Raw genomic sequence first — 72,089 nt, 5'->3', positions numbered from 1 at the left:
CTAGTCATTTGTATATAAGTTAATTTTAAGTTTAAGCAATACACATTCATTCCCTTGCAATACTTGTGAGCTTCTTCTCTACTCTTACTTGTTAGATCTTTGCATAACTTGATGGTTTGTGTTGAGATGTCAAGCTCAACACGAGCTAGATGCACCAAGGTGACTGTTCCTCCACATTTACACCACTGGCATGCTTGGTAGTTGACATGATGGATCTTTGCCAATGATTCTATAGCTAGACTACACCTATCTAGTCTAACTGAGTTATGGCATACTTATCTTGCTAGCTCACCTACTTAGCATGTTCACATTATAGACCACTTGTATATAGTACTCTAGTACTATATGTTCACATGTTCACATGTTCACATTATAGACCACTTGTATATAGTACTCTAGTACTTATGTTGGTTTTCACTTATATTTTATAGACCTTTTTTGAGAGTAACAAGGAGAAGAAGATTTCAGCCTTCCATCTTTGTGTGAACCAAGTATCTCCATATGAGATATAGTCCCTTGTAAAAGACTAGATGATTTATTTCTCATTAATTGATTTATGACCGATCTCAAGAGAAAAAGAGGCTTACTGATGACCACCTCTTTAGGTATATATAGACACTACATCTTTGATTACCATCTCTATAGGTGTAAGACACTACATCTTTGATGACCATCTCTATAGGTATAGACACTACATCTTTGATGACCATCTCTATAGGTGTAAGACATTACATCTTTGATGACTATCTCTACATCTCCATAGTTCTAGACACTATATCTTTGACGACTATCTCTACATCTCTACAGTTCTAGACACTATATCTTTGACGACTATCTCTACATCTCTACAGTTCTAGACACTACATCTTTGAAGAGTGTTTTCACGAGGTAATAGAACTAGTAGACAATGTAAAAGATAGGGATGTAAAGTCATCCACATCTCTACAGTTCTAGACACTACATCTTTGACGACTATCTCTACATCTCTACAATTCTAGACACTACATCTTTGAAGAGTGTTTTCACGAGGTAATAGAACTAGTAGACAATGTAAAAGATAGGGATGTAAAGTCATCCACCTTAACCAAGAGATAGGGAATGCATCATCTAAAGCCTCGACCGCTAAGTGTTGTAATGGCATTAAGAGGGACTATATAAATTAGTCATATCTTCTTATTCTAGAAAATTTGAGTCTCAATAAGTTATCTTTTTACAAGGAAATTTTAAACTTTCGAAAGACTTATTTGACTATATGAATGGGAATCTAGGAGCCCACATAGCTAAACTTAAAGAGGAGGAGGTTGAGCCATGCCACATTGAGCACATTGAGTGCTCTCCTTCCATACCCAAGACTAAAGGATGGTTGAGGAACAAGTTGGGACACTACTTTGAAAAATGATGAAACGAATGTTGTGTTACCTATCGTTTATAAGGGAACAATGATCTTCACGATCTTGTATGGTGGTGCTGGTGTCATCATAATCACCAACGATTACTAGGAGGCCTAGGGAGCCCACCACTCATAGGCACATAAGCCTTGTGGGATTAAGGTTGCTGACGTGAACACAAATAAACCATTGGGCATCCTTTAGGAAGTAAAAAATAAGATCTTTGGGCTAATCTCCCACCACTCATTCATGGTGATGGATTTCCATATAGAAGATCTTTGGGCTAATCTCCCACCACTCATTCATGGTGATGGATTTCCATATAGAAGAGGATCATACTCTATGATAATCGGAAGGCCTTACATATGTAAGATGCAAGGTTGGTTCATGATTGGGAAAAACCAATCACGTGTAAGGCTAACCAATCCTTAAAGATATACTTGAAAATAGGGAAGACTCATCCAATGGGTTGAGTCATTCTCTCCAATGTGTCTAACACAACTGCTAGGATTGCTTTGGTTTAACATTTGTAAATGTTGTAACAAGTTATTGGATAGTGAAGATGAGAGCCAAGACTATCAGCCTCTTCTAGTAGACACTAAACGACTCTGAGGAATGGATTTATGTCTTAGCAACCATGGACACTCTTCTGCATAAGATTGCAACAAGGTTTACAAGACTGAACATGATATAAATAACATCCATGTTCCTGCTTGAGGTATTTGAAACAGAACCAACGGTGGAACATGCTCACCTTGAGTTAGAGTTCCCTAGAAAGACTACCTTGCATTGGTTGACACATCAAGTCTAGTCACAACATTGTATCTTGGGAGATGTCACCCACCCCTCACACCATCTATAGCTACTCTCAGTATGGTAAATAACTCTTGATCCATTACCATCAATTATTTTGCAACAAAGTTTTACATAGAAACTAAACCCATGTCTTGGAAGTTTTACATAGAACCAAATATGTGTCTTGCAAGTTTTATGTGGCCCCTATAGGTACGGTGAAAGAGAGCATCATCCTTGGAAGGGGATGGATTATAGCCACTAATTCAGTTCCCCACAAAATGGTTACCACACTCTAGTGGATAAGGATACATTTAAAACTCTTCAACATCCTAATCATCGTCTTCCAAATTCAGGCCTGACATTAGGTAACCCCCTAACACTCTTATTAACACTACTCACCTTGATGTGTCAGGCCACCACCTAACATTAGGTAACCCCTAACACTTATTTAGGCCATCACATTAGGTAACCCCTAACATTTATTAACACTAATCACCTTGATGTGTCGGGCCACCCCCTTAACCATTATGGAGATCCAAAACATGGCCGATACTAACAAAGTCCACACCCCAAATGTAAACCTCAACAACCACACCAAGAAGGAGTGGGTACCCAAGAGTACCCTAGCTAGCTAGGAAATGTACGATGCCAAATCAAAGACCTAGTAGCCACCATTGTTTAGCTATAATCTAACCTCCCACGAGTAGCCTCCAGCTAGAATCCAACCTATGAGCAATCACCATCGTTTAGCTAGAATCCCACCTTTGAGCAAAAATTTGCTAAGTGGGAGCCTTAAGAAATAGATTTTTACCCACAACCCAAGCCTTGTTGGATCCCCGTTAAGGTGCTAGAAGCTCAAGGCTTCTAAGGGGAGACCCATTTCTTTTGTTCTAAAAATCTTATGTTCCACCCACATCCTTATCTCCTAATAAGCAATGCCTCTGAACCTAAATTTGAGCCAACAAACTCGCATTCCATTGACTCCTAAACAAGCTATTGAAGCTCAAGGCTTCTACGAAGGGAACCCCTACATTTAGGTTCTAAGACCTGTATCACAAGTCTCTATAAACCCGCAATCAAATGTCTAGTCAAAGATGGGAGTGGCCATCTATAGCCATACCTTTGAATGCCACCCCCAAAGCTTAAAAATAGGAATGGAGAGAAATGTCATGTGACAACACCACGAGTTGGAAGAGTCTATAGACACCAAAAAGAGGCAATAAGGACGAGATTAAGAAATAGAAAGATGAATTGGAAGAGGATATATGATACTTGAACAATTCAAAGACACTTGCATATATATATATATATATATATATATATATATATATATATATATATATATATATATATATATATATGTATGTATGTATTGCTTGAATAATTCTAAGGCATCTGACCAACCATAGAGTGATTGGAAATTGAGCAACACTAGGCAGGCTTCTAAGTTTGACAATTTTGCTTCATCATACAATGATGTTGATCTAAGAGTTTTATGATGTGCTTCCTTGGACATCATGTCTTGTCCATGGTTGCCTTCAAACATGCTTTGATTATCTCTTCCACAAAATCTTCCATATCCTCTTACATGCGTGCCTCCATATCATCAACCAATTCTTCTCGTTATTATTGTTGTTGTTCTCCTCTAGAGGTGTTGACATAATTGCATGCCTTTTGGAACACCTCCACTATTGGAACACCTCCATTTTTCTAATTCTATAGCCTCATCGGTTAAATTCTTACATGTACTCTGTATCATTTACATTTCATCAAAACAATCATCTACTGTGTGTGAGAGGCATCCACAGAGAGAGAGAGAGAGAGAGAGAGAGAGAGAGAGAGAGAGAGAGAGAGAGAGAGAAGGCCCGATTAACTAACCTCATCAAAACTATATGTGCTAATTTAAGTAAGGACTTTTTAAACTCTCCATATCGTTCAGACGTGTTGTTACATGGTGCTCCCTTGTTTAGATTCTTCCTTTGAAGATGAAAAGTTATTTGCACGAGAAAACAAGGAGAGATTAAGAGAAATGTGATGGACACTCTTCTCCAACAACCATGCCATGCTCCCTTATTTAGGTTCTTCCTTTGAAGCGAAGAATTATTTGCATGCTTCATTGAGAGAAAGGGAGAGATTGAGAGAATAGTTATGGGGATCAAGAGAGATTAAGGGCAATGTTTTACAAGGATATAAGTAAGAGCATGAACTATAACTTGTTATTTGTTTTAAAAAAATTACATTGATATAAGCATCAATAGAGGCGACAAAAGTATAGATGATATAAAAGAATTAGTATCGGCATTTATACCCATGATGGGGAAAACTCGAGACTGCTTTGTGAGTTGTTTTTGTTTGACACTCAAAAACCCCAAAAGCTCATGCCCTTCCTTTTTTAGTTTTGCTATTTTTGTAAATTATTATATGCTTTCTACAAGAAGACAGCCTTTGAGCATCTCCCTCCCTCTTTTTCTTCTCCATAGAACTACAACACAAGAGAGGTAATGTTCTTGTTTTTTAATTAATTTAGATAATTTATGCTCTTGTTTTTTGTGATTATTCTTGATTTTAAAACCTTATTTACATGTTAGGGTCTCTCTCTCTCTCTCTCTCTCTCTCTCTCTCTCTCTCTCTCTCTCTCTCTCTCTCTCTCTCTCTCTCTCTCTCTCTCTCTCCCCCCATAGAGCTATTTTCTTCTATTTTTATTTTTAAGGTAAACCAATGCCATGATTTGGGTTTTGGGTTTTTTGCACGCTTACTTCTCTCTTCAATCCACTCCCAAGCTCATGAACAGGTTAGTCCCCTCTCTCTCTCTCTCTCTCTCTCTCTCTCTCTCTCTCTCTCTCTCTCTCTCTCTCTCTCTCTCTCTCGTTGCATAGTTCCCTCAATCCCCTTGGGTTTCTTCCTTGCAGGAATTTTTCTAGAGCTCTATGATATGCTTGAGGCTAGCCTTTATGCATGGCCTTAAGGCCTATACATAAGGCTTGCATGGCCTTAAGCTCTATGCATAAGGCTTGCCTTTATTCATGTCCTTAAGTTCTATGCATAAGGCTTTTCTCATGGTTGGCATCCATGCATGGCATGCCTTTAATCACGGCCTTAAGCTCTATGCATATGGCTTTATGCATAGAGATCTAGGCTTCTATGCATTGTTGACATATGAATAGGGCAAGGGAGCCATGCATAAAGGCATATATATAGGCCCTTGGCATATATGCGTAGGGTTTTACACATGGCTATGTATAAAAGCTATGCATAGCCTTTTCATAGGCCCTTGTCGTATATGCATAGGCTTTTACATGTGGCTATGTGTGAATATATGAATAGCCTTTTCATAGGCCCTTGTCATATATGCATAGGCCCTTGTCGTATATACATAAGCTTTTACACGTGGCTATGTGTGAATCTATGAATAGCCTATGCATACACTAAGGGCCTATGCATATGCATTTGTGCAAGGTTTCCCTTTCCCTACTCATATTCTGGTGGTGGCCATGAATTTTATGCATAGGGTAACGGTGGCCATGGATCCCCTTGTCCTATTTATAATCTAATGCATATTTATAAAACCTAATGTGTGTTTTTTTTCCACTCTATGGCGGCAGACTCACTATGGTGGTAAAGTGATCCATAGGAATACATGCCATATGAGATCCAAAATTACTTTCATATGCTCTCCCCCCGTGAGTGAGTATCATGAGATAACTGGGCTACCCAACTTACCTAGTCTTGCCACCCTCAATGCTTGGAGTGATTCTAGTGATGCACCCTCAGTGATTCTAGGGAACATGTCTCATAACGGCCATGATAACAATCATGACAATGTGGCAGTGGTTATGCTGCTAGTGGTGGTAGTTATGGAACTAGTAATTGTGGAGATAATATGCTCAAACTCCACCACATCATAGATCTACCCCTACTCATCCTGCACGTTGTGTATAGGCTACTCTACTCTGGTTCCCACTCCAAGCCCCACTCCAAGTACCACTCCTCATGGCTAATCCCCTTATGTTTGCACTCTCGTACTCCTTGAACCAATATAATCATATAGATTCCATGATGATGGATCCATAATTGAGAACGAGTAGGGTGGGAGGGTCTTGACGTGTATGCTTCACCTTATAGTGTACATAGTTTATCCACCATGACATCCTCATGAAGTGGCACTCCCCAACCCACTGAGATAAAAAGAACTATATCATTGATCAGCTCCATAGAGCCAAACAAATCATACATGTTTGTGAATGCTCAAGAGGATGAGAGACTTAATGAGCCCAAAGTGCGAGAAGCCCCCAGGTATCTCAACATTGACTAGAGAAAGGCTAAAACCGAGCTTTTCTTTTCTACATAATTTGTAAGTTGTCATCTCTTCCTTTTGGGAAATATACTAAATAATATGTGTATGTATTGCTAAGATCTATCATACATGCTAGATATTCTTCCTTGTAGAGGGAAGTACTAGTGTGTGACCATACCCAAGATGAGCACGACTATATATGGTCTAGCTAAAATTCACCATTGCTCGACAAGATAGAGCAAGAAGGGGAGCAAGAAGGGCACGAGCACAATCGAAACCACATCATTAACTACATAAGTATATAACGGGTGGTTTGGTCTTTGAAAGTGAAAGATGGAGGAGGCGATGGGGGTTGTGATGGTGAGTAGAGCACATAGATTTATCTTTTCCTCTGCTCATTTTTTGTAAGATCCATGCTCATAAATTTTGTAAGAGCTCCACTCATATTTTTTATAAGAGCTTTGCTCATTTTTTTGTAAGACTGATGTAATACTTTACATATATATTACTGCCACAGTAATGTATATTCACGTAAAAGTTTGTAATGTATTAATTTATGCCACTAATGTGGCATAAATTAATACATTTACTAAGGCCGCCCTCACCATTTCTCCATGCCCACCCCCTATTAGTGGCATAAATTAATACATTTACTAAGGCCGCCCTCACCATTTCTCCATGCCCACCCCCTCCATCTCCTCGTCCTCTTCCTCACCATATGCTTGGCTGCCCCCTCCATCTCCTCCTCCTCACCATCTTCTCTAGAGCCGCCCCCTCTGTCTCCTCCTCCTCTCTTTCGTCCTCACCATCTGCTTGGTGGCCTCCTCCCTCTCCTCCTTAGTCCTGAGCACCATGATACCCCTCCTCATCAACTCCCGAGAACTACCAACGGCAGTTACCCTGCCATTTTCAGTTACCCTGCCACTCCCCCTCTGTGTTTCGGGACCCTTAGCAGGGATCTCTCGTGCGAGCTTGGACGATTTGTAGGAAACAACCTTTTTTTTGCCTTGAGGAGTCCCTACATGCTCCGTCGAGAAGCATGCAGAAGAGCCCAAACAGATGAACCCATGTCTAATCGAATCGAATAAAATCCTTACAAAATTAAAACCTTAATTAGATGCTTGGCTTGATAATTTCATGCTGACTTTCATATTGAGGTGGTTCAATTAATTAACTAATTAAGTTAAAAAACATTTTGGTGCCTTATTGCTACCAAAACCTATCTCATTATGCCTTTTTTTCAAGTGTTAATATATAAACCCTTAAAATAATCATTGATAATTTAATCACTCTTAATATTTTGTTGTCATGAATGCACCAACTTTCCATTGGTTATTGCATGCCATGTCATTCCTATCCTCCTCTAGTTGTCACCCTACTACTTGAGGATTCGATGCCATTCCATTGGTTTGCTTATCCTCCTCTAGTTGTCACCCTACTACTTGAGGATTCTATGCCATTCCATTGGTTTGCTTATGTTGTTGATGATCCAACTTTGCCAAAATAAGACTGCAATCAAAATCCATTGACAAGTTTTGGAAGAGAGAAAGCCCATTCAAGGAAGCCAACTCTAATGTTCCCTACGCTTTGATAGCCACCACTATTCTATATAGACACAACAACATCCTATGTAGACCCATCTTAGAGTTGAACAAACGTCCATATCACTATCCAATCACCTTCCTAGAAGATTTTGTACTTGATGTTTCTATTCATCCATCTTTCTTCTTCTCTACACCACCTCCGCCTCTTTCTCTAGTGCTAATAGCTACTCTAATCTATGCTACACGGATTGATTTGGTGACATCCTCTTTTACACCACTACTCATATACTTGGCATAAGGAATTCAATGGGCACTATTTCATATGCCAACTTGAATGTTGTCTACCTCCCCTATGTTGTTCTATGAATGCCTAAAGTGCAGGATGCAGCTTCCGATCCCAATCTATTTAATTCTCATTAACGACCTTTTTGAGGATTTTCAATAACGCTTGATTCGTGGATTCTATCTACTGCATTGAGGATAGATCACTTTGATACCTTCTGAATGACCAAGTGGTTGGTGGCTAGCTTTAATATGATATTAATGAGAAAGTATCCTCCCTGACTAGCTCTACCAAGCGGACATCCAAACCTTGTCATTATATTCTCATATGCAAAAACTTTGCCACCACAGACTTGGCCAAATTATCATTGTGAGGGCCTTTGCTTCTATCCATTTGGTGGAGCAATCTGTTGTTACCACCAATATGTGCAAATTGCAAGTTTGTTGTAGTATTTAGCTTGCCTGCCGATAAAGTCTAGTCCCCACTTCATGAATACTTGAAGCACTGGTGTGAAAACACGGTAAGGTGGTCTACTTTTTATGCTTCTAGTAGTCATAAATAGCACTCACAAAGTACTTAATATTTATCATTACATAACAAATTTTATGTATCAAGGATCAAATTTTAGGAAAATAATACATTTTTCAAGATTCTTTACATTTAATTTGTAAAGATAGTAATTTTTTTTAAAAGTTAAGAGTGCTTTACTACTAAATAACATTCCTTTTCGGAGACACTATTTTTTGATCCACCGTAAAATGCTCACCTAGTGATGGAACTAGGTTATGCGGCATTCAATCTGCTTCATTTGGCTATCCTAGCCACGCCGTTGACATTTATCACATTGCGTGGTAAAGTCCCATGAATCCTCCTACAGTCTCGCTGGCCACCATAGGTCTGCATGCATGACTTTGTTTCTTGTGATTTCACCACAAAGTGAGCTCCACTTACCCCCTAATGTGTCTCCATCAATATGACCTTCCGTTTAGGATTAAGGACACATCTCCGCACATCTTTAGAGTATTTAATATATTCCCATCTTGCACATTTGGATCAAATAACCATGACTATTTACATTCTGCTTCTTAGCACAAAATTTTTGCATTGATCCCTATTCATGATTTCTGGGAAAAACCTTGTTGTGCAGGAAGGTCAGCACATTATAATACCAATTTCCTTCATACTAGCTATCTCACTGCATATAATTTATGCATCCATTTGATGATCCAGCAATATTAAGCCTGCCTATCCCCCCCCCATTATCTAGTCTGGACAAAAAATCTACCACTACATACTCTTTTCTCAGGGTGTGAACCGATGTGAAATCAAATTCTTGCAATAATAGCATCCATCTTCCTAGCTTGCTTATCAAATTTGGCTTGCAACAACAATAGCATCCATCTTCCAAGCTTGTTTATCAGATTCAGCTTGCTGGACAAAGTACAAAAGGGCCTGATGATCTAGGCCTAATGATCCACATGGACAAAATTTTTATCAAGAAGATAGTTCCTAAATTTATTGACTCAATAGACCAGATAGTTCCAAGAGGGCCTGATGATGGCCTAATGATCCACATGGACATAAATTTGTTATCAAGTAGATAGTTCCTAAATTTATTGACTCAATAGATTAGTGCCATGGCTTCCCTTTCTATTGTATTATATTTTCTTTGTGCCTTTGAGAGAATCGTGCTTGTATAGTACATGTTGATACTAGCCTTCTTTTGATTTCTTCATCAACACCCATTGCCATGTCATATGCATCTACTACAAGCACATGGAATGATTTATTCCACTCTGGGGTGATCAATAATGGTGGTGCAGAAGTTAACATCCTCTTAAGCCAGTAAAATGCTTTGTCACATTCCCCTAACCAAGCACATGGAATGATTTATTCCACTCTGGGGTGACCAATACTGGTGTAGAAGTTAACATCCTCTTAAGCCAATAAAATGCTCTATCACATTCCCCTAACCAAGCATCCTTTTTGGTGAATTAGTACAATGGATATGCAACATGAGCTAAAACCCTATATGTCACTTGACTTTGCCTAGGAACCCCTCTAGTTCCTTTAGATTCTTTTGGTGGCTTAGGGTGCAAATGATTAGCACCTTTGAATCTATTGCCATTCCATCTTTCCACACATTGTGACCTAGTAGTGTACTAGAGTTGTTATCTTCCCTACATCCACCATAAACAATGTTACATGATTTGGATTTTCCCTAAGGATATGTTCTTCTTCTTTTTCTTCAGTTTTACTAAGTTGTTATCTTCCCTACATCCACCATAAACAATGTTACAAGATTTGGATTTTCCCTAAGGATCTATTCTTCTTCTTCTTCTTCTTCACTTGCTCCATCCATTAAGTTTAATCCTTATGCATGCAACGATCAGACACTCTACTTGATCGATGTGTCTCTTTGAACTAATAACTTGGTCTTGTTCTTTCCCTATCTGATGTAGATTGTATCCTTCTTTCAATTCTACTTGAATTTTCCATGTCATATCCTTCTTTCAAGTTTACTTGAATTTTCCATGTCATAGCCATGGCATCAGATAAGAGAATAGTGTGGACTCCATCCTTAGCACTAAAAATGTCATGGGGAATTTCTCTACCATTATGTGCTCATTTCTAATCATTCCAAGAGGCTCCACTAGCCTCTAATTTTTCCCTTTAATCGGTTGTTAAATGGTGTTTCCTACTACCATTCCATTATTCCTAGCTTGCCAGCTGTTTGCTCTGAGATGATATCTCATGAGTAGTGCCTTCCCTCTACATGAAGTAGTGCCTTTCCCTCTGCACTTACATTCCCTTATTACCCTTTTCTTTGCTAAATTTAGACTCCTCTCTTGAGTCATTTGTATAGGCCCTTGCACGAAGTAGTGCCTTGCCCTTAGCACTTACATTCCCTTCTTACCCTTTTTCTTTGCCAAGGTCTCTGAATTCGAACTCCTCACCTAAATCGTTTACATTGGATTCTTGTGCCTGTCTCACTGTTTGAGGACTCTTTGACCACTGTTTTGGATGCAACCTGAGTTCCTGTCTATGAGGATTCTTTTAGAAGTCAATGGCATCTGCGTTGGTTCTTATTTTGGATGCAGCTCGAGCTCCTATCTGTGAGCATTTTTTGAAAGTCAATGGCATGCGTTGGGCCCATGTGGAGGCCAAAAGTGGGTGCCTGGAACAAGTGGGAATGGAGCTTCATTGGTGCTCACTTCAAGGGAGGTTATGCTCAAATCTAGAAAAGATTAGGGATTGCTTAAGTAAGCTTATGGGCCATGATTAATGGCTAATGGATATATACTCAAGCCTATAAAAAGGCACTCTATCTAATGGATTAAATATATGAGCTTTTGAGCTAAGCCTCTTGCCTAGTCACTTGCCATGTCATTATGCTTCACTTTTTTCATTAATCTTTGTCATTAGTGTTAGTCTTTTTTTTTTTTGCTTTCTGGCATGCTAAGATTATTAATTTAATTCATTTTTACACATCCTAATCAACTCTAGATGTAAATCTCACGCCTTATGTCCACACTTGTCTCTCTCCCCTCTATTCAGCTTAAAATTAGACCTACCTACATACTGCAAATATGCACATAAACCCCTCTTCCTCAAAAACCCAATGATGTCAATAGATGATTTTAGGCTAATAATACCAAAATGTAGGATGTGCATGCTAGATTGCCATCGTGATATGCAATTTGTAGAATGGGTGAGCAACAAGATTCTCATCCATATAATGACAAGATTAATGAGCAAGAGTAAATGTGTAACACATGTTTTATAAGGGAAACGAAGATGTGTTTTACAAGCACAAAGATGATTTATATAGGAAACTAAGATGTGTTTTATAGGCACATAGATGTTTTATAAGGAAAACTAAGATGCGTCTTAATGAGGGAGAGTAAATGTGTAAGATGTGTTTTATAAGCACAAACTCTTTACATTAAACATATCCAAGCAATCTTTCATTTAAATATGCTACTTTAGGTATAGGTAGAAACCTAGCATTAACTTAACATAGGGTCAATAAATCACCATGGAGAAAACATTTACTATAGCTCTCATGCTGCTTCATCTTGAAGAAGGTTTGCCTTTTGAAATGTCACAATCTACGTGTGATGAAAATAAGGCATCCACTTGTACTAACTTAAACTTATAAAAAAGTTTTGGTTATGAGTGATTGAGATACTTTTCAATGTTTCTTGAAGTAACAACTCCCATAAGGTTGAGCTTGAATTTTGATTGTTGTTGATTTTTTAACTTTTTAAGCCACTTTGAAGTACCAACCAAGGGAGTAGTCCTTCAATTGCACTCCAAACAATATTCTCTCTCTCTCTCTCTCTCTCTCTCTCTCTCTCTCTCTCTCTCTCTCTCTCTCTCACACACACACACACACACACACACACACCTCATAATTTTTTTTTGTAATCACCAAAGTAAGGAGATGTGCATCAACCAACATATGTCCTCAATGTGTACATACAATAGCTTTATGGCATGCCACTTTTCCCTCTTAAAATGGTTTGACATAGAAATACATGAGTAGTGAGTCACACATTGTACTTAACAAGGGGCCTCAAAGTCTTACTACTTTAAAATGTTGGGTTAATTAAACCTCTCCTAGGTAAAACCTAGTAGCTTCATGTAATATCCCTCCTCAAAGTCTACTACTTTAAAACTTTGGGATATTACACCTTCTAGAGCTTGGTGTCATATCTTTAAAATGTTGGGATATTACTCCTCAAAGTCTTACTACTTTAAAATGTTGAGATATTAAACCTATTAGAGCTTGGTATAATATCCCTTCTCAAAGTCTTACTACTTTAAAATGTCGGGATAGTTAAACCCCTCCTAGATTACACCTAGTAGAGCTTAGTTTGTAACAATAGAGGTCATACAAGGCTAGCCAAGGCAAATGTGTGGATTGCACTCCACACATTAGCTCCATTTATGCAAAAGAGGGGAAGAGGACTCTAAACAAGTCCCTTCTCTCTCCCTTCTCTCAATCTCGATTCTCAAGAACTACAATGGAAAATAGGGCATGCACCCCACCACCAAAAAGGGAAATACCCAAGGAGCCAGGAGTGTCCTATGACAAACCAGAAGATGCAAAAAACAAGTGGATTTAACACTACCTAGGGGAGGAACCCAAATTGGTTTAAACAGCCATCGACTTAACCAACAAAGAGGAGGAGATAGAACTTGTAACAATTCTTAATACCGAGATGTGCTCACTTAGAGCTATGTAGATTTGAAAGGATTCCCTCAAGAAGTTTGCCAGCACGTAATTCCTTTGGTGGATGCTGCTAGGCCAGTTAAAAAAATACTGTACACATACAATGAGACCTACACTAAGGCAATCAAAGACAAAGTTGACAGACTTATTAATGTAGGTTTTATTTATGAGATTGACCATACAAATTGAGTGTCACTAGTCATGATTGTACCCAAGAAGAACGGTAAGATCCAAGCCTGTGTTAACTTAAAAAAAGTAAATGCAACCACAGTAAGAGATCATTACCCACACCACTGCTATACTCTTAATATATGCTTGAAAAATATAAATTTATTGTTTGAGACAGGATGTAGGGCACACAGTGTGTCTAAAAACAAAATCTCCACGGATGAAGGAAAGATCCAAGTTATTATAGAACTTGAAAGACCCAAAAGACCAAAAGCAATCCAAAGATTCATAGGCCACATATGGGATATTATAAATGCTTCATATTCATGTATGCAAAAATTGCTAGACTGCTACATGCCCTATTGGTATGTTTTGTGTGGACTAAGAAGTGCAAAGTGTCATTCTATAAATTGAAGGAGGCCTTGATAACAACTCTGATTCTCAAAGCACCAAGGTGGGATGCCATCTAAGATGTACACATAGATGCATCTGCTTACATTATTAGATGCATTTTAGCTCAACCTAGTAAAAATAACATCAACTTTCCTATTAGTTATGCTAGTAGATAGCTCAACGATCTAGAGAAGAATTATACAACCATAGAGAGGGAGTGCTTCTTCATAAACGCTTCATATTTATGTATGTGAAAATTGCTAGATTGCTATATGCCCTATTGGTATGTTTTGTATGGAGTGAGAAGAATTATACAACCATAGAGAGGGAGGGCTTCATTGATGCTTCATATTTATGTATGTGGAAATTGCTACACTGCTATATACCCTATTGGTATGTTTTATATGGATTACGAAGTGCAAAGAGTCATTCTATAAATGGAAGGAGGCCTTGATAACAACTCTGAATCTCAGAGCACTAAGGTGGGATGTCATCTTCCATGTACACATAGATGCATCTGCTTACATGGATGCATTTTAGCTCAACCTAGCAAAAAGAATATGGACCTTTGTATTAGTTACACAAGTAGATAACTCAATGATCCAAAGAAGAATTATACAATCATAGAGAGGGAGGGTTAGCAATGGTTTTATGTAGTAAAGAAGTTTTGCCATTATCTTATATATTTTTTGTAGAACATCAGGCTTTGCTTTACCTTGTGATGTGAACCAACGATGTACCACAAGGAGAATTATGTGATGGTTATTACTTCTTCTTGAATTCAATTTCACAAAGTCAGTTTGCAAAGGAATGTCTTATGTCAGCAGAGCTCATCACCTATCAAGAATTTCTAATGGGGAGGGACTAACATGGGTTGAGGATGATCTTCTAGATGCATATCTATTTCAAAATTAGCTTAGCGCCAAGGTGGACTTACAATATTTTTGAATAATTTAGCAATAGACTTTGCTAGATGAGATCATATCCCCCCTAAGAAAAGAGGCTAGTTAGTGAAGGTAGCAATCCCATACACCCTCATTTCTGGACAACTCTACAAAAGAGGGAAAGATGATCTACATATGCAAAGACGAGTACATTGATATTCTTGAATAAGCTCATGCAAGAGTATGGAGGGCACTTTAAAGGAGATATCACAACAAGAAAAGTCCTATATATAAGACTATGGTGGGGCCTATGCTATTCAAAGATGCAATAGAATACGTCGAAATGTTTGCAACATGAGTACCATGATTCCACAACAAAAGTATAGAATGCAATTACAACCAATCATGTTTATAAGACCTTTCGCTAAATGGGGCATATACTTCATAGGACGACCTGTTAGCTTAACCATGCTAAAAGCAAGCAAGTGCACTACATCATCATGGCTATACCAACCATGTGACTAAGTGGGTTGAGTCTAAGGCCACAGTAAAAGCCGATGTGGGAAATCAAGTTCAGCACATCATCACTAGATTTAGATGTCCTATAGAGTTGATTAGTGACCAAGGAACCAATTTCTTAAGTGACATGATGGAGTTTCTCTTAAATGTGATGGTAGTACATCGTGTTGGCGACAAATAGACAATGTGTACTGTTATTCATATTAACGTGTTACAAACAAAGATAAAGAACATAAATGAATATGTGGTGGCCATCTAGTGGGTGGACTGCTACCAAGCATATCCGTTGGGCACGCAACAGCTCTAGATCTTTTCTTCTAATAACCTTGTAACTATTCTTGCCAATGGGTTGTACCCGAGCGAATGCAAAGAAAAGGACATTGGAGAGTGAAGGGAACTATGGAATTATATGGGCTAAGTTTTACGGAGGAATACAGTGTAGTTCTTCATTCTCTATATTGTGCAATTTTATTTGACTCTCAAGTTGTGTCAATGCTTTCTATTTCGAACATGTCTTTTTACTTGTGTCTGAGTCCACAGTCAATCCTACCCGAAGTGCCTCCCATCCATAAACAAGATTAGGAGCCACATTAAGGATCTCACCAGATGCAGGAAAACTAACCATTGCACTATTGCAACACTAACGCCCTTAGCCTAGCCATATCCGTGGTGCAACGTGCTAGCATTGGCTTATCGTGTTGGGCACAGTTGCATTAGTTACGTCTCCTCCACCAGAGCCGACTAGATGGTCTGGAACCATGCAAGTTCTGGGTCTCAACCGGACACCGACACTTTTGGCAATCTTGCTGGGGAACGGCATGCTAGGTAGGGAGGGAGTAGAGAGATAGAGGCTAGTATAGGTTAAGTCATGCATGATCAGTAAGGTAAATTGGCTAAAAGTAGCCCAAAAAGAAAGCACGCACTAACTAGGGTTAGGAGTGCTAACCAGAGAGGCATAAGAGCACAATGGAGTAGGAATGGAGAATGAAGGGAGATCAAACAAGGAAATTTGGTACTGTCGTATAGACAAGTTGAAACCGTAGAACAAGGAGCACCACTGCACTGTCCTCTGCGCGCCGACGACCAAGAAGATTGGCAAATGGAATTCCATAGCAGCTGGAAAGACTGATCCCAGAGCCTTTAAGGAATCAGGAAGAAGATCATCAGGAACCGAACGGGATTCCACAGCAGCAAGAGAGACTGATTCCAGAACCACCAAGTAATCACGAAGAAGATCATCAGGAACCGAACGGGATTCCACAGCAACAGCAGAGAGTTATTCCAGAACCACCAAGTAATTAGGAAGAAGACTGTTAGGAACCACCACATAGGAGGCAGGAAGCTCAGGAAGGGGAATAATTGGTAGCTGTGGGTAGGATGTCTCTCAACCCGAAATTCAAAAGCAAGAGTGAGGAGGACCCAAATGCCCACATTTTCACCTTTGAAACCACGTTCTAGGCAAACAAAGCTTTGTTGGGGCGGCAAAAGACGAAGTATTTTGCTACAACATTGGGTAGCAAAGCCACCAATTGGTATGCCCAGTACTGAGTGGAGCACTTCCAAACATTTGAAGAGCTAAAGAAGGCTTTCCTAAAGAGATTCAAGAAAGACAAGACCATAATGGAAGTGCTAGAAAAGCTGCAGAGGATGACATAGAAAAAGAGACCAACAGAAGACTATGCGGTCGAATTTAGAGCAATGTTGATGCACCTGGACTAGCCCAACCATCCCGCTCCAGCCACATTGAGCCAATGGTTTGTGAGAGGATTGAGGGAGAAGCTCCAGATGGCAGTAGCCTCATGCAACCTGGAAACCCTGACCTTCGAACAAGTGGTGGCTAGAGCTGCCCTCTTGAAGGAGTCCTAAAGCAAACAAACAAAGATTCCAAAAAGAAAAAGGACAAGAGGAAGAAAAAAGAAGAAACCTCAGAATAATCTGATTCCAAAGAGGACACCTCAGAGTCAGAATCCAGTTAGGAGTTGGATGCCGAAGAGCGGAAGCCTTGAAAAAATAAAGGTAGGAAGTAGGCAAACTAAGGACCTCCCTCGCCAAGATTTTTGGAGGACATGTAGGATCCAGAATCAGACCAGATGTCAGAGTGCACGAGGTGCAACAATAAAGGCCACACATAAGATGAGTGCCAATTAAGAGGCACACAAGTGTGCACCATCTGTGCAAGGGACAATCACTCTATAGACATGTTGCTATAACATACGAAACGAGAACCCGAGTGGTGGAAAGACAGCAGCAATAAGCCCCTGTTGCGCCAACTAGGTCGCCATAGGACCTCAAATCAACAGATCATATGGAAGAGGAGGTGGAAGATTTGGGGGAGGTGGAAGATTCGGTCCAAGAGGAGCGTGTTTCTATTGCAATGGTATGGGGCATAAACAGAATGACTACTCCATATTTCAGCGCCATCAGGCAGGAATTGCAGGAAACCATGCCAACAAGGGAGGCAAACACGGTAGGAAATGATGCAACTATGAATATGAAGAAAATAGACCATAGAGAGAGAAGGACAAAGCCATCGGAAGAAGTGATGGTCATGACAAGATCATAAGAGCTTGTCAAGATGCTGATAGGTAGGAATGCCAAACCAGAACAGAGAGAAGCTAGAGAAGTGGACAAGACAACAGAAAGTCCGTGAGTGACCAGATCACCAAACTAGTGCAAAGTGCACAAGGAATGATGAGAACAATACAAGAAATCCCGTGCTTGGAAAAATCTGAAGGAAATTTGGACAGGATAAGCCTAATCAAGAAGAGAGAGGAAATCATGGCAAGAAAAAAGCTGGTTTACAAAACGAAAGAGCAACCACAGGAAAGGATGCAAAAATGCCAAGTGGAGACAATTATAGCCCATAGCAGCAGAAGCCTCACAAAAAGAGGTAGAAGAAAATATGGAGAATATCTAAAATGGAAAATTGACAAGAGGAAGTCAAGAACGAGAGAAAGAAGCAAACCAAGAAGAAGAAAGAACATGTAGAGGTCAAGGTGAGCCCACTAGCAAGGAAAAAAGCAGCAGTTCCAGAAAGGAGTATGACTTATTGGAGGATCTCAGCAAGATGAAATTAAATATCACTCTAGATCAAATGTTGAACCTAGTTCCCAACTATAAACAAAAGCTACTACCAAATGAGAAACTAGCACAGATGCCTTTGCAAAGAACTAGAAAACTCAGTGGCAGAATGCAAAAATGTGGAAACTGTTCAGGACTGTGATACCTCTGTTTTGGAAGTAACCATTAGGATCAGAGGTGAGACATAACAAGTCATTCTGATCGGTGGGTTAGGGGTAAATATAATATCAGATAACCTGGCTACAAATCTAGGAATCACAGACATGTAGCCCGCTCCGTTCCACATTCATATGGCTAACCAGAGAAGGGTCCAACCTGTCTCAAAATAATTTGGGGAGAATAGATAGAGGTGGCAAGATGTAGCTTCATTGCTATGTTCATTGTTCTCAAGATGACCGAGATAGTAGGTGTATATCCGATGCCCCTAGGAAGGCCTTTGTTCCGAAGTGGAAGAATAAAGCATAACTGGGAGATGGATAAGATCACGATCAGAAGAGGCAAAAACAAGGTTTGCATCTCGGTGGGGGCAAGAAGAGACAAGCTAAGCCCCGAAAATCGACCAATGCATACATAAGGCCTGAATTACCTAGAAGGGGTAGAAGATGATGAAGAAGAGCAGATCTTGAAGGAGAATCCAGATCTGCTTTCCCTATTTAAAGTAGACATAGAAAGGATTGTGCAAAGGTATGACCCACAGGTCTTGGTAGCTCATCCTGAGGTGATAGTCAATGAGGAGAGAAGACACTTAGGATGATGTGGAAGAGCTATAGGCAGAACAGAAAAAACCATGGTGGCTCTAAAACCGGAGGAAGATGAGCTTAGGAAAAGAAATATCAAAGTGCAAGAAGACGAGCTTGAGGAGGTGAACATGGGGGATGATCAAGAACCCAAGACAGTCAGGATTAGTGCCACACTAAATCAAGAATTTAGAGGGAGGCTCCTTGAATTGTTGAATTCCTACAAGGATGTCTTTGCTTAGAACTATTTTGACATGAAGGGGATTGATCCCAGTTTCTACCAACATAGAATTAACCTGAAAGAAGATGCAACCCCAATCAGGCAGAGTAGATATAGGATGAACCCAAACTATTCCAAACAGCTCTGAAAAGGAATAGATTGACAAATTATTAAAGGTGGGGTTCATCTATCCTGTGGATCGGGCGGCAAAATGGCTATTGCCAATAGTCATCGTTCTAAAAAAGAATGGGAAGTTTAGGGTGTGCATTGACTACCACAAGCTGAATACTTCCACTATATCCGACCCGTTTCCAATGCCTTCCATTGATTCCTTGCTGGATGCAGTAGCGGGGCATGAAACATATTCTTTCCTAGATGGATTTAGTGGGCACAATCAAGTGCGAATGGCCCAGGAAGATAAAGAAAAAACTACCTTTGTAATAGAATGGGGAGCATTTGCGTCCAACATTTGCGTCCAATGTGATGACATTCACTAAAAAATGCTTGTGCTACATTCTAGAGGATGGTTCAAGAAATATTCTATGAATACCAAACCACCTTCATGAGGGTGTTTGTGGATGATTTTAGCATGTTCGGGAAGAAAGAAAAACACATTACACACCTCACAATGTGCCGAGAAAAGTGCAGGCAGGCTGGGCCTAAGTCTAGCAAAGTGTGCCTTTGCTTTGACTAGTGGATCTCTTTTGGGACATATAGTGTCTGCAGAAGGGCCTGCGGTGGATCCGGCCAAGGTTGCAGTCATTTTGTGAAGCTGTAGCCCCCCAAGAATACCAAAGAGCTTGCAAGATTCCTGCGACTAATCAAGCGGCATAGTAGGTTCATGAGGTTCCTAGCTAATGTGGCAATACCCTTATACAGCCTAACGATGAAGGACGCAAAATATGTCTGGTCCAAATCCTGTCAGAGGCATTCCAGAATCTAAAGAAGACACTGTTGGCAGTGCGCATCCTGTAGTAGCCCAACTATGACCTGGTGTTCCATGTGTGCCCTGATGCAAGAAGCACAAGAGGGATAATATAGACCAGTCTATTATGCAAGCAAGAGACTGTCCATACCGGAAAAGAACTACTCCACCACAATGAAGGAGTCACTGGGAATGATCTACTCCATCAAGAAGTTTAGGCACTACTTGCTTGGTAAGATGTTTGAGTTTCATGTAGATCACAAAGCTCTCCTGTACTTAATAAACAAACCATACCTAACAAGAAAGTTAGCCAAATGGATGCTCTTGTTTCAAAAATTTGTGTTCAACATAAGGCACACCCTCGGGAACAAGCATGCAGTGGGGCAGACTTCCTATCAGGATTGGAAAAAGGAGAAGAGCCAGAAGGGGTAGAAGATGATTTCCCAGATGCGCTCTTCCTCTCACAGAAGGAGAAAGACCTAGCTGGTATGATGAAATGCTGCAATTCCTGTCTGACTTGTCCTTTCCGGAGTACATGTCCAAAGATCTAAGAAAGAAGCTGACTCTCTAGAGCAAGTCATTCATGGTAGTGGTTGAGTAGCTATACAAAATGGGCATGGACCACATTCTCAGGAGATGTGTCCCCAAGCACGAGCAACAGGCTGTGTTAGTAGAAGCACATCAAGGTGTAAGCAGTGGGCATTTTTCCGAAGAAGTCACAGGACGGAAGGTATTCCAAGCAGGTCTGTGGTGGCCAACTACATTAAAAGATGCGCATAAGCTCTCAAGAGAGTGTGACATGTGGTAGAGGATGGGGCAACCAAGCGATGCAGACAGAATGCCCCATAATCCATTCCTGCCACTCGAGCCATTCCAGAAGTGGGGTCTGGACTTCATTGGGCCATTCAAACCAGCTGCTCTCAAAGGACAAGAAACAAATATATCTTGGTGGCCACTAATTATTGCACAAAATGGGTAGAGGGGCCAAGGCCCTTAGAGACTGCAAGGCATCATCTGTAGCAAAGTTTCTTTATGAAACCATAATGACAATATTCGGATGCCCTATAGAGATAGTCAGATATCAAGGGACTCACTTAATCAATGAAGTGATCAAGAAACTGACGGAGCAGCATATGATAATACACAAGAAGTTGAAAGTCTACTATCCATAAGCCAATGGGCAAGCAGAGTACACCAACAAGATCCTCAAGGGAATCCTAATCAATACAATAAATTAGAACAGGAATGATTGGGAGACGAAATAGCACTCAGCATTATGGGCATTCCAAACAGCTTATAAGAATGCAGCAAGACTTACACCATTTAGTATGGTGTATGAACTACTGAATGTCACTCTAATGACAGCTCATGCTGATCTAAAAAAGAGAGAGGAACAAATGGATACTATGAGAAAAGCTCATGCCACGGAAGTGTGGAACAAAGAAAAGATGATCCAAGACTTCCAGGAATGGGCAAAATGAGAAAAAGAAAAAAAAGAAGAGATGCAACAAAGGCTCCGGGGCGAGAAGGAGCAAAGAGGCACCAATTTTTCCAAAGAGACCGCCCTTAGACACATGAGGAATTTAATCCAAGCTGTAAACAAGCGGGAGTAGTGCAACCGTCCAACTGGAACGAGATTGCACATTTTATGAACCAGTTGGACGAAAAGGTGGAGAATCAAGGGCAGAGCAGCTCACAAGCAAGGGAGTCAGCACACATGAGGAGCCCCTCATCCACATCCCGGGTTGTACCGGGAAGTGGGGGAATCTTATGACTCACGGAGTTGGGTGAGAAGGCAACGGCTCACACACAGAGCAGGACTACCAGTGCCCTGGGCCAACAAAGTTTCCTGGCAAAAAGAGAAAGAACAACAACCATTCTGGAACCTATAGGCAGACCACCTTATGGGTGGAGATGGAGTCAAGGGGGAAGGAGAAGGTTAAAAGAGCCAGAGCTGACAATTTTTGAAGACAAAGCCATTGCCCTAGAGCACACTAAACCACATGCCTTTGTAGCAGGAATGGCCATTGAGGCAATGTAAAGAGCAAGAAAAAGGTTCCCATATGCTAAGCCAATAGAAGTGCAGTTCCATCGGGTAGACGAGAAAACGGGGCTAGGGCATGAGTGGGTGAGCAAGAGGATAAGGGCTTATGAGCCTAGGTATGCTCCGAATAAGCCCATTAGCCCATTAAATTTGTCTCAAGAGGCTTTTCCAAGAATGAGGAACCTGAAGAAGAAGGGTGGACAAGGCCTTAAGCACACGAATTGCATACATACATGCAGAGGTGAACTAGAGGAATTTTGCTTTACGCATAAAGAAAGCAATTCTTAATTGACACGAATAAAGCCACTATGGGCTTTGTTGCTAGGCACAGCGTCCACTGTGATCTCCAGGTATTAGCGGTGGATTGCTCGCCAAGCATATCCGTTGGCCAACAGCTCTGGGTCTTTTTCTTATAAAAACCTTATAACTGTTCTTGCCAATGGGTAGTACCCGGGTGAATGTAAAGAAAAGGAGAGTGGAGAGTGAGGGGAACTGTGTACATGCTAAGATTTACTTAGGAATACAATGATTGTTGGCATAGTTCCTCATTCTCTGTATTGTGCAATTCTATTTGACTCTCAAGTTGTGTCAGTGCTTTCTGTTTCGAACTGTTTCGAACATGTCTTTTTACTTGTGTTTGAGTCCACAGTCAATCCTTCTCGGAAGTGACTCCCACCAGAGACAGGATTAGGAGCCACATTAAGGATCTCACTAGATGTAGAAACTAACCGTTGCACTATTGCAACTAACTCCCTTAGCCTAGGCAGATTGGTGGCACAACACACTAGCATTGGCTTATTGTGTTAGGCACAGTTGCATTAGTTGTGTCTCCTCTGGAGCCGACTAGGTGGTCTGGAACCACGCAAGTGCCAGGCCTCGATAAGACACCGATAGAATAATAGCATAAAAAGAAATAAACAAAAGACAAGGAGTCAGCAAACCATTGGTATTTGCATATATTGCTTCTTCTTCTTTGAATACACATATGCTTTCAAGTGACTGTGCTTTGCGCCATAAGGTATTTTCGAACATACTTTCAAAAGCACGGTTAAGATACAAAAGCACAAACAAGACTAAGATACAAAGTGGTTAAGATACAAAATCACGAACAAGGTCCTATGACAACCAAAGCATCGAGGATGGATTAGGAGCAAAATCTCTCATCCACTTTATGGGCTTATAGAACTACCTACAAAACCTTAACTAGGACTACGCCATATTACCTAGTCTTCGAACTTAATGTATATTTTTATTAAAGAAAAGAGGAATTTTAGATAAATTTATTTGATGATAAAAGAGGAATTTCCATGACATTTAGAATTCAAGCAATTAAATGTAAAAAGAGGAATTCCCATGATATTTGAGATCCAAGAAATTAAATGGAAAAAAGAGAAAATTTTAGTATAATTCAATTTATGAATATTTATCAAAAATGGAAATATGGGTAGAATTGATTTTTGTAAATCCCATGAATTCTTTTATTCAAAAGAGGAATATTGAATATAATTCATTTGAGAAATTGAGAAAGAACACATTTTATTTACTGCAAAAGGTCATAAACATGAGGAATACGAGGAGAATTGAAGCATGGAATCGAACAAAACAAGCTTCCTCTTTTGTAAGCCCTATAAACTTGCAGATTTTTGGGGGAGAGAGTTGTACAAATTTATCACCATCTACAATAGTTTTTTTGAATTTATATACTCTCTCCCATACAGATAGATAAGATGTACAATAGTCATGCGGTGATTGAGGTTCTTCATCATCATCAATAACTATTGGATGCGAACGGGTTCCCGGTGCTGTGTTGTTGTCTGGAATTTCATCAGCATCAACATTTCCCTCCTCTTCATAATCTCCATTGTTTCTTGCATTGAATGGGTCAAAGTACTTGGCGGGAGGAGTATCGACAAAGAAAATCTCTTCTATATCTATGCATTGAGTAAGATGTGGGAGTTTCATGACTTTCCACACAGCTGCAGATCTTTTTTTACTCATACCCGGCCCAGTTTTTGGAATAATCCATGAGGCTGACTGGTAGTACTTTCCAATACGAATCATTTTTAGAAGAGTGGTTTGTACAGATGCCCCAATTTTATTGGCTATATAATTATCCATGCAGACATAAGCTCTCTCAAAAAGATTGATAGGTGATAAACAGACTTTATTCTTCAAGTCAACCTGGCCATATAAGGCATATAGCTGTCGACCTCTAGTAATTTCCTCAGCAGATATGTTGTGCGAGAAAAATTTAAAGTGTGGTTTATGGAAATCTTTCATGCAATAACCCACCATCCCTTCGAGGGTATGCATCTTAACTTGCCTAAGTCCTCTACACATTACTAGTGCACCCTCAGGCTTAAACAAATCCCATCCTAAATATCTTTTTATAGTTTTTCCTATGCTTATTTTAGAGATGGTGCCATTAAACTAGCTACCATTTGAAAGTGAATAAGGTTTAAGGTTCCTCCTTTTTCTAGTGCAAAAAGACCTTTCATACATTCCATCCTCACAAATTCCTCCAAGGGTTCCCAACAAGACAAGTAAATATCTCTATTTCCTATTGCTATCGCAACAGACACCTCAAAGATTCTGGTTTTTTTTTTCTGCTAGAAAAGACGGGATTTTGTGTATGGAAGGTTCTGAATCTGCATTCTTCTCGTTCTCAAGTGGTTTTTTCCCTTTTGTAATTACTTTGCTTGAACCTTCAAAAAACCAAAAAGGATTATATTTTGGCCTGATTTTATCATGATTGAAAACAACAATATAGAAATTAAAAAATGAGTGCATATCCACTCTTTGATATTTTTTATTTTTTTGGGAGTGAGATTTTAAAAACTTTATTGAATTATAATTAAATTCAAGTAAATTAATATAGTTCTACAAAATCATTAATTTAAATTTAAAAAAATTGATGCTATAAAACTCGGTCTTTATTTTACTTCATTTATGACATATTATTTACCTACAAGATTGTGTAAATAATTAATCATTATCAATTTAATTCATTTAATTGACTTCAATATATTTTGTTATTTTCATTAGTTTAATTTTGTTATTTTAATCATCTTTAAAAATTTAGTATAGTATTTTAGAAAAGTTAGTGAAGATAATTATCTCTTGAAATTTATTATGAAGATAATCATTAAGAAAATATCGTTGTATGTATAAATAAATTTTCATTATCAATTTAATACAATTACTTCAGTTTATTTTAATTGACCATCTTATTTGATAATGTATGTGACGATATTAACTATAGTATTTTATAAAAGTTAGTATTTATTTTTATAAATTTATTTTCAAGACAAGCATTATAAAATGTTAACTATCTTCTCAAATTTAATACTATTTTTCGTTTACCGAGTAAAATAAAGATAATTTACTGATTTTTAAGAAAAACCAGAAATAAACAGTGCATGATTTTTTTTAAAAAACAATTAATGCCATATATTTATACAATAATTTTCAGACAATAAACGATACCTGCGAGAAAAAACGTACATTTAAAAAAACTATATAAATCTCTGCCGTTGTAAAAGAAAAAAGATTTTCAGACGAAACAAAATTTAAAAAATAAATAAACATGAATATAACAAATAATGAAGGGAAATCATTTACTACAGAGAATTACGAAATTGTTTTGGATGCCATAAAACTTCATAAATTCAACATATTCCTTCTAGCTTAAGAATATCAAAAAAAACATAAATCCTTGCATGAGCGCTTTCACAAAGATTCTTAAATTCGGCTAAGCACATTATTATGCATATGTTTGTTAAAGGATAATTGTAATCGCATATTTATACATATATGCCAACAACAGATATATTATTTTCGATCCACGAACCCATCAAAGAAACATATGGACAAATAAGCTGATTGCAACAACTGCAGAAAAAATAACCAGACGACCATGCCTTCTCCTTCACTACGTGAAGACTGCGAACCGTCTAAGGGCCCTCGGGTGGTGTAACCATTCGAGGGCAAGGTGTATTTATTTCAGCTCTGGGAACAGTCGAAACGGACCGGTTATCTTCATGACAAAGGAGCAAAGAAGAATTACCACGAGAATCAAACATCATCATGTTACTGATGTCATCCAAAGGCTTCTTCCTAGGAGGCATGATCAACACAAACAGAAGGACAAAGGCTTCTTCTTGCGATAAAAGAAAGAACAAACAAAGGCATGATCAGCCCAAACAGAAGGGCTCTTTAAATAGGCCATACAATCGTTCTAGAAACAGATTGTAACAAAAATAGATAGAGCATGGTCATGACGAGGACCGCATGAAACATGTCGAAAAGCACCAATTAAAATGAAAGTTCGATACAGAAATCACCTGAGAAGCACATGAGCAAAACAGGAACGTAGGAAAAGAAAGGAAGTTTGTAGAAGACCAACACATGACCGACAGATGTGAGATGCCACCACCATCTGCACCAGAAGACGCAGCAAAGAAAAGCTACAGCTGACGTAACGCGAAGACGAAACCGACAGCGAGGGAAAGAAAACCTGGAGACAACGCAGAGCGGAGATGCAACCGACAGCACACCGCACGACGTGCAAAAACCAGGGGAGAGAGGCGCCATAGTCGAAAATGCATGTAAATTGGGATTGCATGTGAATGGTGGGGGTTTGCATGTAAATTGGGAAATTGCATGTGAATGAGACAAGTATCTCATTTTTAATTAATGCAACCCCAAGAATTGTTTGGGGTGCATAATATATTGAGCCTTGTCTTGTCTTAACCTGTGCATGGTGCCTGCTAAAGTGGATATATACAGGCTCAAGCTTGCTACTAGCACCATAAAGGCCCTTCATTTTCTTTCTTATCTGACGCTTCCTTCTTTTAAAAAACCCAATTTAGAGCTCTTTAATGTGGTTGTGATAGCATGGGAACAAGAGCACAATCCCTAATGCTCTGGCAAAACAAGTAGAAAGATTTGATGACATTAATTACTTGCATGCTCTTCAGATATTACAATTGTGAAGTTGTCTTTCCTCTTAAGGAAAAAGGGGCAAAAGCACAACCCCTGTTTCTGTTAGTTACAATTACAACAGCGTACCCAGCGACGTCAAATTAGCATACAAATGATGGTACACTGTAATATACTCAAAAAAGGGACCAATGGTGGTCCTTCCTCAAAGCTGGAGAAGGGTTTGACAAAGGACCACAGTTAGTCCTCCTTGAATGCAATCAAAAAGCTGACTGATCAAGGCTCTCTGCTGTGAACACGACCATGGAGCTCCATAGAATCCACATGACTTGGATCGACCGAAAGGGCTGCACGGCAATCACGCAAAGCACTCCTGGCATCTCCAATGCACTCATGAAAAGCTGCCCGCAAATGAAGCAAGTGCAAGTCAGCTTTGAAGGCTACAGCTTTGGAAAGCTCATCAATGGCTTCCTTCTCTTTGTGGCTGTCCATCAGCACTGCATTGACAGAAGGCATCAACACAAGAGGGATTATCATAAAAATCTCTCTCTCTCTCTCTCTCTCCCCAAAAACAAAGTTGCCACCAGATGATATGGTTCGCTTTGCATTCATCCAAGAGGATCTACAAAAGCTGATGGATGTCTTGGATCATTTCTACAAGTGTAGTGGATTGGCTGTCAATGTGAGAAAAACAGAGACGACGATTGCCAAGACAGTTGCATGCTCACATTTCACATATCTTGAACAAGAAATTGAAGTAATCGAGCACTTTTAAACACTTGAGCATTGAATCCCGTACTGCTCGCAGTGAAGGATCAAGGCAGATTGGACCAATTACCATGCCTTTCAGATCGAATACAATTCGTTGAAGCCATCTTAAATCGAATTTATTCAGTGACTTGTCGTGCACGTCCTGTAGATGGCATAGAGGTGTGGAGATTCGGGAGTAAGCACCCCCAGGAACACTATCTATTATACTGAGAGAGTACCAAAGACATTCCTAAGAGGACAAATGGGATTCAAGACTACTACCATAATACTGCATGCCCTTGGACATATTTTGCCTTAAGGAGAGAGTACCATTATATCACAAAAGTGAAGCTCATAGCAAACTGCTGACAACGGGATGGGTCCATGACATACAGAGCTTGGTTCTGCAAAATGGCTACTGGACCTGTCATTTTCCTCCGTAAACTAATAAATCGCTCGCCATAGGACTGCATCTGCATGATGTTTTGCATAAACAACCGAAAGAGGCTCCAATACAGTCAAAATTTGCATACTACTCAACTAAGTATTGTGCAACTCATACAGGCACTACTACACCTGCAAACACCAAACCCTCTCTAAGCCAGAGTGCAATCAACGTCGAGGCTCAAGCAAGCACAGGAGATTGGAATGTGCTGTGTGTCATACGCAAGAGATAAATACTGAAGCACATACACATTATTTGCTCAGCCTATGCACGTATCACACAAAAGCTCCACACATTTGAAGAATTCTTAATGTTTATCCAAAATGCATGCTGGCTTCAGATGCATGTGCCTAGACTCTCTGAGGCCATGAACAAGGTAGTTTTAGGGAGAAAAAGACCATTGTGAGCCTAATTTATGAAGAGGCATGGTCGTTGGTTTGCACAAGGTAGTTCAGATGCACACCTATGAGGCATTAACCAATGCTCAGAGGAAACAGGCCTATAAGAATGAGCAAGTCGTTAACCAAGGAGCAACAGAAAGCCGGCCTCGGAAGTGGTTGGAAATGAGCTAGGTTGCTTGTGAATGAGTGTTTAAGTTTTCCAGTGTCTATGCTATTCATGTGGTTGAATTTTGCTTTTTTTATTTTATTTTGTTTTTTTCCCAACTAACCTTAGGCCCAAGATCCTCTCGTAGTTACCATTTTTCACCGCCCATAGGCGCCTGCCTACAGGCGCATTTTATCCGCCCGTATGCGATGCTGCCGAGGAAGCACCTTGTGGGGTTTTCAATCGAGGACCTCCTGCCACCTGGTCCTAGGCAAACACCTTCAACACGGGGGCTATCACCTCATTGGCTTCATGTGCTTGAATTTAAACACGTCTACTGAAATTATTCCACCAGACTCTCTAACATTGGTATTACAGCAAGGCTCAGACATCAGTTTGAAGCTTAAAAATTTACTCCTGCAAGAAAATTTGCCAAGGGGTTGTGCGCAGAGGCCAGATAATGTTTGGTCAACGTGCATTCCAGATAGCCAACAGACATGGCCAGCAAGTATATGCACCAACAGCCTCCTCAGCATGAGGAGACCTAGACCTCCTCCTTCATAGAGGGTTAGGGGGATGGGCTGCTCACAATGAGCCCCCTACCCAAACCTTGTTCTTTGGTGAGGGTGAGGAAAATCCTCCAGGGAGAATTGGCCCTCCTGCAAGCCAAGAAGACATACTACAGAAGGGAGCTGAAGTTGAACATCAACGTAAACATGGAGACAAAGGCCACCTACGGCAGGATGCTGCCAAAGAACAGAAACGACGACGTGACGAGGCAGCAGTATTTCGGCAGGGAGATGAAGGAAAGTGGTGACACCAAAGCAGAAGAATACCGGACGCAGCGCCTGGAAGAAGACAATAGTTACAACATTGCCAACCAGGCCCTGATTGACAGCACAGCTTCCTGAAGAACTTGTGTTAGACCCTCCAGATCAGATGCCCCAGGCAAACTAGCTTCCCACAATTTCTCAAGAGTAGCCTCTCCAATAGCAATGAAGCACATGAGGAGGTGAGGATGGAAGAAAAGACAAAGGTGCTTAATACCTCTATGTACATGACAGATGATGCAGTCACCTCGTGGAAGCAATATGAGATGGAGCGCAGCACCATTATAGGGGCAGTAGACTATACAAGGGATGATCTTGTGGACCACGTGAAGCAGCATTAGCTCCGACCACTTCACATCCAACAACTGAAGAGTACCGCAGGATAGAACAGCCTGACAAGGAAACAATCATTGAATTCTCCAATCACATGCAAAAGCTAGCAGTCCAGATAGCCATAGAAGGACCTTCGTGCTAGGTTTGATACTGAATATCAGGTCTTATGCTACCTTAGATAAAGCACTGGCATTAGCATAAGAGTATGAGCCCAGCACATCAGGCATGTCGCTGCAGTGAGGCCATAGAGGGCACTACCACGCCACCCGCTGATATATCTTTAACCTTTAACCTTTGTGGTGGGTGCTTTTTAAAGGACTGAAAGGACTACATAAGCTAGTCATTTCTAGAAGCTTAGGTGGCAAGGGAGTCACATGGTATGGTACCAAGTGGCACCCTAATTGGGGGGAGTTAGGAGGTGGCTTTAGATGTCACGTGCATCCCGCACTTGGATGCCACATGGACATATCTGAACAAGAAGGTGCAAGACCTGGAGTGGAAACTAGTCCCATGTGAGCCCAATCCAGGACGAGTTAGCCGGGGTTCCACTCTATGCGTCTGCGGTCAGGTGTGCATTGTCTTGCACTTTAAGCAGTGCCAGTCCATACTGTGATGTCAGGTGATCTGTGTATCTAGTCGGCGACCGGGTGTGCCGGACAGCTGTAGGTGCACGTGGACATCTAGTCTGCGACCAGGTGTGCCGGACATCTGTAGGTGCACGTGGACATCCCGCACTTGGATGCCACATGGACATATCTGAACAAGAAGGTGCAAGACCTGGAGTGGAAACTAGTCCCAGGTGAGCCCAATCCAAGACGAGTCAGCCGGGTTTCCACTCTATGCGTCCACGGTCAGGTGTGCATTGTCTTGCACTTTAAGCAGTGCCAGTCCGTACTGTGATGTCAGGTGATTTGTGTATCTAGTGTGCGACCGGGTGCCGGACATCTGTAGGTGCACGTAGGATTGCATGTAGAGAAGGGGCCAGCCCATAAGGCTACCCCAGGGCAGAGCCTTGTGCTCTTGTTGTTGTGGGCATGGGGGAGGTGTAGAACCACCCCCTTGGTAGGATTACATGTAGAGAAGGGGCCAGCCCATAAGGCTACCCCAGGGCAAAGCCTTGTGCTCTTGTTGTGGGCATGGGGGAGGTGTAGAACCACCCCCAAGGGGCCAGGAGGGTCCCAGGCTGTGCCCACCAGCCTTGGCTTTGGCAGGGGGGGGCTGTTGGCCAGCCCTATGGCCACTGGACAGCCAGCCGACTGGGCCCTAGGCCCTAGAGAGGCTGTCGGCCAGCTGTGGGACAGCCCATACAGCCAGCCCAGGGGCTGCCCAGCAACCAGCAGGTTTGCTTGGGGTGGCCGGCCATGACAAGTGTGAAAACAATGGGATTTTTTGGCATTTATTTGCTATTTTTGCTGGTCGAGAGCATTTACGCTACTAGCCGACTTGTTTATGCTGGCCGACCAGGGCTAGAGGAGAGTATTAGAAGCCCAGCCATGAATTCAGTCCATCATCTCATAATTCACAAGGGATTGCTACTTCCAAGGGCCAGGACAGCCAAGGGGAAAGCTTCAATCAAGGTGAAAAGTGCAGGTCAAGATTCTCTCTTTATTTCCTGATTTACATCATTCTAATAAAGCAAATGCACCATTCGTGGTGGGGGCCCTACAAAGGGTATTTGGGACCCAATATTGTGTCTTGTTCTCCCTCTCTCTCTCTCTCTCTCTCTCTCTCTCTCTCTCTCTCTCACCTCCATAGTGTACCCCTCCGTCCCACATTATATTGTATCCCCTCACTATACTCCACTCACCTCCATAGCGTACCCCCCCCCCCCCCCCCTCGCTATATTCCAGTTCCAGTTTCATTTTCTAGGTGCCGGTAGTATCATCTTTATTTTTCATTTTCTGGGTTTTTTTTTTTAAATCCAGACATTGTATCAGATCCACCATGATGTAACTTTTGGTCTCATAGGTCATTATGGCCTTTTGAAGACGTTAATATAACATTTCATTTCATTTCATTTCTCTCTCTATTTTTCTGCACATCTACTTCAGTTGTGTGCGTTATATTCGTCGTGAAAGATTGCTGAATTCTGAGCATTGAAGTTACCGATTCAACCATGAGGCTTCCGCATGTTACATTGGTATCAGAGCCTTCTTCAAGTGTAAAGATTCAGCCGGAAAAACCAAAAAAAAAAAAGAAAGAAATTTTTTTTTCTCGCTTGTGTGGTTGGTTTCTAGACTCCAGTGGACCACCCCCTTTTGGTGTGACTCTTGTCGAAGGACGGTTGGTTTTCAGCCTCCGGAAGTCTCCCACACGCATTGTGGATGGTCAAAATGTGCTCCGGAAAGGAAGTGCATTTTCTTGCTATGGCGAGCCACGACAACGAGAGAGAATGACAACTTTGGGACCAAAGTGCACTAGGCTGTCCTTCTAGGGCAACAGGCACGAGTGTATAGGAGATGTTCCACCAGATGATGCAAGCAATCGCAGAACAGGGTACCAAATTGGAAGAGCAGAAGGCGTAGATCTTGGCCCTAGAAGAGCGCACCCATTCTCCATCACCTCTTTCTCCGTCTCCTCCTCCCTCTCCTTCCGTTTCCCAGATTCCATATCCTCTACTACATGACCCTTTTGATGAGATACGACCACAACCGAGTTCGATGCTCGAGTTGCAGATACGAGCAATGGAGATTCGACAGATGGAAGACCGCGCAGCAATAACCCGTGCTACTGCACAAGATGACGCTAGGCAACGCGTGCAACACGGAAGATACCATGTGGCTTTGGATGCAAGAAAGACACCAGCGGCTTCCTCGAGTCATTTTCCCGAGAAAATGAACTTCAGTAAGTATAATGGTAAAATCGACCCCACAACTCTTTATTTGTAGTTGCATTAGTTTGAAGCATATTTTGCCACAATTAGAAAAAGTGATACTAACATGGTGATCTTGGCTAGTTGGTATTTGGAAGGTGAGGCCATTGCTTGGTGGACCCAAAGGACTCATGCCCACACCAGATTAGGTATGGCAGCTTACGTTTGGGACAAGTTTTTCCTCAACCTTAAGCGGCGGTTTCTACCGCCCCATTACCTCGAGCGACTCTAAGACGAGTTTAGGAGAGCACGTCAAAACACGCAACAAGTCCTTCAGTTTGCCAATAAAATTTCAAACTTATGTTTGCAATTGGGCTTATCTGACAAGGACAAGAAAGGGCGGTTTCTTTATGGCCTTGACATGCAAATCCAATGGGAGGTGCGTATGTTTAGGCCAACCACCTTCGGAGACGCACTCTCGCTTGCGCAGAGTGTTGAAATGAAGCATAATGGCAGAAAGCCCAAGACATCCCAGCCTACCGCTCCAAAGGCACCTGTCTCGGGGGGAAAAGGCCAGAACCAAACGGGGTCTTCCCCAGGACAGAGCACGGGAGCCTCTGGGTCCAAGAACTCGACCAATGCGCCCAAGCTTACTCCAGACCAAAAAGCTCAGGCAAGTAAGATCAATGGTAAATTGAGTGCTGAGAAGACAGCTCAGTACAAGGAGGGTAGGTGCTTCTTTTGTCATACAAAAGGACACACTTCTAGGGAGTGCCCTAAGAAGACAACCACCCCAACCTCCACGGCTTCAGTGGTGAGCCCAGCTCCCACACGGATCCCAATGGCTGTCCCTAGTTCTTCGGATCCCAGTGCTTCGGTTGATGCAATCGTTAGCCGAGAGCTCGAAGATGCGCAGAAGGGCGCCCATGAACAGGAGCATAAGCGCAACAAATTTCTTAAGACCTTTGGCTACATAGGTGGCCAGAGAGTCGTCTTGTTTGACAGCGGCAACACGGAAGATGTGGTCACGGAATAGGCCGTCGGCGAGCCCGTTTCGTCTTGACTTCGGTGGAAAAGAAAGTTGAGAGATCTAGCACAAGCATGACGACGAGCATCAAGTTTGAAGCTCAAAGTGCTAAGTTAATCATTTAGGGTGTAGAGTTTGTGCGTGATTTTATGCTTGCCCATCTTAATTTGGGAATCCAATGGTTTCACAAGTTCCAGCCAGATATCAAGTGGGACAAGCACACTTTCGAGATTAGTTGGAATGTGTCTAAAGCCCCAGTGACCATTAGGTGTGAGCCAGGAATCCCAAACTTTCCTCTCATAAGCCATTTACAAGCTAAAAGAGAAATCAGGAAAGGCACATTGTGCAATGATTTACATCCACACTACCCAGACGGTGGCCAAGCCTTCAGGGAAGTACCTGGTTCTCCAGGACAAGTTCCAAAAGATTTTTCTTCAGGACAATCTCTCTCCCCAGCTCCTCCCGTCTAGACCAGAGGACCACAGAATAGACCTCCTCCCAGGCTCGGATCCCTTGTGTAAGTTTCCATACCGCCTTTCCAAGGCAATGGACAAGAACTGTTGCAATCTGGCTTCATACGTCCCAGTGTGTCGCCATTTGCAGCTCCGATCAAGTTTGTCAAGAAGAAGGATCGGTCTTCTCGATTGTGTGTCAATTATCGTGCACTCAATAAGCTGACTATCAAGAGTTAGTTCCCGATGCCTCGAATAGATTACGTTCTCGAGAGGTTGAATGGGACCAAGATGTTCTCAAACTAGACTTGAAGAGTGGATACCACCAGGTGAGAATTGTTGAGCGGGATCCCCAAGACAGCCTTCCGTACGGAATGGACCCACTATGAATTTGTGGTCATGCCTTTTGGCGTGACAAACGCCCCTGCCACATTCAACCGCATGATCATAGGAGAAGATACTGGTCTGCACCCAGTCATCTGAAATCTGTCGAGAATCTCCCGTGTGTACTTCTGCTGAGAGAAGAAAATGCCCTTCGAGGTCTGCCAAATCTCAAAGCCGAGAAAATAATGCAGAAGGCCAAGATCCATCATCTCAAACTCTGTCTTCAAAGCATCCACGACAGAACGGATCCTAACAGAATAAGAACCTGTAAAGATGAGGTCATTAACATAGACCACAATGATAACAATCAACCCCCTCTCAAGGAGGATATAGAGGTTCAAATCTGCATGAGAACGGCATAGGCCGAGCTTCTGAAAGAACTCATCAATCCGCTGGTGCCAAGCCCGCGGAGCCTGCTTCAGACTATATAAAGCCTTCTTCAGCCCGGTACACCTGATCTTGTTTGCCTGGAACAACAAATCCCGGTGGCTGATCAACATAAACCTCCTATGTAAGCTCTCCATTCAGGAAAGCCAACTTGACTTCCATCTGGAAAATGGGCCATCTATGATGACATGCAAGAGCAAGAACGATGTGATTGGTAGTCATTCGGGCCGTCAGAGCGAAGGTCTCATCGAAGTCGACTCCAGGGCGCTAAGCATAACCCTTGGTAACCAACCTTGCCTTGTGCTTGTCCAAGCTGCCATCAGCTCGGAACTTCGATTTGAAGATCCAACGCACACCAATCACCTTACGCTGCAGTGGCCTAGGCACCAAAATCCAAGTGCCATTCTGTTCGATAGTATCTACCTCTGCCTGCATAGCACGACGCCAAGGCTCATGTGAAAGAGCCTCGTCCACAGAAGTGGGATCAGAAGGACCATTAATGAACATAAGAGCATAATTAACAAACATGTTGCCCTCATGACTTTGTTTCCCTGTAACTTTGGAAGAACGCCGGAGAGAACCAGGCGGAGGAGCAGAAGGAAGCTCACGTAACCCAGAATCGCAAACTGTCTGATAATACCATCTAGGCACAGATCTGCTCGAACTTGCTGGAGGAGGAGCACAGTCATCATCATCTGATTGAGAATCCACAGCTGGAGGCGTAATAGAAGCAGCGGGAGGAGGAGGAGGAGGAGGAGGAGGAGGAAGAAGAAGCTCACCACCCCCCCCTGAAGATGTAGGAGTCTCGTCGAACACCACATCACGGCTCACAACCACTTTGCCGGCCTGAGGATCATAAAGACGATATGCCTTGGACACAGTGCTGTATAAGAGAAAGGTCATGCGCTGAGACTTCGGGTCCAACTTGGAGCGATGCTCCTTAGGCACATGAACATACGCCGAACACCCATATATCCGGAAATGAACAAAGGAGGGCTTCTCACCATGGAAAGCCTCATATGGAGTTTTATCGGGAAGAACCGAGTTTTATCGAGAAGAGCAGCAGTAGGAGACCTGTTCTGAATGTAGAGAGCAATGGAAGCCGCCTTAGCCCAGAAACGTCGAGGTGCTCAAGCATAGCACGGGCCATCTCCATAATGGTCCTATTCTTCCTCTCTGCAACTCCATTCTGTGATGAAGTATATGCTGTAGTAAGCTGTCTCCGAATGCCATGTGTCTTGCAATATTACTGAAACTCCTGGGATGTGAACTCACCCCCTCCGTCAGTCCTGAGAGCCTTGACCGAACCACCGGTCTCTTTTTCCACCTCTACTCTCCAATCACAGAAGTGCTGAAAAGCCTCATCCTTGGTCTTCAGAAAGAAAACCCAAGTATATCTGGAAAAATCATCCACCATCACGAGCATGTACAACGCCTTACTCAAAGACGCGGTACTCATAGGACCATATAAGTCTGCATGAATGAGAGCACGTGATGTTGAAGATCAGTGTGTTCCCTCCTTCGAAAAGGCGGCTCGGTGTTGCTTCCCCTGTAAGCAAGAGGAACAAGCAGAAGACGGAGCCTTGATGGTCGATAAACCCTCAACCAAGCCATCCTTCGAAGCTCGCTGCAGAAGTTGATAGCTCAAATGGCCAAACTGAGCATGCCAAAGAGCAGAAGAAGCACCAAAAGAAAGCAAAGCGGTCAACTTGTACATACCACTATCTTGGACTCCCTGAGCCAAGATGCTACCACTCGCCTTATCACGAATGGTAATCTCATAACGAGAAAAGATCACCTCCGCACCTTGAGTTGTAAGAGCACTCACTGACAAAAGGTTAAAAGCTAAATGTGGAATATAGAGAACGTCAGAGAAGTACCTCTTGTCCTCGGAAGAGCGGAAGATGGGGATGGTGCCATGACCATGCACTAGCACGGAAGAAGAATCGCCCAAAGTGATCTCGCCTGACCTGGCAGTGAAGTCCTCGAACCAATCTCGATGGGGTGTCATGTGAGCAGTAGCACCGCTATCCACAATCCACAACCGTGACTAAGAAGTCACAAGAGCAAGTATATGACGAGTACCTGCTAAAAGAAGAATGCCATCATCCTTCTTGGTCTGGGACACCGCTGTAGAAGAAGAGTTCTTTGTTGTTTCATCACGCTTCTTCTTGTGACATTGGGGTGATTTATGACCCTTCTTGCCACAATAATGACATTCAATGTCCTTGTTCTTAGAAGATTTGTTGTTGTCTTTATCCTTGTTGGAATCCTTGGAGTTCTTGTCAGAACCCCCTTTCCCTTTCTTTTGTTGATTCTTCCCTTTATCTCACGCTGCCAAAACTCCATCAGGGCCACCGGAGGTGCCAGTCCGCTCCTCAAAGCGAGACTCAATCTGCATAACGGAGGGGAGAACCTCCTCCCAAGTAACTGGAACAGGACGAGGAGAAGAAACAAGAGACTGAAAATATGCATCAAATCTCTCTGGAAGCTTGGAGAGAAGCCGAATAGCCATGTTCTCTATAGAGATGTCCTTGCCACAAACAACAAGCTCGTCCCGGAGATCTTTCATCTTCGAGATGAAAGCAGATAAAGATGGAAAGGCAAAAACTGATAAGTTCATAAGTTGCTTTTCCAACGCCAAAATCCGACTCGGAGACTTAATCTCGTAGAGATTCGCGAAAGCCTTCCAAACTTCATGTGCAACATCTGCTGTACGCACATGAGAGAGAACAGAATCCTGACAGTTCAACATTAGAAAGGAGAAAATGCGACGATCATTCGCCTGCCAAGTATCAATCTGTGCCTGAGTCGCACCACCGGAAGCAAGGGTGGGAGGGGTGGCATTGGCCGGTGTAACAAGCCAATCCCAAAGATCCACGCCACGCAAGGCTAATTTCACCTTCACCTTCCATAGGGTGTAGTTCGAACCATCCAACTTTGCAGACTCAGAGAACATATGAAGAGAAGTCGAAGCAGCCATCACAAAAGCTTGGGCTCAATCTCAAAAATATGCACAATCTCAGAAGAAGAAGTGTCCTCCACAGGTACCAAGTGTGCCACCAAAGCCCGAAACACCACAAACCCCCTCTGCAAAAGGGAATGACCACCGGAAAGGAAAATGCAGCCAGAAGAGGGCTGCTGTCCTGAAAAAACAGGCCGCCTATGTCCAAACTCCACGTGGAATGAAACACTGATCAGAAAATTACCTGATGGCTGCAAGCGATGAAACCAATCTGAAGAGAAAGTGATCAGCAAGTGCTGTCCAGAAAACGCAGCAACAAAGAGGCTGCAAATCTGAGAAAAACGCAGAGGAGAGGGTGCTGAAAATAGGGCTGAATCTGGGACAGCCGAGGAGTCGCTGAACCGGGAGCGATGATACCATGAAAGAGTTCACAGAGTGGAAGCAAAGGGGCACTAGAATGTGTTGAATAGAGAGTGCAAGAGAGAGAGAGATATGGAGCAACTATGCTGAATATACTAAAGCAAAACAGTCCCAAGCAAGAGACACAGATAGTCTCATAAGTGAGGGAGCAAAATATGTACAAGACTGAATGAAAAGTGAGAGGCCAGCCCCACCTATTTATAGGTGAGGAATGCTCTCCGACTAGGACTGAATATGTTGGCCGACTGGAGCATATGAGCTGGCCGACTGGTAAAATACCAAAAGAGGTGGGAAAAATCCCAAAAAAAATATAGAAAAAAGGGGTGGCCAACCCACAATCAAGGGCCATACAAAAGGGACCAAAAGGACACCAGAAATGGGCAGAAACTGGGGATGAATGTGCTAACACAAATCTGTCACCCTTCTCAAAATAGTCCTTACCCATCTCTAGAGTAAATAAAGAGCAAGATAGAAGTAGAATAAATAAAGCAATCTTAGCTATAGAGAACTAGTCGGAAGACTAATACAAGGCAAATATTAAAAGATGTTCACAAAAGAGTTTTAAAAGACACTAATAACTTCTCACCACACCCATAAAGATTCATATTGGAAGCCAAAAAATCTTCAAGACCTTGAGCTAAGACAGTTCCATAGTACCTGATGGGGAGAAACCTGAAATTAGGGTTTACAGTTCATTCATGGGAGACATACACAGAGAAGCAAGGGAGAGAGAGAGAGAGAGTTGTGGGGATAAGTCAACTCATAAAAAGCATGAGTGTATGACTCCCCTATCACACATGTATATTGCACTAGTACACATAGTGCACTTAGTACATTAAAAGTACCAAGTGTACTATGTACTATAACTTATGGGCTTGTACACACTATAAGGGTGGGCATAACGCCTTTACCCCAACAACCTCCCACTTAAAGGCAAAGTGCCCTTAAGTAAAGGAAAAGAAAAAATCAGCATGTACATGATAATATACAAGGCCATATCAAGGCTGAAAATGGCCTCATCCAATGCCCATCAAGTGTCTGCAATGAGCAAACCGCTCCGGAGGCAAACTCTTCGTCAACAGATCAGCCGGATTGTCATCCGTGTGAATCTTAACAAGCTGAATTTGCTTGTTCTCTATCACCTCTCTGATGAAGTGATACTTCACATCCACATGCTTCGTCTTTGCATGAAAAACAGGGTTCTTTGCCAACTGAATGGCACTCTGACTGTCACAATGCAACAATGGAATATCCCCTGTATAGCCCAAATCAACCACTAACCGAGATAGCCATAATGCCTCCTTGCAAGCCTCTGTGGCTGCAATATACTCGGCCTCTGTAGTAGATAAGGCTGTGCACTTCTGCATCCTGGATATCCATGACACAGCACCTCCTGTGAATGTAAACACATAACCGGTAGTAGACTTCCGGTTATCTGGATGACCGGCATAATCCGAATCCGTGTAACCATGCACTAATGCATCCTGTTTGCCAAAGCAAATGCACAAATCCTGTGTGCCCTTCAGGTATCTCATGACACCTTTCACTGCTTCCCAATGCTTCTTGCCAGGGTTGGCCATGTATCTAGAAACCACTCCCACTGCAAATGCAATGTCCGGCCTAGTAGCAACCATGGCATACATGAGACTGCCACAAGCTAAAGCATATGGAATCTTGGCCATATCAGCCCTGTCTCTATCCGACTGTGGGCTGTCCATAGCACTGAGTTTCACATATGGAGGCAAAGGAGTACTAGTCTTCTTCCCCCCGTCCATATTGAACCTCTGCAAGACTTTGCCAATGTATTCCTTCTGAGACAAATACAACACATGCTGATTTCTGTCCCGAAGTATCCGCATACCCAAAATGTGATTTGCATCACCCAAATCCTTCATATCAAAGGTTTCATGCAGCCTCTTCTTCAAAGCATCCATCTCTTTACGAGATTTCCCGGCAATCAACATATCATCAACATACAAAATGAGAATCAATAGACTGCCATCCAAAGCTTTTTTGGTGTACAAGCAGTGATCTATGTCACTTCTCCTGAATTTCTGAGATTTCATGAATGTATCAAATTTATGATACCATTCTCTTGGTGCCTGTTTGAGCCCATAAAGACTCTTTTTCAGCTTGCATACAAGCTTCTCCTTTCCACTCTCTGCATAACCCTCTGGCTGCTGCATATATATCTCCTCATGGAGATCACCGTGAAGAAAAGCAGTCTTCACATCCATCTGAATCAAGTCCAGATCATCATGCGCAACCAAAGCCAACACAGCTCTAAGTGTGGTCATTTTGACCACTGGAGAGAAGATCTCCTCAAAGTCCACACCATATTCCTGCTTGAAGCCCTTAGCCACTAACCTGGCTTTGTATCTTGGCTTAGCATCTGATGCAACTTTGAGCCTGTATACCCACTTGCATGGCAAAACCTTCTTGCCTGCAGGTAAATGCACCAACTTCCAAGTTCCATTTTTGTGCAGAGAATCCATCTCTGACTTCATGGCACACTCCCATAGAGCTTTGTCTGCCCTCTGTAAAGCCTCTTTATAACATGAGGGCTCCCCACAGTCAGTGAGCATCAAGTAGTCAACCCCTGGAACAAACCTGTCAGGGACTCTGGAGGGTCTAGTGGACCTCCGTACCCAATGACCATCATTTGCAGGTTGCTGTCCAGCCTGCATATCACCCATTGGTGGCTCCTGTTCCATGCCATAAGGCTGAAAAATCATGCCCGGTATCTCCTCTAACTGTGGTATATCCATAGGGATATCTTCTGCCATATCTGGCTGTCCATTTGGACCATTTTCAGCACCATTTAAGGGCTGGTTTTCCTGCTGTAATGGCTGATTTACAGCCCTTTGTTGTTGTCCATGATGTCCATCATCATCAAAGATGACTCTGCCAGGCTCCTGTTGCCTTGCAGGCTCCTTATACATGCATGTTTCATCAAAAATGACATCATTGCTGCGTATGATCTTTCTATTCATGGGATCCCAAAGTCTATACCCCATTTCACCTCTGTCACCATATCCTAGGAATATGCATTTATGAGACTTAGGATCAAGTTTGGTGCGCATTTCCCTGCGTATGTGCACGTACGCAACGCAACCAAACACTCTCAAGTGCTTGTATGACGGAGGCTTCCCTGTCCATACTTCTTCTGGCACTTTCCCACCAAGCCTCGTGTTAGGTGACCTGTTTATAAGGTGAACGGCTGTCATAACAGCTTCAGCCCAAAAACCATGAGGTAATGCAGCATGTGACAACATAGAACGGACCTTCTCCTGTATGGTCCTGTTCATCCTCTCTGCTGTCCCGTTTTGTGGAGGATCATAAGGAGTAGAGAGCTCCCTCTTGATGCCTTTAGCATCACAAAAGTCCTGAAACTGTTTGGACATGTACTCTCCACCATTGTCGGAACGCAAAGCCTTCAGTGTTTTGCCAGTTTGATTCTCAACAAGAGCAACAAACTTCTGAAACACTGAGAATGTATCACTCTTCAAGCGAAGAGGATAGACCCACACCTTGCGTGTGGCATCATCAATAAAAGACACAAAATATTTTGCCCCTCCCAAAGAAAGCTGAGGCATCTCACATACATCTGTATGCACAAGCTCTAACTGAGCATCTTTCTGTCCAAGAGCTTTCTTGTGGGGGCACTGTAGTTGCCTACCATATATACAATGCTCACAAAACTGGAAACTTGAAAACTTTAGAGAAGGCAAGTAACCCAAACGAGACAATTGCTCCATTCCCTTGACACTCATGTGTCCCAACCGGCTATGCCACATAGAAATTTCCGGCAGCTCGGTTGCATTTACATTAGCATGGTGACAAACACCTGCATGCATGAAGTAAAGAGTGTCCACCTTAGAGCCTCTGGCAACAACCAGTGAGCCCTTACTAATCTTCCACTTTCCACTACCAAATGTGGTAACATAATCAGCATCATCAAGCTGTCCAGTAGAAAGCAGATTCTTTTTGATCTCAGGCACATGCCTGACATCATGGAGCATAAGCTGTGAGCCATCTGAAAATACAAGCCTCACATCACCTCTGCCAAGTATCTTGCATGCATGGTTATCACCCAAATAAACAACTCCTTCATTGCCAGCAGTGTACCTGACAAACAAGTCTCTGCAACCTGTGACATGAAAGGAGGCACCTGAATCAATGATCCATGAGTGCATACCATGACCACCTGTAAGAAGTGAATGGGCATCAAGTGAAGACGTAAAGAGGACCTCATCCTCACTGCCACCTGCATGTGACACATTGATTTCTTCGATCTTGACTCCACTTTTGCCCTTTGGCTTTACATCTTTGGCTTCATCCTTCTCTTTGTCTTTGCCTTTTCCCTTACCAGTTGATGGGGAGAAACCTTTTGATCATTTTTCCATTTGTAGCATTGCTTTTTGATGTGTCCCTTCTTGCCACAATAATGGCATTCCAAATCCTTTTTGGAGCGAGACTTGCTCCTTCCCCTTTCTTGGCTTTTCCCCCTTTGCTGGGATCTCCCACGTGCATTCATTGCATTAGACTTGCCAACAGAGTTGTTTTTCCTGTTCATCTCTTCTTGAAGAAGAGCACCCTCAACATCTGCATATGACAGCATAGCATTCGAATTGCTAGTGGCTGTCCTGAATGTGTCCCAACTCTCTGGCAAAGTGCATAACAAAAAGGTGGCTTTGAACTCATCGTCCATCGCCAACTTTTGATTGATAACCTGGCTGACAATACCATTAAACTCATTTAAATGGGCTGTCATAGACGCCCCTTCCTTCATCTGAAGACCTATGAGTTTCTTCAACCAATACACTTTGCTTGAGGCACTTTGTTGGGCATACAAGTCCTGCAATCTCTGCCACATTCCCCAAGCTGTCTTCTCTTCACGAATGCTGAAAAGTAATGAGTCTGACACAGACAACATGATAGTAGATCTTGCCAGCTCATCCATATCTTCCCACTCTTCAGCTGTAAGAGAAGCGGGCATCACACCCCTTTCTTTGATAGGCTTGTGCTGCTTTTTCTGAAGCAACACATTGTAGCACTGGGTTTGCCAAATATCATAATTCTGCGAGCCTTCAAGCTTCTTGATGTGAAGCAATGAAGAGCTCTCACCTGTGGTTGCCATAACAAAATGCAACCTTTAATGCCTGACTCCCTGCAAATGTGCAAACACTGCACCCAAGATGTGCAAACACTGCACCCAAAGCACACAAAGTGCTTACAAATGTTCTCCCAAGCTTTATCTCCCACTGCGGAAGCAAGAATGCAACTTTTCTCCCACTTTTTGTGATGAAAACACCAAAATCTGGTTGCTGCAGATTTTGGACAGCACCTTGAATGTGCTCTTTTGCCCTTCCAAAGTACTGTACAGCAGTACCAAGTGCTCACCAATGATGTACCAAACCTGTCCCGGCAATTTCAGCAGCTGAATTTGAACCTTTTGATCACTCAAAACAGTGTACAGCCATGCCAGAACATGCACAAAGCTGTGCCAAATCTGTACCAACAGGTACAATAGCAATAAATGCTCTCGTGGCTGTCCAAATGAGTGAAAATCAGACTTTTACAGTCACGAACACTGCATACAACAGTCCCGAACAGAAATTGGGCAAAAGCCCCTTGACTGCAAGCTGATTTTTGAGGATTCAAGGCATAAATGGCTTGCCTGCTGCTTTGCCAAGCTCAACAAGCATACGAACTTGAAAAGCCCCTTGATTTGAGATCAATTTCTGATCATGCATGGTACATTGGCGCACATGAAGGCATCCAGAGTGTTCACGATGCTTCCCCCTGGCCACATATACATCAAATACATGAAAGCCCCTTGATTTACAGGCACATTGAGTGCTTGTAAGGCATCAGCACATTATCCACAGCATCAAATGCGATTGCCTGCATGCAAATCAACCAAATCGGCACAAAAGCCCCTTGATTTGCACTGCAAATTGCTGCAATTTGCTGCAATTTTGCCCAAATGTGCGATTTTTCACATCATACAGCATGTATGAGTGCTTAATTGCACAATTACATCAAAAGCCCCAAATTTCGACATCCAATTTCCTGCAAATTGATCCTGATTTGACCAATTTCCTGCAAATTGATCCTGATTTGACCAATTTCCTGCAAATTTATCCTGATTGTGACCAATGTCACCCAATTTTGCCAATTTTGCTCAAAAATTGAGCAATTGGGCACTTGTACCTGCTCAATTGCTTGAATTGATAAGAAATTCGCAAAATTGAAGCAAAAATACCTCTGAAATTTCTGATTTTTCTGAGTTTCTTGACTTGCAGGTTGAGACGGAGGCGGTGGTGGCGGCGACTTCGATGCTGGGTAGTTTCTGAAGCAGCTGGGCAGCCCCACCTGGCTGTGGGCAGCCAGTTGTGCTGGTTGGGCAGCCTGGGCAGCCACGTAGGCTGGCTGGCCAGCCCCTTAGAGGTGGTATCGGCAGGCGACGGCAAGTTGATGGGGCCTTCAAGCGTACCCCTTCCACTCCGACTGTGAGATGCCTGTTCCGCCTAGCGCCCAGCTGACGACTTGCAGTCGATGGCTCTATCCGCCTTGTGGCCAGCGTTACACGGCGCCACAGGGAAGCGATGCACGACACTTGACTCTTTTTGCTGCCCGTTGCTTTGCCCGTCGATTCCAGCGCCACGCCTTGTGAGCGTACGTTCTTTGTGTCCTTGGCTTCTTCGCTCGCCTAGAGCCAGCCTACACACCTGAAGTCGACAGGCTCCTGCTGCTGCACTACTGCCGGGATGCCTCTGAACTGCGCTAGTGAGTAGCTGCAGCTTGCTTGACTTGCATGGGCAACCATTCGCCTTCTACTCCAGTTGGCCAGGCGTCTAACGTTCAACACGCAGCCAGACAGCACACGCCTACAGCACACGCTTAATTTCTCCACGTAACCAGTTGATGGGGCTGAATACGACCAGAAATCAGCAAGGAGAAGAGGGAGGGACCACTAGGCTCTGATACCAGTTGATGGGGAGAAACCTGAAATTAGGGTTTACAGTTCATTCATGGGAGACATACACAGAGAAGCAAGGGAGAGAGAGAGAGAGAGTTGTGGGGATAAGTCAACTCATAAAAAGCATGAGTGTATGACTCCCCTATCACACATGTATATTGCACTAGTACACATAGTGCACTTAGTACATTAAAAGTACTAAGTGTACTATGTACTATAACTTATGGGCTTGTACACACTATAAGGGTGGGCATAACGCCTTTACCCCAACAGTACCAAGGCTTGTCTTCTGCTTCTATCTCCTTGTTTGACTCTGGCTTAGGTTTATCCTCAATTGGTTGCTCCTGTTCTGTATTTTGACTCTGCTTTACTTCTTTCGGTTGCTTCACCCAAAGTTTATCACAGTGTGCCTGGTCTTGCTTTCCTCTAGGAGTCTGCTTCCTTCTTTTAGATGTGACCTCTTGTGTGTCTGTGCTTGGGTTATATAGGGGAACCCAAAAGACGAGTCTGAAGATACTTCAACTATCCCTTGTACCCTGGATCTTTTAGGATCTGACAAAATTTCAATGGTGCACATTTCATCATACCCAATGAGTTTTAATATAAGTGATTTGCTCCTTTTTCACACAATGTTGAGTGATAAAAATTACAATGAATAGTGAAGCCAACTTGATCTTCATGTGAACACTCCTTTTATGTAGCAGTTGACTTCCACCAAAATAGAAAAGCAAATCTTGTGGGAGCTGCCTCTACCACCGCATAAGCTGGCTCATTCGAGTTATGGATTGAGAGTCGTGCTGATTCACCGTGTCCTAGTTGTGTATAGGACGAGGGCGTAACAGTTCATGCCGCCAAACTCTGCAGACTCGCACGTTGGGCTGCGAATTAAAGCCTCCAAGTATGCGATGCCCGTATACTGTAGTTAAGAGTTGATATTCACAAAGATGGGTTAGCTCTGTAATCAGCGCATCATAAGGTTAACTTTGATCATGGCACAGTTGTCAATGTCCTCTGGTAACAAGAAAATATCCGACCATAGCTGTTTTTCAAGCTCACAGTTCATCTACTATGGCTACTCTTAAATAGAAACCTTGCTTAATGACATAGATTATGATATGATTAAGTTAATCTCAGGCATTAATCGAAGAGATTTAGTTAAGCATCATTAGGAACGTCCTTGTATTAGGCATAACCTCATAGATACTTAATCTCTCACTTCATTAACTCTCATATCTTATCATACTAAGCAAGCTTCCTCATTAATATAGACACTAGTCTTCACTTTGTGATTATCTCATAAGATAATACCTCTATTAGCAATGCTTCTATTCCCAAGTAGGTTGAGAGAAGGTAGACATTTGATGAGCTTTGAGCTTCTTCTATGAGTTGCACTCCTTTAAGACTTTTTTGCTCCTTTGAAATCTCTCCAAAGCCTCAGACCTCCTTTGCAATGTCTCCAAGATGTAGCTCCTTCCCCCTTTGTCAAGCTCTAAAAACCTTTAGCTCTTTCAAAAATGATTTAACTCTCTTAATCTCCCCTCTCCGCTTGAAATGCCTTTCCATTAATCACTCGCGGCAAGTCCCTCTTAATGAAAAGCTTAATAACCACTCAAATAGAAAGCAATGCTCCACAAAGACTTTCCATCCACCTCATGTTCATCTTATGCTAAACAAAAGAGGTTAATTAGCTAGTAACTCTAGTAAATTATAGAGCTTACTACTAAAACTCTCCCTCTTGCTTCTAATCACCGCACTAGTGTGCTCACGCTCAAATGCCCACTAATAACTCACTCATAAGCCTAAGCTCTGATACCATGTTGGAGAATCAACAAGATTCAATGCTCATTAATTGGAAAAACAAGCCACTACGGCACTCAAGGGAAGTGCTAAATTAATGGACAAGTGCAAATAGGTGATTGATTCATCATCACCAGGAACGAGAAACGGGAATGGAAACAAGGAAACGAGTTTTTAGGGGTGGAAACGATCGTTTCCTATGACAATATCACTTCAGAAATGAGAAACGGCCATGGAAACGGATGGGGTCTTGAAATGGAGAAATGCGTTTCTAGGGACTGAGACGGTTGTTTCCTGTGGCTATGGATTGATTAACCTAAGTGCAACACTTAATGAGCTACCTTAAGAAAATGAGTTATATAAGTGATTAGCAACATAAATGAACTCTTAAGTGGAGATATTAAGCAACATAATGACCCAAGATAAACACAAGATGTAGCCCACAAAAGACTAGGCACATTATAGTAACATGGAACACCGTTCTTCCTGTCACCAGCCTGGACATTTCCCAGTATGAAAGGAGTCTGGTGGATTCCAGGATGTCTGAATATTTGGAAAGTACAAGCTTTGGGAATGGGGGATTATCCTAGAATACAAAGGACCACACTCCTAAAATTTAGGAGAGTTCCTATTTTTGGCCCGACTCCGATGGAAATTCTGTTCGCGTCATTACATCTGGAATTGAGCAGATACCAAGAATTGGCAAAGTGCCTATGACAAAATGTCTACCAGTTGGGATATTTTTAGAGGAAAAGATTATGGAAGGACCCATCTCTTAGATTGGGACATGTGGCAAGAAAGTGGACCAAAGTGAGACAAGTGGTCTAACACTTGTTAGAAAGTGGATCAAAGTGAGACAAGTGGCCTCACACTTGTCACTTCAGCTATTGTGTGGCTCTCCACTTGTCATCGTAGCCTTCTCTTGCCATTTTAGCTCATGGGAGGCCCAAATCTATAAATTGGAGCCCTCTCTCTTCATTAATAGAGGCTCTCTTGCTACACACTAGCCTCTACCACCGTTACAGGCTGCCCTAATGATGGCTACTCTCTTTCTCTCTCTCTTGAAGGCTGCCCATGAAGAATACCGGCTGTTGGGGACTGTTTTGGAGGCTTCCATCGCAAAGAAATACTAAAGGCAAGGGTATTTAATCATTTATTATGATTTCTAGCCATTGTACTTGTTGTACTAGCCTTGGTACCTATTGTACCAACCATTGTACTTGTTGTACTTACTGTACCACCCATTGTACCGATTGTACCAACTTCTGTACTTACTATACCAACCATTGTACCTACTGTACTAGTCACTGTACATGCTGTACCAGCATTTGTACTTGTTGTACCTGCTGTACTAGCCACCGTACCGGCTATACCAACCATTGTACCTACTGTACCAACCACTGTACCGGCTCTACCAGCCATTGTAGCTGCTGTACCGACTGAATGGAGAGTTGTACTTGCTGTACCAGCTCTATTGCATGAAGACCCGTGGTTTTTGGGGAAGAGAGTGTTGTATGACCTTGCATCTAAAAGTCTTGGCAATGTATGCCCTTGCATCTTCGTAGCTTGCAAATGATAGCCATATGGTGATGACGTGACGTTGCCATTTTCTTCCGGTTTTCATTTCCGTTCCAGAACAAACCCTCGTTCCATCTGTCCGTTCCCATTCCATGTGACTATGAGGCACATAGCCCTTTTATTGAAGTGCTAATACAAGAGTCATCTAAGATGATACAAAGAGCCTTTGTGACCTCCCATTATATAGAGAGAGATTGCAAGAGGGCGCCGAAATGAATGACATCACTGATGATGAAAATGTGCCTTGAGAGCATCTAATGTAACATGCGGAAGCTTCGTGGTCGAATCGGTAACTTCAATGCTCAGAATTCAACAATCTTTCATGACGAATATAACGCACACAACTGAAGTAGATGTGCATAAAAAGAGAGAGAGAGAGAGAGAGAGAGAGAGAGAGAGAGAGGGGGGGGGGGTGGAAGAAGAGGACACAGTATTGGGTCCCAAATACCCTCTATAGGACCCCCCCACCACGAATAGTGTATTTGCTTTATTAGAATGATGTAAATCAGAAAATAAAGAGAGAATCTTGACCTGCACTTTTCACCTTGATTGAAGCTTTACCCTTGGCTGTCCTGGCCCTTGGAAGCAGCAATGCCTTGTGAATTATGAGATGATGGACTGAATTCATGGCTGGGCTTTTAATACTCTCCTCTAGCCCTGGTCGGCCAGCATAAACAAGTCGGCCAGTAGCATAAATGCACACGACCAGCAAAAATAGCAAATAAATGCCAAAAAATCCCATCATTTTCACACTTGTCATGGCCGACCACCCCAGGCAAACCTGCTGGTTGCTGGGCAGCCCCTGGGCTGGCTGCATGGGATGTCCCACAGCTGGCCGACAGCCTCTCTAGGGCCAAGTCGGCTGGCTGTCCAGTGGCCATAGGGCTGGCCGACAGCCCCTCTTGCCCAAGCCAAGGCTGGTGGGCGCAGCCTGGGGCCCTCTTGGCCCCTTGGGGGTGTTTCTACACCTCCCCCATGCCCACAACAAGAGCACAAGTCTCTGCCTTGGGGTAGCTTATGGGCTGGCCTCTTCTCTACATGCACCTATAGATGTCCGGCACCTGGTCGTAGACCAGATACACAAATCACCTGACATCATTCCAGAGGGAGACTCACAGTACACACTGGCACTGCTTTAAGTGCAAGACAACGCACACCTGACCTTGGACTGATAGAGTGGAACCTTGGCTGACTTGTCTGGACTGGGCTCACATGGGACCAGGTTCCACTCTAGGTCCTCCACCTTCTTGTTCAGATATGTCCACGTGGCATCCGAGTGCGTGATGCACGTGACATCCCCTTCTGCTTAACTTGCCGGAGCCTCCAAATAGTCCGTCAATAAAGCCAGATAGCCGTCGAAGAACTCTTTGTCAAGCCATACCGCTTTGTGGGTCCCTCGGTGTCCTGAAACTTCATAACGGAGAGGCGTTTCTTCACGCATCGGCTACAAACATGCTTTTTTTAACCTCTACTATACGTGGGTCACTAATAAGGGACCAAAAAACGTTAAAAATTTGCACAAGCACTCCCGCGTGCTCGATCATGAGCTTGGCATTATGGCTTCATACAAGATCTTGATCATCGTGACACCAAACCCCTCTACCTATCTCTCTACTCAAAGCGGGGCCATCAGCTGCCTGCTCTTGATAGCATTTCTCTGCTACCATTATCAAATAGAATGACAACATGTTGCCCTCCCACATAGCCGTAGCATTTAATAAATCATCACCGAGTGTCAGAAAGGGAGCGAGAGAGCCGAGAGGAATCCTCTTCTTCAGCCTTGGAGATCCCACTTGCCTCAACTAAGTACGGACTACAAGCCTTGCCGCAAACTCCGATACTCATCCTCAAGACAAGCCACGTACTCCCACCAAGGAACTATGGTGTTCTAGGTACAACATGAGCATATGAAAGCACTCAATGCATCCAAACAATACATCCACTGAGTACTTCCCACATATGTCTCATGGCCATCCCGCAGGAGTCACACCCAGTGGTGCATTCATGAACATAATAAAGTACTTGATGTATCATACCAACATGCATCACACCACACAATGCAAAGTATTACCCAATGTTTTCTCAATGGTACCAGGATCCAATGGCACCAGAATACAAAAATACCTCAAAAAGTGTATGCATACATGCACAAATAAAGTTCAATCCATATATCCATGAACCAAACCAACTCTAGGACTGCTCGCAAGACTTATGTCCAGAGTTATCCATAGTTGCAGTTATAGTTCATGGTGCGGCCGACTGTGAACCATACCCAACTTTACCATCTCATGTGACTAGTACACAATATCATAGAAGTCTCATAAGCAGATGTACTCTCAGCCTCAGTACATTCGGGTGAATACAAAGATGTCACCAAGCGACTCCTAGATGACAATTGAGCCTGTCTATAACAAGGGAGTGGAGGTGCTACCCCCCTCTTGAGCATCAGGCAATGCTCAAGACCCCAGCTCTGCTAAACCTGAATGAGCCGTAGCAAGAGTCGGCTCCAACTCAAAGGCATCAAGATAAAGCTGCAATACCTGAGGTGAATCTGCTAAGTTACCCTCCTCCATCCACTTTGCATCCATCGGTGAATAGTTCTTGAACTTCACAAGATAGCGACGGGAAACTTTACCTTGTACCTTTCTTTCCTTATGTGCCAGTATGTGCTCGGGAATAAGAATCTCATCAAGTTCCTCCACTTCCGTCTGAGCCTCATCTGATACATCCTCAGGCACCCAAAACCTGCTTGCACTCCACCCAAGTGGTAAGCACAAGTCCCTAATGAAGCATAGTAGACCACCACTACTAAACATAGAAAGAAACTGTCTTCCGAACCCATGAAGCCTCCGTGAAGATACCACTGGTGACAAAGTGTCGAAAGCCATAGCCTTCGACCTATCTTTTGCACCATAACACTTCAATTGCTTCTTGTTCCTCGCCGACTACTTCTTGTCCTTGGTGTCTTTTCTCCTGAGCTTCATCTTTAGCTTTTGCTCTTTACCTCATATAGGCAAAGACACACAATCCTGCACTTTCTTTTCACTTTCTATATTTTGAAGCTTTTGATGTGACTCTCATGAGACAACCACAAACTCACCCCCTTGGGAAAGTTGGTGATTATCCCAACCAAAGCAACCACGGACTCGCCTACTTGAGAAAGTCGACGATGTCCTGGCAACGGAACCTTGTAAACCGGCCTCGGTCTTCAGACAAAACCAAAGGGCGGTGCAAAAACAAACTTACACACAAAACACTTCAACACCTTTGAGGACCAAGAAAAGGAAAACAAACAGGGGGAGTGCTCCTGCAAACAGTACACGAACACCAATTAGTCCCAAAACGCAGTGGCACCCCTTTCGGTATTTCTTTAATTGATTATAAGAGAGAGCTTTGATTACAATAAGGGTGGAAACTCGGCCGTCACAGTAGAACTCCTAAAGCTTGCAAAGACCCTGCATCAGGGCTTCTTGTCCATTCGGCCTCCACAAACAAGTCCAACCATTGTTCACATCGAAAGACTCTCTCACATTGAGTCCTGCATACAGAAGCTTTCTCCCATGATTAGGGCTGCCACAACCATCCATAGCCTCTCACCCTATGAACAGCATCACACCCTGACACATACAGTGCTTCTGCATCACAACACAGACTCCCAAACTGTCTCCCAAAAGAGAACTCGCATCACAGCACAGCATACCATACAGTCGACACACCTGTACCATCCCTCTCTACCTTCCAAGGGTACTATCCATCTCTGTCATGGATTCCCTCTCCCCTGTCCAATCGGTAGGTTGTACCAAACATGGAGAACCATAAACACGTTTCCTCGAGAAACCTACGACCTATTTCCACATGAAACCCTTAGGCCTTTTTCCCTTTGAAACCTTTGTCATGTTTCCATACAGAACCATTCACAGCACCATTCAACAACAGTGCCAACAACGGCATACATCTAGTTATCTGTTCCCTCATGAAACATCTAGAAACATAGAGATGCCCATAACTGTAGGTCCCTCTGTTCCTTTCCAGCAGGAAGAAAACAATCTGCTCCATGAGCATGCAGCCATGCGAGCTTGCATCACTCCCATGCCAAGAAACACATTCAAGTGACCTGTACTTGCAGCCAACCAAAACATCCCATAAACAATCTCAAAACAGTCTTGGCTGTGCGCCTCCTTCAGCCCGCTCCTTCCAAGAGAGAGAGAAAGATAGAGAGAGACTTGCTCAGCCTGCCTGTGTTCAGCCCAGCACCTCCCCTCCTGAAAGGGCCTGCAATCCTCGCCGCCTTCTAAGGGAGGGAGAGAGAGAGATAAAGAAAAGTCCTGCGCCTATAGTCCAGCCCTTGCCTGCTGCTGTCCAGCCGGACACAACGCTCCCTACTCCCCACCATTTTTCTGCAGCCAGCCGCCTGTAAACTCCCCGACCAGCCTTCCAAAGGCGTGTGGAGGCCCCCAGCGACTCTAGCCAGAGAAGAAAGCCCCATGTGCTGTTCAGAAGGAGGCGTGTCTTTTCAGCCGCCAGCCCCTCCATAAGCATGTGTGCCCCCTCAGCATGCAGTCCAGTCCTCCGTGTGCCAAGCGAAAGAGGGAGAGAGAGAGAGAACATGTGCTGTCGCTTCAGCCCACCAGCCCTTCCAATAGAGAAAAAGCACACCCTTCAGATTCAGCAGGCGCCTACCAAAAAAGCATGGGATAGAAAGAGGCGTGTCTCCCAAATTAGCTTTTGGCCCTTGGGCCACCAAAGGTTATAAAACCTTTTAAATTAAAATCTCTTTATCCCCTTCACACTTGGGGTTGTCCACACATGGGTTTCCTTTTAAACTCCAAACTGATGCCATTCACACTGTCCACCATGTCCCTGTGCACACCTGCATACTGTCCAGAGAAAAACACAGGGTCGTGACAAATGCTCAGCTTCAATCAAAAGGTAACTGTGCACTTATGTACAGATATGTCCACATGGTGCCCTAGGGCAGCAGGTGAGCACGACATTCGATGATGTTGGCCGGTGTCTGATTTGTCGGAAGGTGAAGTAGTCACATGGTAAGACACCTACTTTTCTTGTGCCTTTAAAGATTCTGAGATCTAATCAATATGAACTTCATGAATAACTTGCTGCCTAGTTCTGAAAGCAGAGCACTTAGTGTTGACTGTTGTAAACAGGTTGTAAACAGGTTACCTATTCCTGGAGAGCGGAACAGCCAGTGGTTGACCATTGTAGACAGGTTAAGAAACTTGGTCAAATTGAAACCTACAGATCCAGAAGGGAAAATGGTCATTTTTATATCTTTAGGGAGGATCTTTTGTGTCTTTTGGGCACACAAAGTGTGGAGTCTTGGGAAATTAGGGTTAGCGTTAGGCTTAAGGGGGCTAGCTGTGAAGGGAGCCTCCTTACCCTGTCTTTTTGTATTTAAAAATCCCTTATGAATGAAAGAAGACACACATGGTATTTGCTTCACTTTTCTCTTGTTTCTCTTACATTCTGTGCGAAGTTTTGTTTAGCTCTTCATTACCTAGTGTTAATCTCAATTAGTGTTTCTTTTTGTCATCTACAGATGTAGAACAAAATCTGGTTAATCACGGTGGGTTGGAGGGAATTCCATCTTCCCCCCACCCCTACTTCTCTCACCCTTGTTCCTCAAAATTGTTCCTCACAAGGCCCCCCTGTTCTTCCACCTTGTTCTCCCCTCCCCCACTTCTTGCAATGGTTTTTTCCAAACATCCACCCTCACCACATGTTTTTGTTGCTACCTCTGGACGCCTGCCGATTTTCTGCCCATCAGCTATTGTGCTACTACAGAGGCTGTTTTTGCCCATCACCTCTAAACAAGATCCAAGGGGTGCCTTATTTTGTCTCTTTGAAGACAAGCACCACCAGTCGCTGCAGATATAGAACCCTTGGCCACTGTCGTTGAGGTTGCCATTCAGGCTCCTGGCTCCTTCCACCTTCAAGCACCCCGCATCATCTGCGCTGCTGCCACCGACAGGCCTGCTTGTGAATCCTGGCTATGCTGCTGCAGCCAGAGCAATGCGCGACACTCCTCTGTGCCCCGTCTCCAACGAAGTCGCCAACATTGGCCTAGTACCGCCTGCAAACAGCGAAATAACGTAAGAAGAAAAACATCCCTAACCCTAAACCTTACCTCCCCCTTCCTTTTTTCTCTTCCAAAAATTAAAATAACCCCAAATGCCTACTCCCTTTACTCAATTTTAAAACTTCCCCCCCTTCCCTCCCACTTTTGATTAATTAACCCCTCACCCAAACTTCCCCGCCACCCCCTCCCTTTACTTTTTGAAAAATTAAACCCTCCCCCCTTACACCCCTTTTTTTTTCTTAGAACCCTCTTCCCCTTTATCTTATGGGTGCATATTGGAGTTTGTGGATTAGCATGGTGGTTGCATGTGGCACACTTGGCCTATATTGTAGGTGCAAGTGTCACATGCGGAAGGTCTGGGAATCTTCTTTCAGCGCTAAACACCATCCTGGAACAACTTGATGCAAAACACAAGCAAGAGAGATGGAGAGGAGAGAGAGAGATAGCTGAGTTTCAGTATATTCATATAGCACAAAAATCTTGGCCAGCCTTTGGCTACCATCAAAAGGTGGTAAACAGTTAGTCTACAATCTGGTCTATTGACCCTACTCCCTAATGGAGTGAGTGAGTCTAAACAATGAGCAAGCCATGCCTTATATTGGCCTTGAATCCCTTACAGACTGGCCGATAGCAGGTCCTAGACAAATATTCAATCATTCGCTGCAGCGGACAGAGACATATTCCCTTCTTGAACTGGCCGACAGCCTCCTAAGTCCTCCACAAGGTCTTCCTCCCATACTAGCAGCACAAGCTCCTGTGTCTGGTCCAAAACTGGTTCTTTATCTCTTGCCCTTCAAGGATCAGCCCTAGGATTAGCATGTACATGTGCATGCTGACATCCCCCTTTGCTAAACTTGATGACGGGATTCCAACTTCTATTCTTGGATGACTGTCATCATCCCTTTCTCTCTTCCTGGAGTCCCAAACCTGTCATCCTTCCCTTCTTGGCAACCTTTTCACTAAAAACCTCCACATCCAACTCCAAATCTGATGAAGATCTATGCATCTGTTCCATCTTGTCCCCTATCCCTTCATCCCCTACACCTGAACACTTTCTCTAGTCTTCTTTTCCTGAGTACTGAGTCTCGCACTCTCACTCCACCCTTTGGAGGATCATCCTCCCTTGGAACCGTTGCCTGAAAGCCTTTCCTAGTATGCCCCAAGTGGCACCCCACTCACAGGACTGCCATTCCCCTTAGATCTTGTGGAACACCACCAACCAACCCTCTAGGGAACTTCTTCCATGTCTTGTATTGCTCTCCTTGGACTGTGCACCTTCATCTAGGACACCATCAGTGTTTAGCCTTGTTGAGCCTAATGCTCTGATACCGATGTCACATGCAGAAGCTCTGGGAGTCTTCTTTCAACCCTAAACACCATCTTGGAACAACCTGATGCAAAACGCAAGCAAGAGAGATCAAGAGAAGAGAGAGAGATAGCTGAGTTTCAGTATATTCAAATAGTACAAAAAGTTGTACCAGTCTTGGCCAGCCTTTGGCTGCCATCAAAAGGTGGTAAACACCTAGTCTACAATCTAGTCTATTGAACCTACTCCCTAATGGAGTGAGTGAGTCTAAACAATGAGCAAGTCATGCCTTATATAGGCCTTGAATCCATTATGGACTGGCCGCCTGGACAAATATTCAATCATTTGCTGCAGCTGGCAGAGACATATTCCCTTCTTGAATTGGCCGCGACAGCCTCCTGAGTCCTCCACAAGGTCTTCCTGCTCATACTAGCACCACAAGCTCCTGTGTCTGGTCCAAAACTAGTTCTTTATCTGTTGCCCTTCAAGGATCAGCCCTGGGATTAGCATGTACATGTGCATGCACATCACAGTAAGCTTGCCATGGTTGAGGCTTGTTCAACCCATTGTATTTTTGGCTTTCACCAAGGACGGTGCAACATTTAGGTCACAGAATATTTGTAGATGGCCTAGGGAAAATAGTCATTTCTTTATCTTTAGGGTGGATCTTTTGTGTCTTTTGGGCGGACAAAGTGTGGGGATTTGGGCATTTAGGGTTAGGGTTAGGGTTTAGGAAGGCTAGGGATGAAAGGAGCCTCCTAGCCCTATCTTTTTGTACAAAAACCCTTGATTGGAATGGAATACACACACATGGTTTTGGCTTATTTCAGTCCCTATTGTTTAAGCTCCACAGCTACGTGTGTGATTAGCAATTCATTAGCCTTTTCTAAATCTTGTTTCGAAAGCTTACTTATATTATCTACAGCTATGTAGATCAAACAAGTGCTGAAGATAAGACGACAAAGCAAATCGTGACAAAGATTTTGAGGAGACTTGCAGTGGAAAAAACAGCAGTTGCCATTTGGATGCACTAAAGACAACTCTCAATGCATAAATCTTTGTAAATTTGAAGGTTTTCTAGATCCAGACCACATGTTGACATCAACATCAAGCCTCAGATGCAAGTGCCAAGACTGGCTGAGGCCATGAACAAGGTAGCTATACGGATATAAAGACCATTGTAAGCCTTTTTAAAAAGGGTACAGGGCTGTTGAAAGACTAAAAATGAGGGCTTGCACATGGTAGTTTCGGTGCAACCCAATGATAGATTAACCAGTGCCTAGAGGCAACAGGCCTATGCAATCGAGCAAGCCAGAAACCAAGGAGCAACAGAAAACCAGCGTTTGAAACTGCACGTCTCCATTGGAAATGTGTAACAATGCTAAAGCGGGCCTTTAGCTCTGATACCATGTCAAAATACGCAGCAGAGATGATAACCAAATCTGAGACCTCAAGAGCAAGTAGAGTGCAAAAAATAGACAGCACAAGAGAAGGAGAGAGATAGGCGTGTAACTCTTCTCTATACACAAGATCCCGCAATGAAAAGATGATACAATGATGTGGGGGCCATGGGGCCATTATATATGGCCCCATAAATGCAGTCGGCCAGTGGAGAAGCAGGCCGCCAGCCTCACGACTGGGTCCCTCCAGTCGGCCAGCCAAAAAACCTCCACGACCCCAACAGAACAAGTCGGCCAGCTCCATATGCGTATGAGTGCAGTCAGCCAGCTTCTGTGTGATCCTGCCAGCATAGGGCAGCCACCCACACCATGGAAAAATGGGAAAAAATATGGGAAGTGAGGAAAAATGAGAAAACACCTATACAGGGCGGGCACACCCACAGCAGAGAAGCTCGAGTCCAATCTGGTGTTCAGCAACCAGAACAATGAACCAACCAACTTCCGATACTGCGAGGCATCAACTGGCTCACGAGGATCATTAACAGTTAACTTTGTGTTTGGATCGACGAAGTAATAGGCTTGTAATTCTCCATCCCAAAGGCCTCAAGCAACTCATGAACATACCGCTGCTGAGAGACAAAAAACCCCCTCTGGGTCTGCCAGATCTCCAATCCCAAAAAGAAGTGGAGTAAGCCTAGGTCGGTCATCTCAAACTCCTTTGACAAGGCAGCCTTCGTCATGCCAATGTGCTCCACATGATCGCCGGTGAGAATGAGATCATCCACATAAAGGATGATAATCGTAACCATGCCGCGTTCCCGAAAGAGATACAGGTTGGGATCTGCAACCGATCTTTGAAAACCAGTCCGAACAAAGAAAGAATCAATCTTTTGATTCCAAGCCCTTACAAGGCCTTATGTAACCTGTAAACCATCCCTTCTGATCCTAGAACAACAAAGCCTGGAGGCTGCTCAACATACACCTCCTCCTGCAGGTCACCATTAAGAAACACAGATTTTACATCCATCTGATACACTGGCCACCTCTGAGAAGAAGCAAGGACAAGAACGGTCCGAATCGTAGTCATCCGTACTGTCGATGCAAAGGTATCCTCGTAGTCGATGCCTGGCCGCCGCTGAGCATAACCTTCAACCACAAGTCTGGCTTTGTGTTTGTCAAGTGACCCATCTGACGCATATTTGGTCTTAAAGACCCATTTGACACCAATGACTGACCGTTTCGACGGCCTTGGTACCAACTCCCATGTTTTTTCTTCTCGATGGCATCAAGTTCCACCTGCATGGCTTTCCTCCAAGTATCCTGTGAAAGGGCTTCCTTAATGGAAGTGGGCTCCTTGTCCCGCATGATACGAGACATCAAAGCATAGTTTACCTCAAGAAGCTCCGCTGTATTGCTTTTGTCGCGGACTCTGTGCGATCTTCGAGGGCCGTCCTCTGTGGTCCACTCGGAGGGTAACTCCATGACGCCTGACTCGCGACAAGTAAACACACACAGGTGCTAGAAAAGAGAAAAATTTCCCTAGGCTCTAATGCCAAATGTACATCACTTATGACTTTGTGCTAGGGCTTACACAAATAGAGAGAGAAGAATGCAGTGAAACTCAAATACAAGCACACGCAAGTACCCCTAAATCTACTGTTTGTATTATTAGTGTACAATGCAAACGTTTACAACTGAAATTTTAAGTACAAAAATGTTATTGAAAAGGTGATCTCTGATCTCAGCCCTAACTCTACTAGTACTCGGCCAAACACCCTGTTTCCAGTCCAATCAGCCTTGAGATGGTTGCTCTTGATCGTGTTAATGTGAGATTAAAATTAGGACCAGATCCTTCTTTTTATAGGAAAAACATCCCAAGTCGGATTCAGGTCTGCCAGCCCTTTTACCCTGAAAATTTATATCAAAAATCATTCCAAATGCTTGAATATTTTGCCCCGCGGGTGTCCCATCCATGGGTGCCTTGCCTACGCACTTCTCAGCACCTATAGGACTGCTATGGCTGCAAATTAGCCCCAAAACCTGGCTGTCCAAACATAACCCACAAAAGTTGTCCACTACTTACTTGCAAGTGTGTGACGCCCATTTTCAGAGCCCCTTTTCAGAGCAACACCCAGCATTAGTTTACATAGCACACCCAACTTAACTCTGGCCATATCACTGAAAGCTTAGCAGTAAATCATGTCAATCATTAAGCTAGGGGTAGCTCTCGAAGTACACACAACATGGAAGCACCATAAGGAAGTGAGGATGACTCAAGATGACCCTGTCATTATGAAGGAGAGTATGGCTTGGCTAATCACAAGGAAACGACCCATCCACATTTCATGTAAGAAGTAGAGATTTCACAAAAAACCTTGTAAACTCATGTATTAGACTGGAAAATACTTTTAAGGAGACATGCAAGAGCAGACGGAGTGAGCCTAGTACTTGCCTGCAGCTCTATATCTGTAGGGGTATGTTCGCAAAGGATCCAACCGAGTGACCATGATCAAATCTGCCATAGACTTGTCACGTTCACAGTATTCAGATCGTTTCTCATATGCAGAAGCATTACTTCTCGCCTTCTCAATTAACTTTGTCATCTCTTCATATGCAGAAGGTCTATCATTCTTCAGGTAATACACCCGGGCAAGTCCCTGGTGTGCCCTTGTGTGGCGAATCTCAAGAGCACTAAGGTAGCAATCAGCAGCCAGATCTAGCTTGCCACAGTCCACATAAACACTACCTAAATTATTCAAAGCCTGTAGGCCAGAAAACTATACCCAGTTAGATATAAACACCATGTTTTGCAAAAATAGCCTGAGGTAGAGAGAAGTAAGCACATACCTGTCCCTTGCGAAGCCCATCTGATGGGCATTTCAGTGCTTCTTTCAGCAGTTTCACCACCTCTGTGGAAGATTCGAGATCCCGGCTTGTATCTGCTAAGGCATAGGCCTTCAAGAAGAAGGCCTCGAAAGAGCGTTGGAGATCAATGGACTCCTGTGCTTTGAGAATGGCCTCCTTACGATGCCCTGTGTCATAAAGAATCCATCCCTCATAGACAAGCTGTTCATGCTCTGTAGGAGCATTCTCCCGAGCAAGTTGAAGGCTCTTCATTGCAGATTTAGGACAGTTCAGCCTGCAAAATTATCTCACAATAGAAACCAATTCAAGTGAAAGGATTATGCCATTTATATAGCTTCATCTTAGAGTTCCAGAACATGAGTGAGAGCGCACCGCAAGAGTAGCAAGGATTGTCTGAAGAAAAGGAGAGCCTTCAAAGGATCCGACTCCAGCATTTGATGGACAACAGCAAGTGAGCCAATGTCATCCACAGAGGACCATCGGTCATACAGCTGCATCCAGCAGTCTGCAACATTCCACTGCTCAACATGTGGAGACAACAGATCAAGCAACTTCGAGGCCCGTACCCGACCTGAATACAATGTATACATTGGGTTGAGGGTGAGTAACGCACGAACATCCCTTACAGCCCCAGCGTAGTCCTGGCTGGCCAGGCAGAAATAAACCCGCAATTCAAGACAATCAGCGGTGACCTTGAAGCCAAGAATGCGATTGATTTCTATAATAGCCCCATCGATCTTTGACTCGTCCATAAGCTTTGCCGCTCTATACTTGTACGGATAAATTAAAGTTGGATCAAGTTCAGTGGCCTTGTTCAAGTCAGCCATCTTTTCTTCCTCACTGCAATAGAGGGATTTCTCAACGAACATCCACCCAATGGGTTTTTGATTGCACAATTCTGAGCTTATTATAGCAAGGGCTGCATTTCTATTACCCAGCTCATATTTGGCCCGGGCTAGACCAGCCAGAGAGTAGTTGTGACCCTCTTCAACAGCTGCTTCAAACAGCTGATGGGCATCCATAAAGAGCTTCCTTTCCAGCATTACACAGCCTAGTTGATGCAATGCCACCGCTTTCTGCCTGCCTGGAGCAGCGGATTCTCGCAGGCGCTGGAGAAACACGACACACAGGTCGGATTCTGCATGGTCTTCCATTGCTATTTGGCTCAGCAAACTGTAAAGAGCAAATGCAGCATGCATCCTCATCATAAACATCCTAGTATCAGCTCTGCTTAGCAGGCTTGCAGCTTGTGAATCTTGTAGAATGCCTGGAAGCCCTTGCAGAAGAACTTTCAAGCATGATGCAACTAGTGCCAGAGCACTCTCCTCCAAGCCATACTCCATTAGCATAACTGCATCCTGCCTACTTTGCACTAAGTTTGCCAGTGTGCGGTCACAAGCCTCTTTTATGTGCTCACAGCAAAACCTATTTGCAAATGCAAGTACTTCCAATAGTCCATCAGGCTTCAGATGAGGCAAGCTACCTGTCTTACTAAACTCATTCACTGCCCGCATTGCTTCCACTGAAACCCCATTTTGTGAAAAATCTATCCGCTTCATTTTAGACTCTGTGAAGCATCCATTGAGCATGGTGTCAAGAGGGACTGAAAGGGATGCGATCCTCTGACGACCACATAGGACTTCTTCGCTACCTATGGAAAATGTGATGATTTCATCCAAAGTGCCAACACTCAGGCAATCGTCGGCATCCATGCAATCACTACTGTCCCTGCTAAACTCAGAGTTGGCAGCACACTCATCCCCGTCTGAACTGGCTGCTCCTGCACGCCTATTTAGAAAGGAAGAGCCATCACTTAGATCCTCCCCCTTTTTCTCCACATGCAACCAAGCTGTGTACACTAGCTTCTCATGAGGAGTGCTTGCAAAACTCAAAGCTGCTCCCAGACTTCGGCGTAGCAATTTATTCTCACCAAGCCCTTTGAAAACCAAAGCCTGCAACAAACACAAACTAGCTTTATCCTGTTCTGCTGCATTCTCCAGCTCCTCATGTAATTGTGCAAGTGTTTCCACGTAGTCAAGAGGCTTGAAATGCGGTTCAACTGGCGGATCTGCCAGCTTGGAAGCCAAAGAGCTGCACAATCCACGTACACAATCTCACTAAGTGCAACAATCACATGTAGTCACTTGATCCTCAGCCAAGTCAAGCACATTAGCAGCAGACTCATCCATCACAACAAGAATAACTAACCTGTGTGGGCATTCTGAGATGCCCTCTGACTGCTTTTTGCATTTTCCTCTCTCAACTTGTAGCCAGGATTGTGGCGATTTTTCCACAGGGGAAACTGCATGAACCTGATTACCCTTGCATGAATCTGCAAGCCAAAGGCCTCTCATCTGGCTGAAAGGTGCACAAGTATACTCTCTCAATGTAAAAAGAGATTCGTCACGAATTCGGGCCGCTCCACAACACTTCAGCTAGCACCTTCTACCGTGATTTCCCCATCTACAATAGATGCAAACCTTGATTTGGGAATTTCTAAGAAAAGTAAGGGTGCATACGCCATCATTGAACCATTGAACAATGGGTGCCCTATGGGGGTGGGAAAATGCATATAGCACACACAATGCACTCGTCAACTAGTGGCCTTTACACAATAGCCTGCAAACTGCCAATGGGCAGGGCAATTGAACACCCCCCCTTCCTCTGACTGCTAGCAGGTAAGGAGCCTAAGGAAGATTAAAGGGATTGCAAACCACATTTACAAGCCATTGAACAAAGTTATGCAAATGATGAGCTACTTAATAAAGTGGGCAATGTCTCTGATGAGGAGTACAGGGGTTACACAATGGTGTCATGAGTCATAACCAGATAGTAATGCATAGATGGGACATAGACAAAATGGGCAGTAATTCTGGTGAGCAGTAGGGATATATATAATAGTGATCAATGAGCCATCAAAGAAAGTAGAGACAATTGAAGAAGCAGCAGACAGTTAACTCATGGGCCCTTCTAGCAAAGTAGGCAATTACCATAGTGTAACATTGGGAGGGCGAGTAGGACACCGATTTAAGCAACTGTTATTAAGTTCATTACCCATGGGCAATTTCCCTTTTGAGTACATTCTTAAGGAGTGTGGGTGTGTGTGTGTGTGTGTGTGTGTGTGTGTGAGAGAGAGAGAGAGAGACAGAGAGAGAGAGAGAGTGGCAAAATATTTTACCTTGCCTGTATGTGTAGATTCAAGAAATTGAAGATTAGTCAGCCTGTGATGCATGGTGGCAAGTTTTTTCAATCATCCATGGAGCCCAAGCATGGGTATTTTAGGGTTTGATGCAGAACAGAAGGTTGCTTGTGACTGCAAGAAGCTGTACAGACCATTAGGAGAGGAACACGTGGCCTTAAAGGGGGGAAGAAATCTATCTATGTGTGTGTGTGTGTGTGATATGGGCGCGCCGTACGTACACTTTGATATGGACCTTTAGATGGCCTAGTAAAGCTTGGAAGAGAGAGAGGCAGTTTTGAGTTTCGACTCAAAGACCTTGGAAACAAAAGGCGAGCGGGATTACAACGGTGAGGCTGACGAGGGTAAGCAAGAAGGCTGAGAGAAAGAGAGAGAGAGAGACAGGTGATTTTGCACACACTACAGCTGAGTTTAGAGAGAGACATACGATTTTGCAGACAAACACAGCTGGGCTTAGAGAGAGAGACGTGATTCTACACTGAATGAGAGAAACAACAGCAAAGAGAGAGAGACGGGGTAATTTTGCAGAAAAATGACAGGTAGATTGAGAGAGAGAGAGAGAGAGAGAGAGAGAGAGAGAGACAGAGACAGGTGATTTTGCAGAGAAATTCCAGCTGGACTTTAAGAGGGGGAGAGAGAGAGAGAGAGAGAGAGATGGGTCAACCGTCGAGCAGAGAAACCAGCGTGAATTTAAGGGGGAGAGAGAGAGAGAGAGAGAAGAAAGAGATGGGTTCTGCAAAATGGATCTTGAGAAGAGAGAGAGATGGATCATGGTCATGGGTTCTGCAAAATGCGCCTTGCAGAGCGAGCTAAGTGGGTCTTTAAAGAGAGAGGGGTGGAGGAAGGAGAGAGACAGATTATGCAGGCTGCAGCAGAGATCAAAGATGGGGTTTGTATTAGAGAGAGAAGAGAAGGGGTGATGAGAGAGGAGGAGTAACGCAGAGATTAGTGGTTAGAGAGAGAAGGCAGTAGAGAGAAGAGAGATGAGAGAGATGGATTTTACTTAGATTAGGGGGAGCCCAACACGAGGATTGAGAAGCTCGAGAATCCAAAATTAGTGTGTGGACAACCTGATGAACAGTGACGATGACGATGATGACGCCGCCGCCTAATCCCACAGAACAGCAGCGGTTCAATCTATTGTCTACTGAGCTACTCCACCATCCCATCGATTTATGGGTAAATACTTAAAAATTTCACAAAATGGTTTTTCATTTTCTTTTTTTTCTTGAGAGTTGGTATTGAAGTTACATGCCATCACTTTCCAATATTGGAGTGGGTACATTAGAACCCAAGAGCTACACCCCAACCTATGGTGAAACGGATGTCTCTAAAAAAAATAGTTTAGAAGACTTGTTGAGAGAGAGAGAGTATGTGTGTCTACCTATGGTGAAACGGATCTCTCTATAAAATAGTTTAGAAGACTTGTTGTAAGTGAGTATGAATTGTTTTGTGACTTGTGGGCAATACAAGGTTATATCATGTCTGTGTGTGTGTGCCTGCACGCACGCGTGTGCTAAACCAATTTAAGAGGGAAAAGTGGTGCCATAAATCTATTGTATGTACACATTGAGGACATATGTTGGTTGATGCACATCTCCTTACTTTGGTGATTAGAAAGTTTTTTTTTTTGTTGGTGTGTGTGTGTGTGTGTGCGTGTGTGTGTGTGTGTGTGTGTGAGAGAGAGAGAGAGAGAGAATCTTGTTTGGAGTGCGGTTAGAGGACTACCCCTTTTCCAAGATAGGTTGTCACTTCAAGGTGGGTTCAAAAAGCTTTATAAATCAACAACATTCGAAATTCAAATTCAACCTTATGGGAAATTGTTACTTCAAGAAACATTGGAAAGTATCTCAACCATCAAAATCTAAGCCATTTTTGTTCATCACAAAAACCTAAGAAACATTGGAAAGTATCTCAACCATCAAACATTTTTGTTCATTACAAAAATCTAAGCCATTTTTGTTCATTGTAAAAGACACAAGGTGGTGCACTTGGTTCGCTCATAACCAAAATCAAATTTTTTTCTAAGTTTAAGTGTATGCCACAAAAAACAAATCTTCTTCAAGATGAAGTAGCACGAGCTAGTAAATTGTTTTGTCCATGGTGCTTTATTGACCTCTATGTTCAATTAATGCTTGGTTTCTACCTATACTTAAAGTGGCATATTTAAAAGAGAGATTGGTTGGATATGTTTTAATGTGAAGAGTTTATGCTTATGAAACACACCTTACACATTTACTCTCACTTGTTAAAACACATCTTAGTTTCATCTTTGTGCTTATAAAACACATCTTAGTTTCATCTTTGTGCTTATAAAACATAACTTATTTACCCTTATAAAACATCTTTGTGATTATAAAACACATCTTTGTGCTTATAAAACACATCTTAGTTTTCCTTATAAAACACATCTTATAGATTTACTCTCTCTCATTAATCTTGTCCTTGCATGCATGAGAATCTTGCTCATCCATTTTATAAATTACACTACTGTCATGATGGCAATCTAGCATGCTAATCCTACATTTTGGTATATATTAGCCTAAAATCATCTATTGCCAATCGTTGGGTGTTTGAGGGAGCGGGGTTAATGTGCATATTTATAGTACATAGGTAGGTCTAATTTGAAGCTCAACATAGGGGAGAGACAAGCATGGACACGAGGCGCACACACACACACACACACACACACACACACACACACACACACACACACACAAGTTCTATTGATCTCATCTTTTGGATGAGCTATGATATGAAGCAAGGTGCAACATTGCCATAGTTTTCAATTTGTTCTTACTAGAGACCAATCACTTCTCATATAGTCATGTGAAATACCACCATCAAACATTTCATGGCCACCACAATGTACATCCAATCACTTACTTCTCACAAATCATATGCATTCCACATCCAATCACTTACTTCTCATATAGTCATGTGAAATACCACCATCAGTCCTCCCCAAGTTAATGGTGGAGTGGATAGGGCATTGAAGAACTCGGGTTTAAGCCCCCAACATGACCAACGGCAGGTGGACATTGCCACTTGGGGTTGGGCACCCATTGTGGTGAAGTGAATACCTCATGGTTAATCCCAGGTGATTTTGACAACATAGATGCCCCCAGATAACATGGCTCTCTAAGCACTTGAAAAAAAAAGGGGGGGGGGAGGGGGGGGGAAGAAATACCACCATCGAGCATTCTATGGCCACCATAATGTACATCCAAGTTTGCATTTCATGTCCCAAGTTGGCCTGTTTGGTAGCCACATGGTATTATGGTATTTCCTACTATGTCCAATATCAAAGTTTAAGTAGATCCACCACCATTCATGGCCACACCAGAATGTACGTCCAAGTCTCCTCTTGAAGCATTGCCCTCAAGGGCCCTTAAGGGAGAAGGATAGAGGAGAGAGGGGTGTGCTAACCTTGCTCTCTAAATTTAGGTGGATTCACAATTCTCTCACTTTCTCTCGCATCACCACTTGTGTTTCACCCCTCCCGCAACTCACACTTGCACTCATGCTCGTGCTCATACTCACATCACACTTCTCCCACTCATGCCCATATCTTCCATATTCTTAATTCAAACTAGTGAAAGCAAGAGGCTAGCAATTCTACGGATCCCAGATTCTTCTAAGGACATTAAATATTTGTTCCAAAAGACTCCAAGACGACAAATTAGCTACTATTAGTTATAGTAGGTAGGAAAAGGAATGAGGAGAAATAGTAAGAGTATCTTAGTGCTAGCTTCCTTCTTTAAATCTAGTACTAGCTCTCCTCCTAAGTGACAATTGGGATAGGCAAATCCAATGAGTCACAAGCCTTGTCAAGCCCACCTCATCAGTAGAGTAGCTGCCCCTATGGCTAGTGACTACAAACCCGAGAAAGTTTTTTGTGTGTGTAGGACAACTAGGTTACCAAAATTTTGGTGCCATTACCGAGGACTGCACGCCATTATGTATAGCTAAGGCCACTTAATATTGGAAGCTCACAGTTGGCCCTCTATTAAAAATCAACTTGAAAGAAATACATAAACTTAAAAATCGGAGAAAGCTATGCACGACGCGACACAAGAATGGGTTAAATCTCCCCCACCATGAGAGTGGCTCAAGTCCTCTTCATGGTGTATTTAAATATATTTCCTTGTACAAAAAGCAAGAGCCAAAAATACATGTAGCCAAAATATATGAATCTCCACATTGGGCTTGCATAAGCCTAAATACAAAAGTGTGAACACTCTAAGGTTCACTCATAAAATAGAACTAATATATATCAAAATGTTGCACACTAATGTGCACATAAAATATCACTGCCACTGTGTCGAATAAATATCACTGCCACTGTGTCGAATAAATAATCGCCATGCACCATGCATCAATAGATATCCATCAAAGCAAGCCCAATGGATCCATGCACATCCCGCACACTAACCCTGATCTGCACTGACATTCACAATATAAGCTCAAAATATGTGACAAGGTAGAGGTGATCAGTCTCGCTTGCACATAAAATAAGTATCCATCAAATAAATCCATAAATTTCAAATAATGTGAATAATTCCAACATTCCTCCCTAGTGAAAAGCAACTGTCCTCGGTTGTTAAACATGCGATACCTCAAAGTCAGTACCTTTGCATATTTAAACAACTACGTGCAATACCTCAAAGTCAATACCTTTGCATATTTAAACAACTATGTGCAATACCTCAATTCAGTGACCTTTGCACGTGACCTTTGCACGAAGTAAATATGAAGTTCAAAATATCCATCACAGAAATCCATAATTTCAAAACCTCGTGCAATACCTCAATTTGGTGACCTTTGCACAGAAAAAAAATAACCATGTGTGATACCTCAAATCGGTGACCTTCACACATACCAATGCTAAATATCAAAAGAAACTGAGAATCATGTGATACCTCAAATCGGTGATCTTACCAAAATAAACTGCCAATCGTGTGTGATACCTCAAATCGGTGACCTTCACACGATTACACAGGTCTCATATACCAAGTGTAAAATTCACTATCTTTGAAAGGAGTTGATTAGGGCAGAGTGTGTAGCAAGGCATGGTCTGGAATCCACTGAGATTCTTCTACAGAATGATTCTTGTACTTAACCAAATATCTGACATAAACATTGCCATTGCGAGTTATAGTTTGCTCACGCGATCAAGAATTGCTTCTAGAACTAAAATTTCCGTATCCTCTAAGAGAGGTGGGTCATCATAAATGGGGGTAGAAGGTGGTGTACCTTTAAAGGGTATAAGAAGACTAAACTGATGTGAAAGGAATTATGAATATTCAAGTGGTCAGGAAGGGACAAACGATAAGCATTGTCATTGATCTTAGTAGTTATTCTAAAAGGCCCATAAAATCGTGGAGATAATTTGATGGCTGGATGTTTCTCAATAGACTCTAATCTCCAACCTTTAATTTACTATCCCCAGCATCTAAGGTCTTACGACTTACAACAAAATAAGATGAATGCATTCCATCTAAAATAATTACCCTTTATATAAAGAAATCATGTGTGTGTGTGTGTGTGTGTGTGTGTGTGTGTGTGTGTGTGCGCATGCATGTGAAATACTTATGTACATATTAAAAATATTTAGACTAAACATATATCCATATATATATATATATATATATGGATATATGTGTGTGTGCGCGTGCATGTGAAATACTTATGTACATATTAAAAATATTTAGACTAAACATATATACATATATATGGATAAGAAATTGTAACTATAACTATGATGAATGAAAATAGTTTTAATGAATAATTGGGGAACATGGGAAGCAGTTATGGTATATGCAAAAAATATATGAATATGTGAATGAGTCTAGACATTCTAATCAATAAGTATTGTTATAGTAAAACTTACAACAAAATAAGATGAATGCATTCCATCTAAAATAATTACCCTTTATATAAAGAAATCATGTGTGTGCGCGTGCATGTGAAATACTTATGTACATATTAAAAAAATTTAGACTAAACATATATACATATATATGGATAAGAAATTGTAACTATAACTATAATGCATGAAAATAGTTTTAATGAATAATTGGGGAACATGGGAAGCAGTTATGGTATATGCAAAAAATATATGAATATGTGAATGAGTCTAGACATTCTAATCAATAAGTATTGTTATAGTAAATACAGTGTGATCGGAAAAAAAAAATATAGTTAGAAAGTTGTCTAATTAGCATCATCATATTATGAGAAAATAATAAATTACATATGCTCAACAGGGGTTAGTTGTTGTGAGTTATGTGCATTATTGCATTCGCATTATTAAAGATGAAGATTCTAGATCTTAATAAGCACGGATGGTCCAATGCATATTTTCTTTCTAGAATAAAAGATATGAAAAGGTTCTCCTATTATCATGACCACTTTTAGTTTAGAGTTGTTTCAAGCTAGCAACTAGTTGTTTTTAGAGTTGTTTCACCTCTTTTGTTATCTAAAAGAGTCGCTTAGTTTATTAAACATAAAGATTTAAACACAAATGATTGTTCTTTATACAAGTGTAATTAATTAACAATAAGAATATATATATATGTGTGTGTGTGTGTGTGTGTGTGGATAGTGATAATAATCGAATTAAATAGTAATACTAGATATCATATATTTATATATACACAAGAAATATTTGACTGTATATAAAATAATATGTACTGAATATTATATTAATGAATGGCAAGCCGAAAAATACAAGAAGAATACTTGGATTAGTAGAGTTGAATTTGGAATTACCCGTATGTCAATTATAATGTGAGCACAAATTTTCTTTATAATTGACAAATTAGTATGCCAAATACGTTTGAATGTTGAAGCAAGTAGAATGTGGAAGCAACTATTTGTTCGATAATGTTGGCTTGTTGTCACTTTGAGATGAATTATGATCACATATGTAAAAATCTCAATCTTGGACAGAGAAAGTGATTAGTAAATACATATTAATTGTGGTATTTATTGAAGCCGAGAAAACTTTCCTCATTCAAAAAGGCATGGAAAAAAAGTTAAAAGAAACCCTTGCCATAAGGCAAGAAGTTGATTTGAATTTTGCTAATGAAAAACCTAGTCAAAACTATGTGAAGGAGGCTTAAAAGAAGCCTTTAGCAAAACTTTTGAAAGATCTTAAAAAGGCTTAGTAGTAGGCTTTAATAAGGCTAGTTTTAAAATATATATATATATGTTGATTTGATGCTGAATATATATATATATATATATATATATATATATATATATAGTCTCGCTTGCACATAAAATAAATATCCATCAAATAAATCCATAAATTCCAAATAATGTGAATAATTCCAACACTTAAGTATCAAATTCATTGTGTATTAAGAGGGAATCTAGACTATCAAGAGGCAATAATCTTGATTTGGACTTCATGTAATGCATAAAGCAAGGCCATGGCAATGTGTTGAAGTACTTGTAGCATTTTGAAACCGCCTGCATAATGGTTGTGGAGGATTTCAATAATCTCCACTCTCCAGAATAAAGGAGAGAAGCCATGGCAATGCCTTTCCCTATCAGGTATAGCTTGTGACTAGTACAAGGACCTATTAGCCACCATAAAGGTCTTGGGGTAAAGAGAATGCAAGGGAGAGGGAGAACTTGAGTTCCTAGCAAGGAAACACGGACTTTATGCATCACATGAAAAGGTGCATGTTATTTGCCACATTAGTGAATGTAAGTTGGTAAAAGTAAATGGATAAAAAGGTGAATTCAATGATGTAAGCAATGAAGAAAGTTTCACATGGGAGGTGGAGATGATTGACATGGGAGAGGTGGAGATGATGAGCTTAGATCATGAATCCTGAAGATGGACGTTTGCTTGGAAGAGGAAGGTTTGCTTGCAACAAGAGGAAGATGAAGAGTTTATTTGTATCTTGGCTATTTAAATATCCATAATCTAATATGGAAATGGGTGAGTGAAATTGCAATGAAAAAAGAGAAAGGTTTGCTTGCAACAAGAGGAAGATGAAGAGTTTATTTGTATCTTGGCTATTTAAATATCCATAATCTA

The 72,089-nt window shown here is 42.5% G+C and overlaps 1 protein-coding gene across 3 annotated transcripts; it reads right to left on the bottom strand.

The window, feature by feature from the left end:
* Window positions 1-27,437: 27,437 nt before the first annotated feature.
* LOC147619966 (ETO1-like protein 1) lies at window positions 27,438-64,895 on the bottom strand. 3 transcript variants are annotated; one of them, XM_086772062.1, is made up of 6 exons: window positions 64,013-64,895; window positions 63,043-63,297; window positions 61,207-62,925; window positions 60,817-61,108; window positions 60,422-60,731; window positions 27,438-27,952 (listed from the first exon to the last, which is right to left on the bottom strand). In XM_086772062.1, the coding sequence occupies exons 2-6, from the start codon at window positions 63,186-63,188 to the stop codon at window positions 27,732-27,734; spliced, it is 2,688 nt and encodes an 895-aa protein (XP_086628188.1). In that variant the 5' UTR covers window positions 63,189-63,297; window positions 64,013-64,895; the 3' UTR covers window positions 27,438-27,731. The 3 variants fall into 3 exon arrangements, with proteins under 3 accessions (XP_086628188.1, XP_086628191.1, XP_086628189.1); XM_086772065.1 differs by having other exon boundaries at window positions 63,043-63,192; XM_086772063.1 differs by lacking the exon at window positions 64,013-64,895 and having other exon boundaries at window positions 63,043-63,972.
* Window positions 64,896-72,089: the final 7,194 nt, after the last annotated feature.

Source organism: Cibotium barometz, chromosome 32 (assembly GCF_041138505.1).
Source record: "Cibotium barometz isolate CiBa-2024 chromosome 32, ASM4113850v1, whole genome shotgun sequence".
Taxonomy (NCBI): Eukaryota; Viridiplantae; Streptophyta; class Polypodiopsida; order Cyatheales; family Cibotiaceae; genus Cibotium; species Cibotium barometz.
Note: the sequence above shows the minus strand (reverse complement) of the source record. Positions and strands in the feature narration are given on the sequence as shown.

Bases quoted from the DNA above. Each gene is read 5' to 3' on its own strand.
- LOC147619966 (XM_086772062.1), bottom strand. From the start codon at position 63,188: ATGAGAGGCCTTTGGCTTGCAGATTCATGCAAGGGTAATCAGGTTCAT. The intron at 61,109-61,206 runs GTGCGCTCTCAC...ATAATTTTGCAG, and splicing joins CAATCCTTGCTACTCTTGCG to GCTGAACTGTCCTAAATCTG. The intron at 27,953-60,421 runs GCAAGTACTAGG...CTGTCAATGCAG, and splicing joins CTACAGATATAGAGCTGCAG to TGCTGATGGACAGCCACAAA.